Here is a 61,104-nt window from a genome sequence, read left to right as displayed (position 1 = left end):
ATCTCTTGACCTCGTGATCCACCCGCCTCGGCCTCCCAAAGTGCTGGGATTACAGGCGTGAGCCACCGCGCCCGGCCTTCTTTCAACTTTTATAAGAAACTCCAAGAAGTCTATATGGCTCATTTTAAAGTCGCTGGGCATTCGGGCAACCACCCACAGATATTTAATGACTGTTTGGAGGGAGGGCACTGTTCTAGGCCCTGAAGGCACAAAGATCAGTAGGACCCACTTCCTTTCCTAGGGAGGAGCCTCAGACAGACCGATATTCACAATTCAGCCGGGCACGTGGCAAGGCCACCCAGAGATTGAGAGGACAGGAGGGCATTTCAGAGCAAGGCTGCATGGTGTGCCAGGACAGAGGCAGGGGTATTTTGGGTGCTTAGGGGGAAGGCAGGCTGTATGGGAAGAATGGCCACACACTCCCCCTTTAGGGTGTGAGGTTCATTGGGAAAGATACGTAAGCTCTAAGGGTGAGAAGCTGGCTATGTATTTGCCCTGTAGACTGAGAACCTTCTCTGCCAGACCAGACAGGGGGTGGGGCTGGGGGTGCATTAGAACTTGGACAGAGGCCCCGCTTTCCTGGATGGGTGGACTGTCCAATGGAAGAGACAATGATAAGACAAGCATTCACAGATTCCACGCCCCTCTCACACCCACCTGCTCCCCTCCCCCCACCACTGCTGCTAGCGCGAGGTACTCAGGAGCCGGATGGAGCCCGGGAATCAAACTCTGGTCCTTGGTGGGGGGAGGGGCAGGCTCCAGCTCCCGGGTGGGGTGTGGTCTCCAGGGATGGCAGCCTCAGCCCCGGGGATGAGGACTGCACCCCTTTCCTCTTTCTCCTTCAGCGTGGTCTTCTCAGGGGATGATCCTCTGACTTCTAGACTGTTCCCCACCACCCTCCAGTGGAAGCCCCTAGGCAGGGGCCTAGAGAGGAGGGCTCCAGAGGCCTTTGGTTTCCACGCATCTGGGAGACCGGGGGTGGGCTGTAAAAGACTCTGGGGTGCCTTGAGCGCTCCTGGAGAGCTCAGCTAAGGCCGGGGCCTGAGTCAGGTCCACGGGAGAGCAGGGCCGGGATGTTGGTGCCTGGTCCAGGAGAAGGGAGGGGGCGATGGGCAAAGGGGTCAGGCCGAGGGAGCAGGCGGGGCATCGGGAGTTGAGGGCGCCGAGTGGGGGTGGGAGGACGAGGGGTCCGGCCGGTGCAGAGGGGGAGGCGGCCCCCGGGGAGGGGCACGCTATGTCTTTAAGAGCTGCCTGAGCGCAGGTTGCAGCTGCCTGGCCAGCCCGAGAGACAGCGGAGATTCATTACCCGCCGACACAATGACCATTGATGGCCCCGTGGCGTTATTCAAATCCAGTACCAATTGCAGCCGAGCCCCTTTCTCCGCGCCAGGCCCGTATTGTTGGAGCGGCCCACTAAAAGCCCGCCCCGGCCCCGAGCCGCCAGAGGCGCCCGCTCGGGTTCAGCCCTGCGCCTCGCCAGCCCGCCGGCTCCCAGTCCGGCTCCCCGGGCGCTGCAGGTGACCCGGCGGCGCATTCCAGCACTCCCCGCCGCCCGGGCCACCGCCGCCACAGCCACCGCCGGCGCCCCGGCCGCGACTCAGCCACAGGAAAGCGGAGAGCGCCCGAGCCGGTGCGTGCGCGGGGCTGGGCGGGGGCGGGGGACCCACGAATCCAGCAGCCCGGACCCGGGGCTCGGAAACGCGACCCGGCCTCGGGCTCCTGCCTTCTGGATTTCCGGAGAGCCCAGGCTGGGGGCAGGGAGAGGGGAGTCTGGGTTCCCCAGGCCTGACAGAGGAGATTCCCCCCGACCTGGGGCGGCGCTGAGACCCAACGCGGGCCACTCCGGGGACTCCGGGCCGCGATCGAAGGAGCCACGCCTGGGGCGATGGGGATCCCCGCGCAGGGTCGGGATCCGCGTGCTTGCTCGTTCACCTTACCGCCGGATGGGCAACCGCTGCTGAGCGCCTGCAAGGTGGTCCGACGAGCAGCTCCTAGATGTCCTGGTCTAGCGCTTTTTAGGAGCGAAGCGGAACCCTGCAGGAGACCAGGGCCCTGAACTCAGGGGCTCCGCCACTGATTGTCCAAACGCAATTCTTGTAAGAGTCTGCGGCCAACCGAGAATTGTGGCTGGACATCTGTGGCTGAGCTTCGGGCGCAACAGGGGCGGGGGCCACAGGGACGGAGCTCAGCGCGGGCGAGACCTCTCGGGGCGGCGGCTGGCTGGCCCCAGCTAGAGGATCGCCGCCCCGGCCCGCGCGCACCGGGACGCCGGTCCCTGCCACCAGCGCCGCCATCCGCATCCTCGTCCTCCTTCCTTCTCTTCCTCCTCGGAGGATGACCAGTACCGGCCGGCGGGGTCCTCTAGTCGATCGCGTGGTTTTTCCTTTCAAATTTCGGCCGGAACGCAGCCGGCACGCAGCGGCGGGGCCGAAAGTGGTCCGCCCTCAGCCGGAGCCGCAGGAAGTCGGGGGTGAAAGAAGAGGCTGGCGCAATGCGCCCGCTAACTCGTTTCGCATTTGTTCTAACTTATCACCCCAATACTCCTACCTAAACAAAACAAATCCTCAACCAAGCCCTAAATCCCAAACAAATCAATCCCTCCCGAAAGCCCCTCAGGACGGACTGGTGGGCTGAGCCTCCTCCAGCCGCTGCCAGGGTCCGACAGCCAAGCGTCGCCAACGATGCGCTCCAGCCGGGCAATCACCTCGGCTTTGGAAACAGAACTTGGAAAAACGAATCCTTTTCATTAAAGAAAAATCTTCGGAGATAGCGGGGTTTTATTCGTTTATTTCCTCAAAAGCAGGGATCAGGAGCTGCTTGGGAGAGGGGTGGCTGGGAGTCGCTCAGGGCTGAGTCCAGGTCAGCTGTCCCCCGACCCCTTTCCAGCCTGGGGCTACAAATGACCTGAAATCGTCTGGAGAGCCTTGGCCATGGCCAATTTCAATCACAGTGCTTGCACCCGCATGTGCCAACAAATCCGGTTTTCCCAGCGCCTCCTCCGACACTACTCCTCAGCATTAATTGGGGTGTGGTGGGAGAAGGGATATCCCGCATCTATCACCCCTTCCACTCCTTGCAGGCAGGGAAAGGGATCCTAGTGCTCAGTTTCCAGGACTGGCAATCTGGGGTGTTCCAATCAGGTGCACTGACGGGCCACTTCTACAGCTCAGAGGGCTGGAGATGGGGAGGGACCTCCAGGTTACACGCATCGGACAGGCTGACCTAAAAGTGCAGCTGTGAGGGGCTGTTCCAAGTCTCTTGGTCCGTTCCCTAACACGGACACCCCGACCTCAGCCCCTAGTGAGGGTTGGTCATATAGCCTTTCTGGACAGACCCCAACACTGGCCTTAATTTGCACCCAGACCAGCTCCTCCCCATAGTCCCAACATAGCTGCTCCTACTTCACACAAGCCCAGAGGGCCTCGACCTGGAGTAGTGCTGGAGAAAAGCCCACCAGCCAGTGGGTCATCTATCCCCAAAAGAATGATGTGCACACCCTGTCCCCTAACACTGCTGGGACAGCCTTTTGGCACTTTCATCTCCACAGGGTGAGAAATTCCACCTTAAATTATTGACATTGAATGAAAAGCAACATTTCGGGTGGGATGCTTTTGGTAGGTTAATGTTAGTGCCCAAATTCTCTTTTGGGTTCTACCTCCAGCAAACAAAGCTCTTTTCTTCAGGTCATGGGAAGGAACGACCATGGAAAGGGGGGCTCAGCAGTCTCATCTATGCCACCCCCATTCTGGGTTCTGAGGCTGCTGGCTGCAGCTGGTGGGACAAAGCCTTGGACAGGCGGGTGGGAATGCGTCCTGGGACCCAGACTGGTCAGCACAGACTGGCTCTGCCACCCCCTTCTCCAGATGGCTCTATTAGACTACCCCTCTCAGATCATCTGAGTGTTCACCCCCACCCCTCTTCTGGGTGAAGGGTGAAGGGCAGCTCTGAGGCCCTAGGCTGAGGATGAAGAGGTTGTATCAAAGACCATGGCTGGGGGGATATGAGGTGCCACCCGTTTCCAAGGATGAAGCTCCAGGCAAGGCTAGTAAACAACCTAGTCTTTTATTTCCCCAAGGCCAGCTGTTGCAAGCACTGAGGCCCCAAGACCTCCAGAAGGGAAGGGGAGGAGGGGCAAACCACTCTGCCTACCAGGTGCTGCCTGCCCCTCCTGCTTCCTGCAGGACGTGGGAAGGAAGAGAAAACGGACATTTGTGCCATCAAGTATCTCCCCAGTTTTCGGCCACTATAAATATTCGGTTGTTGTAGAGGAAGAAACTGAGGCACACAGATCCCCCCAGGCTTCTACTTGCCAGTCCAAGTTTTAACCCACTCCCTCCCCTCATCTCTACCTCCAGCAGAATGAGCTGTAGGCAGCTTAGGGAGCGTCTCAGGAGCCCATCTGGTGGCCTGTGGAGAGGGGGAGGCCAGCCAGGGTCAAGGGCTAGGAGTGGGGGGAGCAGAAGGAAGGGTGTGGCTGGAGGAGCAGCTGCAGGGGGGGCGCTCAGCACGAATAGGGGACCCCAGCTGGGGTTCTATAATGGTATCAGCAGGGGACAGGCAGAGCCCTCAGCTGTCCAGACAGGGAAACTGAGGCTGAGACGCCTCCAATCTTTGGGTAGGGAGGGGCCTCCCTTCAGCTATTCAGGTCCATTTATCTTCCCTGTGAAGACACTGGCTCTGGGACTGGAGCTCCTTGTCAGCGGTCACGCCATGTTTAGGCTGAGGTACAAGGAGCGGAAGGCAGCCAGGTCACCTGGCCACAGAGCCCCCTTCCACTCTCGACAAACCAGAAGGGCACCCTCCCCCACCACAGCTGCTGGAAAAGGGAGTGCTGGGCTGTGGCGCCTGTCTGCCTTCCTCTGCTCACGTGCTTGAGAAAGGCTCATTTTTAGCACCTGGCCTCTTTTCCCTGCCTGGAGGGAGCTTGGGAGACAGGGCAGGGAAGAAGGCAGCCAAGGGGGACAGGGAGACCTGGAAGCAGGGCCCCAGGGGATGTCTGATTGCTTTGTTCTCCCCTGTAAGGGTGCCCAGGCCCAGAGAAGGGCCCTCAGCCGCCATGCAGAGTAGAGATGAAGAGGACGCTGTCCTGGTCCTGAAGCTGATAGTCCAGCTCACCCTGGTGCAGGAGAGAGGGGAGCGAGACTCTCAGGGCCACCTTCCCACTTCTGCCCCAGGAGCTGGGAAAACAGGGGTGAGGGCTGGCTGCTCTGGAAGAGACGGACTCTACCAGAAAAATGGTATCCTGTATCTCAACCTGCAAATCCTCAGGATGGACGGGTGCTCCCATGTCCCCAGCTATCCATCCCTTCCTCGCCTGGGGTGGGAGACTCCAGCAGCCTCAGTGTAGGGCTCGAGTGGGGCGGAGGATTACCCAGCCACTCTATGAGCCTGAGGAGAGGCCCAAGGCTTTCCCACTGAAGCAGCAAGGGCAGGGGATCGGGGAGGGATGTCCCCTGAGGTACTGACCAGTAGCTCCCAGTCGGCATCGTTAATCAGCACCAGAATTCCTGGCCGCCTGTGGGAAAGATGGTGGTGAGTAGTAGGGAGGGAGAGGCAGGAGGCAGTGGCACAGACGAAGAGAGGCTGAGAGCTGAGCTGCAGGAGAGGGTGCTGGGGAGCCTGCCTTCTGGGGTCTGGCTGAAGACCTCCCAGGAAGGGGAGGCTGGTCTGAGTGTAAAGGAAACCAGGTCAGACAGTCATGCATGCCCTTTGTAGCCAGATGAAAAATGGGTGCAATGGTTAGCCAGCACCACCACCCAGACCGTGGGCAGGCCATTCTGTTTCTGAGTATCAGGTTCCTCATCTGAAAATGGGATAAGGGAGAGTGTTTGCCCCACAAGGCCTGTACGAAACGAAATGAGCCGATGTGTGTGGAGTGCTTGCCACACTGTCATGGTAACCATTAGTAGGACCACACTTTTCCAGGGCTCTAACCTTATTCTCGTTAGACCTGGAAAAGACTTCAGCTTATTTTAGGCCTCTGCATGCCTATCCTGGAGAGGAGGCTGTTTTGCCAATTCCAAATCAGTTGCCATGGCACATGGCAATGGTCAAGTGCAGCCCTGCCTGGCATAAGGCAGGGTAGGTCAGCAGGTGGTCAAGCTGCTTAGCCTGGCTCCCACTGGCAATGGCCCAAGAAATGCTGCTGGCCTTGGACGTGGCCTCCAGGACCGCTGGACCATGACCTGAAGCAGGGCTGATCCCCTAGGCCTGATCCCTTGGGGCCTGACAGTGACCTATGCTTGAGGCAAGTAAGTGAGCCTCACAGCTACACTGGTCACCTTTCACATGGGGGGCTGGCCCTGTAACGTCTTAGCAACTGGAACCCGGTCCTTTCCAAGCAGACTGCTCTCAGGTGTCCCCAGTGAGTATGTGCGCACGTGCAGGGTATGTGCGGGCACAGCGTCAATGACTCCTTGGAACTGTAGACCTGTGCTGCACCGTATGGTAATCTACCAGCCACATATGGCTATTTAATTACAATGAAATAAAACAGAGGTATTTAGTTCTTCAGTCACACTAGGTACATTTTCCTCAGCACTTTCTGTGTAGAGAGTAACTGAGGTCCAGAGCAGCGAAGTCACTTGCCTAAGGTCCCACAGCAAGTCTGTGGCAACAAGAGGGCAGAATCCAAGTTTTCTGAGAAATTCACCAGGCTCCCTTCATCTGGGATTTTAACAAATCCTCAAGAGTCCAGTTTTAGTAACAAGAAAACTGAAAATAGATCTCAGACAGAGCTGGACCGAAGCTCTTTTGTCCAAGGAGTCAGAGAGGAGGAAAGGGAGAACCGGACTCAGAGAAGGCTGGGACTGAACCCGAGAGAGGGGGCTCAGATATCCGTCCCTCCCTCCGCCCTCTTCAGGGAAGGAAGGAGTGGGACTCACACGCTGTCTCCCTGGATGAACAACTCTGGCCGCTCTTTTAGCAAATTCTTCTTGATCCAGACGAGCAGGTTCCGGATGTCCCCTGGAGAGGAATGCACAGAACAAACTCTTGTCAAACCCAATGGCACCTGCACCCCAGAGCCTTGCCTGGCACAGAAGGAAATACACATGGGGTTTAGAGGGCTTCTTTTTTTTTCTTTTGAGACAGAGTCTAGCTCTGTAGCCCAGGCTGGAGTGCAGTAGTGACATCTTGGGTCACTGCAACCTCCACCTTCCGGGTTCAAGCGATTCTGCCTCAGCCTCCTGAGTAGCTGGAATTGCAGAAGCATGCCACCATGCCCAGCTAATGCTCAGCTAATGTTTTTTTTTTTTTTAGTAGAGATGGGGTTTCACTGTATGAGACAGGATGGCCTCGATCTCCTGACCTTGTGATCCGTCCACCTCGGCCACCCAAAGTGCTGGGATTATAGGCGTGAGCCACCGTGCCCAGCTAGAGGCTTCTTTTAGACCAGGCTGTGATGGTCCATGAACGTGTAGATTCCAAAGGTGAGGAAACAGGTTAGGACAGGCCAGTGACTTGCCAGATGAATCTTTAGAAAAAGCTGCACCTGGCACTGCTGAAGTCCAGGGGGAGAGGCAATGGGATGTACCTATAATACAGGGATTCAAGGCAGACAGCAGGGAGAACTGTCACATCGAAAGGGTTAGGGGACAGGCCCCTACCCACAAGTCCTGGAAGCCAGTCTGCAACTGCCATGGCTGGACTTCTGAGAGGACCCTGAAGAGCCCCCTCCACCACCTTTATCTCTCCAGCCAGTCCCAGATGGGGAGGATTTGGCTTTGCTCTTGGAGGGGTCTGCATGTATTTCCCTTTGTGAGGGGAGGAAAAACAATTGCTAAGCTGATAACATCAATTAATTTCCTCTGGCAGAGGGAGAGAAGGATCCTTCACCAGCCAGGGCTGCTGACAAATCCCTGCTCCACTCCCCACCACCACCCCATGCTTTCAGAGCCCTCCCCACCAACGGTGGGGGTGGCCAGAGGTTTGGGTGACAGGGCCTCTCCTGTTCAGCTAACACTGAGATCTGCCTCCTTGTGGTTCTGGGGGAGCCACCGGTCCCTCTGTAGGTCATGTGGAGGCTCAAAGCCACCTGTCTCCAGGGTCACCTCTCCTTTCCTAGGGACAACAGTATCAGGCCACAGCACACAGCAGTGTGGCTCTATAAACACCTCGAAGCCTGCCCTCCACCGTCTGCCCCTGAAAGAGACCATTCTCCTGGGGAGACAATTTGCCTCTGGAGTTGTCTCTGGAGCCGCAGAGGGGTTGGGGTTAACCACCCCCATCCCGAGTCAGTGTCCAGAGGGGTCTGCTGTCCTGGACTAATGCCTGAGATGAAGCTTGGTCTGAAGCCCAGAATCCTGGAGTGCAGGCAAGGGAAAGGCTGCTTGGACTCAGGGAGGCTTCACTCTGCCCTGTCTGGGCCTTCGGCATGTACGCACACACAGCCCTAGCCTTGGGCAGGGAGTTGAGCCACACTGGCTGGCACACGTGCCACCGTCACTCTGACAGGCCTGTGGCCTGGACAGTCCATTTTGCTCTGTGCCAACTTGCCTGGATTGTACGCCAGCAGAACACAGGGCCACGGGCAAAGTGTCCATGGACTGAGACTGCTGCCTTTCCATTTTAATGTCTCCTTTTAAACAAAGCAGATCGGAGTCTTCACGGTTTGAGCAGGCAGGGGATGGGGTGAGTGCTGCCTCCAACAAGCTGCAGCCCACTTGGACTCCTGGCTGGGTTCCTCCCTGAGGCCTGGGTTTCAGAGGTTTCCCCTTGGCTCTGAATCCCCTTGGCCTCCATCTTGGCACTGTCTGGTGGGCCGCCAACCCATACATCTTGTGGCCGCTCGATAGAGCCACTAGGGTCTGACACATCAATCAGCCGGCACTGGCGGGCGGGGGTGTTCCCGTGTGTGTGGAGGCGGCAAGAAGGCCTGGGCAGTGCCTGGCCTGCATGGAACCAGGACTCAACTGGGGGACAGCCCCCGCTCCCTCCAAAGGGAAGGTGCTTCTGCTCCACTCTGGATAGGCCTGGGGGTGGGGGAAGGGCCAGTGGTCATGGTGGGGTCATCTGAACGATGGCACCAGCATAGAGTCCCAGAGGGACAGGCTGGGGGATGAGTCTGCTGCCCAGCGTTGGCTCATTTATCATGATGCTCCTATTTGCTGAGGTCACTCCCTCCCTCTTCTGCCCACCCCCCACCCAGGCCTGCCCACATTTTTGATAGCCTGTTACCATGGTGAGGCTACCGCATCACCACCCGTATTGTTCCCCCATGCCTGGATTTGGGGGTGGGGAGAGGGGAACTCATGGCTCCCTTTGCAGGATGCAAGGGCCACTCGGTCTGGGCCTGAAACACACCCCCAGGGACATCTTGCTAGGCTTGCTGAGGCACAGACAATATGCAAATAGTCTCCAAGCCAGATGGTCGGCTTCCAAAGGCGCCCAGGGGAGGAGGAAGGGTTAAACAGAGTCAGGGGCTGGTGGCTTGGGGATGGATGGCTCTGGGATAGATGGGGGCCGGAGACTCTCACTTTCACCTTCCCACTCTGTGTCTTCTTGTCTTCCCATTCCTACTAGGGGTGGTCTCCCTCCTGGGATCCCATGTGATCACTCAGGAGACAAATATTTATTGAGCAGCTACTATGTGCAAGGTGCTAGGGAGACGGTAGTGGGCAAGAGGGACACAGAGCTACCTACCCTCATGGAGCTGGAGGCCAGCAGGGGAGACACACCATATTTAATTAGTTGTGACAAATGCTATGTCCTTCATCTGGGGTCAGGAGAGGCCTGGCTGAGGGTATTAAACAGTGAAGCTCAGGCCGGGCGCGGTGGCTCAAGCCTGTAATCCCAGCACTTTGGGAGGCCGAGGCGGGTGGATCACGAGGTCAAGAGATCGAGACCATCCTGGTCAACATGGTGAAACCCCGTCTCTACTAAAAATACAAAAAATTAGCTGGGCATGGTGGCACGTGCCTGTAATCCCGGCTACTCAGGAGGCTGAGGCAGGAGAATTGCCTGAACCCAGGAGGCGGAGGTTGCGGTGAGCCGAGATCGCGCCATTGCACTCCAGCCTGGGTAACATGAGTGAAACTCCGTCTCAAAAAAAAAAAAAAAACAAAAAAAAAACAGTGAAGCTCAGGTCTGAAGGACGAGTGGGGTGGGCTGGGCAGCATTCTGGGCAGAAGGAAAGCACATGGGAAGGCCTGGGGCAGGATAAAATGGCAGGTTCAAGGTAGCAGAACAGAGAAGGTAAGAAGCTCGCATGAGATGGGGCCAGAGCAGGCGAGGCCTCACAGGCTTTGGGAAGGGGCCTGCTCCTGTAGGGGCCTCTCCCTCCTACTGAACCTGGGCAGTGTCTCCAAAATAGGTGCTCCCTGGGAACCAGGCCCCACTGCCCAGGCCTATGCTTCAGTGTGTGTCTGACCTGACACTCAAATCATGATCCGGCTCAAATGCATGGCATTACCATTACCATCCCGTGAGTGGACAGTTGGGGAGGTAGGGAGGGAAGGAGGAAGGGCGGAAGAGACTAAGAGCATGGACCCTGGATTCAGACAGGCCTGGTTTTGAGCTGGACTCCATCACGTCCTGGTTCTATGACCTTGGGTATGGAATTTTTGGAACCTCAGCTTCCTCTTTTTGTAAAATGGGGATGTTAAGGTTGCCTCATAGGAGCATTGTGGGGGATCAAATAAGATGATCTCTACAAAGCTCTTGTCACTGTGCCCTGCATATCAATGCTGTAATTACTACAGGATCCAGAGGAAGAACCTATACCTCTCCAACTCTCTGGGTTTCCACCTGGTGGCGTGGCACCCCAGCTGTGGAGGGCAGGATAGCGCCAACCATTAATCAGATAGTGCTGAGACTGGCGGGGGTTTTCTGTGGCATCCTCTATCTTCCCATCAGAGGCTGGAAAGGGAACAAGGGGACTGGGAGAGTAGTGAGGAATCCTAGATACTGACTTTCCTTCTATTTTAGATGTTTGAACCCACAAGATGTCAGGGTTGGCCAATGCTCCCAGTACAACCCAGGTGGAAGGAATGACACTCTGAGGCTGTAGGTGCTGGCAGCCAGGCTGCCCCTGGGCACATAGCACCAGAGGAGGGAGATAGGCAGCTAATACAAGGTTTCTGGGGCAGGATGCCTTGGCACCTGGCCTGCCCATTGGGGACAGAGCAGGTGATGGAAGCTGCTGCTCCATGGTGGAGTGGTTGAGTTCTGAGTCCATAGCCAGAGGACCTGGGCTGTGTGCTCAATGCCCTTGGGTGGGAAGTCACTTCACCTTGCTGTCTCAGTGTCGTCCTCTGACAAGCAAGGATAATAATCCAAACACCAAGAGCTGCTGAGGATTACGTAAGGCACAATGCCCAAGGCAGGCCCAGCAGTGTCACACACAGGACACACTCAACAGATGGCTGCTCTGAGCTGTAAGCCCACAGTGACTTCAGATTCCTCATCCTCTGGGCTCCAGCACCTTCTACAGGCTGCTCCCAAAGGGAGCACGCCCACGGTGGAGAGCACCAACGCAAGCTCCACCAGAGTCCCTCGCCTCAGTGGACTCACCCTAGTCTGGGGGACACGGACTGCCCACTGTGGGAGGGCCCCAAAGGGTGTCAGCCTCAGCCTCTTGGGACTGAACGGGAACAACCTCAAAGCTGTATCTGACATTGACTTGCAGGCGTGACAGGCCCTCATCCAGCCTCTTTGAACACCTCCAGGGACAGGAGGTCAGCTCCTCTGTGGAGCGGCTCTGATTGTTAAGAGCTCTTTTCTCCCAAGCAGAAATCTGTCTTCCTGTCATTCCCACCAACTGGGCCTGAATGGTCCAGGGGACCATGCCAACAAACGTACTCCTCTTCCCCAGGATGGCCCTTCGGATTTGGAAGAGATGGATCCCCTAAGTCTTCCCTTCCATAGGTTAAACTGCTTCTGTCCCCAAGTCCACCAGGCTCCAAGACGAGCTCTACTGGGAGCCCACCCCAGGCCTCAGTTGAAAAGGAAAAAGAAAGAGCTGGCAAGCGGGGAGTAACAGAGGAGCGGGGGTGGAGGGAACATCAGAGGGGCCATTTACAAGTGAATGGGGGTAAGAATGGAGCAGTTTGTGGGCTAAACTGGCCTCAGAAGGAGGTTTACAGATGTGAGAGGGGACCTCCTCATTGTTTAATTAAGCAGAAAGTGGATCTTTTCAAAAGCAATTTTGCACAGGGACTGGGAGGGGTGTGGGGAGGAGGGCGGTGGAGAGGGGATCAGCAAACAGGCCCTGAGAGCAGAGAAAGGAACAGCTGGCCCCAGGGAGGCTGTGAAATGCATGCTAAGCAGTTTAAAGCGCCCAGGAGCTCCAACAACTCCTGCCCTCCCTCACCAGCCACGCTTTAACGCAAGTGGAGCCGGCGGAGGGGGCATAATGGCAGGGGAGAGGAAGACAGGCAGGGAAAGGTGAGGTGGCCACATCTACTCTTGGGGCCTAGGCAGGGGCCTTGGGTCAAAGGGATGCTTTCATCACAGAGGCCAACCCCAGCAGCCGCAGGGTGCACCGGTGGGTGCCTCGCTGGCCTGCTGCAGCAACATGGCTGCCAACACATCTCTCCGCATACAGCTTCTTACCAGGTCAGCACACTCTGCTTCACAGAATTGTATATACTTGGATCTTGAAGAAACTTTTTTTGTAGATGTCAAAGAGACAACCAGCTCAATAATGTACAAAGCCAGCCCAACCTCCCATCTTACAGATGGGGCAGGAAGAGGCTGGCAGGAATAACTGATGTGTAACTGCTCATGCCAGGCTTCCTCTCTCGCAGTCTCACTCCCTTTGGCCTTGCTCATCATTTCTCCCAAATTGGCTGGGTTGGAAGCTCTCCTCTGGCCTAGGAGCCACGAGTTCCCTCGTTTGCAAGCTGTGTCATATTCCAAAATCTTATGGCTGCTATTGTTTCTGCTGGAACCTCCAAGACTCACTTGGCCAAGTGGCAGCCCCGAGGCTGGGAAGGCTGCCAGATGACATATCTGAGCATGGACTTGGGGGAAGGGTAAGATTTTCCTAGCAGCACCAGGCCCCTGACCCCCAGCTGGGCTCACATGTGCCAGGGTGGGTCTGGCAGCTGCTAACCAGCTCTGTTGGAGATCTAGGTCTCCAACCTAGGTTACCATGGGTCTGCTGTGTGACCCATGCCTCTGGGCACAACAGGGCATAACTGAACCAGGTGTAGGAACTCACAGCCAAGGGCCCAAAGACTGAGCAAATGGGCCACCCATGCCTTCCCTCCCACTCCCCTCCTTTCTTCTCAGAGTGGGGATAGGCCCCTCCCTGTTTCCTGAACAGATGAGGGATAAAAACATCTGAGTCCCAGGCCAGCCTCCCTACTTGGGTAGCTCTGGACAGGCCTCAGGTCCCTCCATCCCTCCTTCTCTTTCACTTTTAGGGGTCTCTTTAATCCCTTGGGGTCACTATGAAAGTTGAAATAAGTAGCTGTTGAAGTCATGAATAAATAAATGAAGGAAAGTATAAAACTGGAAAATATAAGATGGTAGAGTGATTCAGGGAGGCTCTTGGGATAGATGGTGATGGGTAGTGGTAAAGTGCCAGGACTCTGAAATTCAGTGGCCCGAAAGCTGGTTCTGAATCCCAGCTCTGCCATTTAAATAACTCTGTGACTTGGGGTGAGACCCCTGACTTCCCTAAAGTTTGGTTTCTACCTTTTAAATGAAAAGCATAATGGTAGCTACCTGCTAGAAATTTGTGACAATGATTTACACAATCAACTGGGGCTTTGCCTACTGGCCCAAACTCAGCTCGGCCCGTTATGATGCTGGCCCTTCCTCTATCTCCTTGACTCCCCTTGGCCTTTTATCCCCAGGCTTCACGAGTGCTGTCTTCTTTGCTACAAATGGGCCCCCATGCACCTCTGCTCTCCTGCGCTCCCTCTGCAATTTAGTAGGCTGGCCTCTTTTCAGCCTCCATGTTACCTTTTTTTTTTTTTTGGAGACAGAGTCCAGGCTGGAGTGCAATTGGGTGATCTCAGCTCATTGTAACCTCCACCTCCGGGTTCAAGCGATTCTCCTGCCTCAGCCTCCCAAGTAGCTGGTTGATTAAAAGTCTTACCAAGGACATATAACATCCATGTAGTCAACACTTAAATAGCTCGTCAGTTTCTGGCTACAAGTGACTCTGTTATCTTCTCTCCTCCCTCAGCCTCTGGCACCCTGAGTAGTCATCCCTCCCATTCCGAGCTCTTTCCACTGACCTCAGAAGAGGGCTGGCTCAAATAACACGCTTGTCAAAACACCTAGGTAAGCACATCTGTGGGAGACACCATATAAATAAGATATGGGATTACAGGCGCCCACCATCCTACCCGGCTAATTTTTGTATTTTTAGTAGAAATGGGGTTTTATCATGGTGGCCAGGTTGGTCTCAAACTCCGGACCTCAGGTGATCCACCTGTCTTGGCCTCCCATAGTGCTGGGATTACAGGTGTGAGCCAATGCGCCAGGGCTTGCTATGTTACCTCCTTAAACAGACCTCTGCTGACCACCTATTAGTCCCATTCAAGTACACTTCTGTTCTCCTCATGCCAATTACTTCAAGTTGTAATGATGCAGTTATGCATTTATTTGTTTACTTGTTTATTCCCTGACTCCACTCCCATTACACTGCTAACTCTTTTTTTTTTTTTTTTTTTTTGGAGACAGAGTCTTACTCTGCTGCCCAGGCTGGAGTGCAATGGTGCCATCCCAGCTCACTGCAACCTCCACCTCCCGGGTTCAAGTGATTCTCCTGCCTCAGCCTCCTGAGTAGCTGGGATTACAGGCGCACACCACCATACCCAGCTAATTTTTGTATCTTTAGTAGAGACAGGGTTTCACCATTTTGGTCAGGCTGGTCTTGAACTCCTGACCTCGAGATCTACCCACCTCGGCCTTCCAGAGTGATGGGATTATAGGAGTGAGCCACCGCGCATGACCTACGCTGCTAACTCTATTAGGGCAAGAACCACATCTATTTTGCTCACTGATGAATATCCATCCAGCAACTTAGTACAGTGCTGGCACAAAGAGGGCACTTATTTTGTATTTTTAGTAGCGATGGGGTTTCTCCATTTTGGTCATGCTGGTCTTAAGCTCTCAATCTCAGGTGATCCACACCCCCTCAGCCTCCCAAAGTGCTGGGATTTGAGCCACCGCACCCAGCCCTAAAGTACTTTCTTCTTATTTTTTTTTAAGACAGGGTTTCACCATGTTGGTTGGGCTTGAACTCCGACCTCAGGTGATCCGCCCGCCTTGGCCTCCAAAGTGCTTGGATTACAGGCATGAGCCACCATGCCCGGCCTGGTTCTGAATTCCTAAATTCAAGCAATCCCTCCACCTCAGCCTCCCAAAGTGCTTGGATTACAGGCATGAGCCACCACACCCGGCCAGTACTTTCTTATTTTGAGACAGGCTCTGGCTCTGTCGCCCAGGCTGGAGTGCAGTGGCACACTATCAGCTCACTGCAACCTTCACATCCCGGGCTCAAGCCATCCTCCCACCTCAGCCTCCCAAATAGCTGGAACTACCAGCATGCACCACCAGACTCAGCTAATTCTCATATTTTTTGTAGAGATGGGGTTTCACCATGCTGCTCAGGCTGGTATCAAACTCCTGGGCTCAAGTGATCCACCTGTCTCAGCCTCCCAAAGTGCTGGCCTCTGTGTCCAACCAAATAAAGTACTTTCTACTGTACCTGGCACTGCTGAGTACTCAGTCAATGAATGAGTGAAATGGAGCTAGAATTATGAAAATCTGTGGGCCAGGCACAATGACTCATGCCTGTAATCCCAGCATTTTGGGAGGCTAAGGTGGGCGGGTCATTTGAGGTCAGGAGTCCAAGACCAGCCTGGCCAACACGTTAAAAACCCCGTCTCGAGGCCGGGCGCGGTGGCTCACGCCTGTAATCCCAGCACTTTGGGAGGCCGAGGCGGGTGGATCACGAGGTCAACATGGTGAAACCCCGTCTCTACTAAAACTACAAAAAAATTAGCTGGGCATGGTGGCGCTGCCTGTAATCCCAGCTACTCAGGAGGCTGAGGCAGGAGAATTGCCTGAACCCAGGAGGCGGAGGTTGCGGTGAGCCAAGATCGCGCCATTGCACTCCAGCCTGGGTAACAAGAGCAAAACTCCGTCTCCAAAACAACAACAACAACAACAACAACAACAACAACAACAAACCCCATCTCTACTAAAACATACAAAAATTAGCCAGGTGTGGTAGTGCCTGCCTGTAATCCCAGCTACTTGGGAGGCTGAAGTGGGAGAACTGCTTGAACCCAGGAGGCGAAGGTTGCAGAGAGCTGAGATTGTGCTACCACACTTCAGCCTGGGCAACAGAGCGAGACTCCATCTCAAAAAAAAAAAAAAAAAAAAAGAGAGAAAATTTGTGGGTTTTCATGTCAGACAAACTCCAGAGGAAATAAATCATACTTTTTGATATTTTAATAAACTTCCAGGCAAGGTCTTTGAGACTGAATCTTTATGAAGCTTGTTCTGAGAGTACCTTGTGCCCTCCCAAGGCTGCATGGCCATCTTTCAAACTAAGTAGCAGTCACCTTCAGCACCCCAGATCTTCCTTGACCAGGGACACACATCCTGACACTTAACCCCTGCCACATATCCCCTCCTGGCTCAATGTGGGCAGTGCCCTGCTCCTCAGTAAGTGCCCCCAGCCTCTAAGCGTGGCAGACAGACCCCACCCTGTATTTCCAACCTGAGGGAGGGACAGATAGGTGTGGCAGCCAGTGAATATGAGAATAATTGATTCCTGGCAGATTGTGTCCACTTTCAGAAGAATCCTGCCCAATCTCGCTTGACTATTTTCTTTTTTTTTTTTCCATACATATTCTGCTTATGTACGTTTTTTTTTGTTTGTTTGTTTTGTTTTTGAGACAGGGCCTTACTCTGACACCCAGGCTGAAGTGCAGTGGGGCAATCATAGCTCACCGTAGTCTCGATCTCCTGGGCTCAAACAATCCTTCTGCATCAGCCTCTAAAACAGCTAGAAATACAGATGTGTGCCACTATTCCCAGCTAATGTTTTATTTTTTTATAGAGACCAGATTTTACCATGTTACTCAGGCTGGTCTTGAACTCCTGGGCTCAGGTGGTCCTCCCACCTCAGCCTCCCAAAGTGCTGGGATTATAGGCGTGAGCTACTGTGCCTGGCCTCTTTTCTTTTTCATGAATTGAGACAGGGTCTTGCTCTGTGGCCCAGGCTGGAGTGGAATGGCATGATCATAGCTCACTATAGCCTGACCTCCCAGGCTCAAGAGATCCTCCTGTCTCAGCCTCCTGAGTAGCTGGGACTGCATGCATGTACCACCATACTCAGCTTGATCATTTTTTCTTTCTTCCCCCCACCCCAAGACGGAGTCTTGCTCTGTCACCCAGGCTGGAGTGCAGTGGCGCAATCTCGGCTCACTGCAACCTCCGCCTCCTAAGTTCAAGCAATTCTCCTGCCTCAGCCTCCTGAGTAGCTGGGATTACAGGCATGCACCTCCATGCCTGGTTAATTTTTAAAATTTCTAGTAGAGATGGGGTTTTGCCATGTTGGCCAGGCTGGTCTCAAACTCCTGGCCTCAAGTGATCTGCCTGCCTCTGCCTTCCAAAGTGCTGAGATTACTGGTGTGAGCCTCCATGCTTAGCCTGGGGCTGGCTCTTGTTCATGTCTGTGTCCAAAATGATTAGTACATGGTCTGCTGCATAGGACGTGCCCAATGTATATTTATTCAAGAAAGATTAAGAAGTATTTGAATGAACAAAGAAAAAAAATCCAGGGGCTGGGAGCGGTGGCTCATGCCTATAATACCAGCACTTTGGGAGGCAGAGGCGGGCAGATTACAAGGTCAGGAGTTCGAGACCAGGCTGGCCAACATAGTAAAACCCTGTCTCCACCAAAAAATACAAAAATTAGCTGTGTGTGGTGGCGTGTGCCTGTAATCCTAACTACTGGGGAGGCTGAGGCAGGAGAATTGCTTGAACCCAGGAGGCAGAAGTTGCTTTGGGCCAAGATCACACAACTGCACTCCAGCCTGTGCGACAGAGCGAGACTCCACCTGGGAAGAAAAAAAGAAAGAAAGAAAAAAAAGCCAGTCTCTCCTTTAGCCAACCTCTCTCCCCTAACCTTTTTGGCTGGATACTCTTCTTTTAATCTAAACGCTTTTATCATAATATGAGCCCATTTAAATCACTACATCCTCAATGAAGCTTACTTCCTTCACAAGAACCTTTTCTACCGTATCATAAAAGTAGAGACAAATGGGATAAACTGCTTACTCCTTTTAACAATCCTGAGAGATACGGATTTCCAACCCCATTTTACAGATGAGAACACTAAAGCTCAGAAAGCTGAGGTCACTGGTCTGTGGTTCTACTGGGATTCAAACTCAAGCCTGTCTGAAGATAGAATCCCCATATAAGGATGAAACCATACCCCCTTCCTCCAATGAAGCTGGCTTTGCAGACTCTTTTCATTTGAGAGAGTCTTGCTCTGTGGCCCAGGCTGGAATGCAGTCTCCTGCCTCAGGCGCACACCACCATGCCCAGCTAATTTTTATATTTTTAGTAGATATGGGCTTTTGCTATGTTGGCCAGGCTGGTCTCAAACTCCTGACCTCAGCTGATCTACCCACCTCGGCCACCAAAACTGCTGGGATTACAGGCATGAGCCACCACGCCCAGCAGTGCAGATTCTTATTTTTACTCCTCTGCCTGCTAGAGACACAGCTTAACATGCAGGTGCAGAACACGGGCCTGAATGGGGCTGAGTGTTATCCATGGACCAACTCCTGTTCAACGGCCCCAAGAGAGGAGTTTAGAAAGCCAATACTCACAGGGTTCCTCCTGTCGAGGCAAAGTGACTTGATGTTTCTTAACACCATCAAACAGGAGTTCCGCACCGCCTCTGCAAAGGAGGACCAGAGAAAAAGCCAGGTGAGCTCCTACAAATAGAAGAGGTAGTGGAAACAGAAAACTGAGGATAGGGCTGGTAATGAAGCCTAAGAGAAGCAGAGACTAAGGTGCAGGAACATCTTGGGTACCAGTGACCAATTCTTTTTTTTCCCCTTTCGTTCTCAGAGACAGAGTCTTGCTCTGTCACCTATGCTGGAATGCAGTAGTGCAATCATAGCTCACTGTAACCTTGAACTCCTGGGTTCAAGAGACTTTCCTGTTCCACTTCCCAAGTAGCTAGGACTACAGGTGCATGCCACCATATCAGGCTAATTTTTATATTTATATTTGTATTTTATTTGTTTTGAGAGGGAGTCTCACTCTGTTGCCCAGGCTGGAGTGCAGTCGTGTGATCTCAGCTCACTGCACCCTCCGCCTCCCAGGTTCAAGCAATTCTTGTGCCTCAGTCTCCCAAGTAGCTGGGACTACAGAAGTGTGCCACCACGCTGGCTAAGTTTTGTATTTTTTTCTTTCTTTTTTTTTTTTGGGGGGGGGGGGGGGGGTTCACCCTTGTTACCCAGGCTGGAGTGCAACGGCGCGGTCTTGGCTCACTGCAACCTCCGCCTCCTGGGTTCAGGCAATTCTCCTGCCTCAGCCTCCTGAGTAGCTGGGATTACAGGCACGTGCCACCACGCCCAGCTGATTTTTTGTATTTTTAGTAGAGATGGGGTTTCACCGTGTTGACCAGGATGGTCTCGATCTCTTGACCTCGTGATCCACCCGCCTCGGTCTCCCAAAGTGCTGGGATTACAGGCTTGAGCCACCGCGCCCGGCCCAAGTTTTGTATTTTTAGTAGAAGTGGGGTTTCACTGTGTTGGCCAGGCTGGTCTCAAACTCGACCTCAGGTGATCAGGAGACCCACCTTGGCCTCCCAAAGTGCTGGGGTTACAGGCATGAGCCACCATGCCCAGCCCATATCAGGTTAATTTTTAAGTTTTTTGTAGAGATGGAGTCTTGCTTTGCTGCCCAGGCTAATCTCAAACTCCTGGCCTAAAGTAATCCTCCCACTTCAGCCTCCCAAAGCACTGAGATTACAGGCATAAGCCGCTCTGCCCGGCCCCAACGACCAATTCCTAAATATGACTTCCAGTGTGGGTAAAGTAGGATATATTTTTTACTAATAATCAACTACTGGCTAGGTGTGGTGGCTCACACCTATAATCCTAGCACTTTGGGAGGCGGAGGCGAGATGACTGCTTGAGGCCAGGAGTTGAGATGAGCCTCAGTGAAGTAGAGCCTTGTAACATAGCGAGACCCTGCCTGTATGTAGTTATTTTTTTTTGGCACCCCACCAATTATTGTTTATTTATTTATTTAGAGACGGGGTTTCACTTTGTCACCCAGCCTGGAGTGCAGAGGCATGATCATGGCTCACTGCAGCCTTGACCTCCTAGGCTCAAGCAATCCTTGCGCATCAGACCCCCAGGCAGCTGGGACTACAGGTGCATGCCATCACACCCAGCTAATTTTGTAATTTTTGTAGAGATGGGATTCACCACATTGCTCAGGCTGGTCTCGAATTCCTGAGCTCAAGGGATCTGCGTGCCTTGGCCTTCCAAAGTGTTAAAATCAGAAGCATGAGTCACTGTGCCCAGCCTATTTTTATTTTATTTATTTATTATTATTATTATTTTTGAGACGGAGTTTCACTCTTGTTACCCAGACTGGAGTGCAAATGGTACGATCTCGGCTCACCGCAACCTCCGCCTCCTGGGTTCAAGCAATTCTCCTGCCTCAGCCTCCCGAGTAGCTGGGCATGCACCACCATGCCCAGCTAATTTTTGTATTTTTAGGAGAGACGGGGTTTCACCATGTTGACCAGGATGGTCTCGATCTCTTGAACTCGTGATCCACCTGCCTCAGCCTCCCAAAGTGCTGGGATTACAGGCGTCAGCCACAGTGCCCAGCATATTTATTTATTTATTTTTTGAGACAAGGTCTCACTCTGTCGCCCAAGCTGGAGTGCAGTGGTGTGATCCTAGCTTGCTGCAACCTTAACCCCTTGGGTTCAAGCAATCCTCCCACATCAGCCCCCAAGTAGCTGAGACCACAAGCACATGTCACCACACCTGCCTAATTTAATTTTTGTTTTTTGTAGAGCCTGGGATGTCCCTATGTTGTCCAGGCTGGTCTTGAACTCCTGGGCTCAAGCAATCCTTCTGTCTCAGCCTCCCAAAGTGCTGGGATTATAGGTGTAGGTCACCAAGCCCAGCCATAACTCAGTCTTAAGCTTCAGTTTTTCCATCTGGAAAAGCATTGAGGAGCCACTGTGAGGCTCTCTGTAGACAATGCACACCTAGGGGTTTTCTCTGGCCAGATTGAAACGCTCCTGCCCATGCCACCTGCTGCTGACCTGGTGGGCACATCACAGTGCTGGAGGCTGAGAGAGTCCATGGGACCTGGCATCAACTAAGAACAACTGCTCACATCACCTCACCATTTATATAAGATGTTCCTCATCTCATTTCATCCTCAGGGAATCCCAGGGAAGAAGGGAGGAGGCAGGCATTACTAACTCCCTTTGATAGAAAAGCAGACTCACGCCTAGAGAGGTTAACCAACTAACTTGTCCAAGGCTGTACAGGAAGGAGCCAAAACTATCATTTGAATCTAACTGATTTCTTCTTAGCACCAGCAGCCTTGTCAGAAAAAAAACAGGACTTCCCAAAGGTCAGAAAGCCTCTTGAGGGCAGAGTTTGGTTCATTTCTGTGTCCCAGCACCTGGCCAAGGGAAGGCGGGGATTGCAGAGATACTTGGAGCCAAGTACAGAAGCTGAGGCTTCTGAGGTGAGCGCCAGGACTCTTTCAGTGCCCCACACTCCTTCTCCCTCTGGGTCTCCCGATTCATGTCTCAGACTTCTTGTGGATCTTAACTGAAAAGGCCTTACCAGACTTTTGAAGGATGCAATGTCTTCCACCCCACCACCCTTTCCCAATTTCAGGGAACAGAGATGTCCTGAGGCAGCCCACTGGGAGGCAAAGGCAAGGCAAGCATTGTCATGGGGAAAACATGGGGCGACTGTCATCTAAACAAGGTCACGCTTTGTTGATGCAGAAATGTGGAGGGGGAGAGGAGGCCCATCTGTGGCCGCGCACAGGGCCATTTCAGCTGCAAGCCCGCACAGAGCCTCCATTTATCCCCTTCCAAGAGCCTCGTTTTCTCCTGGGTGGGGGCTGGCACATGCAGCAGCTGGGGTGGGGGAGGGTGACAGGCAAGGGGCTCAGGAGTTGGGGGTCAGAGAAGAGGGATGAGAACTGAAGGCACTGGGACTCAGGCAAACAACCAATACTGGCCAAACCTGGTGGTGCCAGGCTCAGAGGCCAAGGCTGTTTTTCCCTTTACAAGCGGATGAAGGGAGAACCAGTCTCGCGCAGACAGTGACCTGCCACTGCTGAATTCACTGGCCCTCAAGGGAGGGGTTGGCGTTTCTGCCGTCAGCACATCTGGAGTGGGGGAAGGTGCATGCCCAGCCTCAAGAGTGATTCAGGGAGGCAGACAAGGGGCCTGTTCTAGCCCAAGAGAGACCCAAGGCCAGACCCTCTTACATCTGATAAGATCTGCTATTCAAACTCAACTCACATTATCTCCACTTTCCTTCCACCTTCCAATTCTTAGTGGATGTGTATGTTGATACCAGTGACAGGTACAGATATTTTCAAAACCACCTTCACCTTTTCTAATCTTCATATTTTAATCTTCTGTGTATACACATACACACATATACATACATACATGTATACATATGGTTTATTTACTTCCCCTCCACCTGCTGGGCTGCAAACTCTGCCTAAACCAGGGTTTGGCACATGGGAGACACTCAACAAATATCTGCCAAAAGAATGAAAATGCCCATTTCTCCCAGTTCTTCTCTGACCTCAATGACATTCCCTCCTTTTGCCAATACCTCCCCAACTTGGGAAGGAGGAAAAGGAGTGGGAAGAAGAGAATTTCATATCTGGGCCTTTACAACATGGACCACAGGGACACAAAACACAACTGTATTACATACTTTGAATCACGCCTGACCTGAGAAAATGCTCTGCTGAGAATAGTTCAGGGGCAAGATAAAGGATGACAGACCTGATCAGTGACAAGAAGGAAGGCGGCAGGGGCCTTCCAGAGGGTCTCTGGAGGAGTTGGTGGGGCCAAGAGGAGTGTATCTGCTCAGGAGGGAGACAAAATCCTAACCCAGACCCTTCCAGGACTGAAGTAGGAATGCGGCCACTCAGGGATGAAAGGGAGAAAATGATGGGCATCTAGCCTTTGCAAAGTTGTGCTGGTTCCACATACAGGGTGAATCATATCTGCTAAGAGACATAGGAAATGAAAGAGAGGTCAGGGGCAAAAACGCCCATCAAGGCAAGGACAAAGAGAGAAGGGACCTGGGTTGAGCATCACCTTGGGCATTTCTGCTTCCCAAGAAGCTACATTTTCATGGAATGCTGTGCTGTGGATGGAGGTGGTAGAAGCTGGGTGGGTGGTGGAAGAATGTTGTCCTGCCTTGCCAGGGGTTATTATTGCTCTTGGAGGTAAGGGAGACTGAAGCTTAAGATGATTGGGTCAGAAAAAGGGCAACTGTGCTGGTGTGTAAGCTCTGGAGAACAAGGGCCGGGTCTTCCTCACATGACTTCCCCCTTGTGCTAGCACAGTACCTGGCAGACAGACGTAATATGTCTGACTCATAACAATGAAAGGCAAGTTGTCAGTAGTAAATCTTTTTTTTTTTTTTTTTTTCCTCTTTTGGTACAGATGAAGTCTCCCTATGTTGCCCAGGCTGGTTTCGACTTCTTGGGCTCAAGCAGTCCTCCTGCCTCAGCTCCCAAAGTGCTGGAATTACCCTCCGTGCCTGGCCTAGTTAAACCTTAACACAGCAGTCTGTGGCTACTCTTTTTCCAGCTCACTGAGGCCTGTCAAGGAAACAGGGATCCTCCTAGAACCTCAGGCTTTGGGGAGTGTAGCTGGGCCAAGAGTCAGTGAGGCAAAACAGTGAGGAGTCCAGACCAATACAGTTCTAATTTGATCCAAGCAGCCAGACAATATCAATTAAAATGCACTTAGTCATGAGACTTACCCCCCTTCTAAGGGGCAGAAATGCTGAATGCTGTAGGGCACGGACAGACTTCTATTTATCTTTGTATCCCTCAGTGTCTGGCTTGCTGCCTGGCACATGGTAGGCACTCAATAAATGGCTGGTGAATGAACTACCCAATGAAGGAAAAACATGAAAGAAACAGGAGGCATCCAATGAGAAGAAAGGCACTGGGCAGAGGTTTTAGATTCTCATCCCCAACTTCTTCTTTTACATAAACCTTGACTTGTTTATCTACACACACACACACACACACACACACACACACACACACACACAGACAGACACCCTATTCCCTCTTTTCATATGATTCTAGAAAGTACACCATCCATCTTTCAAGGCCTTTGTTTCTTTGCCTTCTCTCTAAGCTCTGCAGTGTCTCTCAGCTTTGAAATCATGACACACCTGTTTGTAGGAGGAATCAAACAATGCTTTGAGTAGACTTCCTCCCTGCTCTGTTTCTTCAGTTATTGGTGTGTGTTCCAATTTCTGCATTTTTCATCTTGTGTATACTATACTGTCCGTGTTAGTTTCCTTCAGCGTGATTTCTTATTTGTCCCTGTATCTCCACCTGACTCTAGTTCTGCAGAAGGAACACAGCAAGTTTGCTGACTGTCCTGCAGGAGGCTCAGGTCTGTTTAACATCCCCAAGTCTTAGGAAAGAAAAAGAAAAAAGTCCCGTCCTGGCTACTACATCCCACGAGAAACAAGATCTTAAGAACACTAAAAAGAAATTGCTGTTCAAAGAATGAAATCAGGGAGTGGAGGGTGGTCCTTCTAGGTTCTAGGAGCTCAGATGCCAAACAGATGGGGTCGGTCCGAGACAGGATTGGAAAAGACGATAGGGAGGCTGCCTGCTAACCGTCACAAATTCGACTCCTGCGGAGCACAGGGCATCAAGGGGTGCACAGAGCGCATCTTCCTCCCAATGTGCGCCTCTATTTCCGGACATACGGCCTCATCGCCAGGAGAGACTGGCCTCTCAGACTCTCCTAGGCGGGTGGCGTAGTTCACAGCAGACACCAGAACACCCAGTGACTTGGCCATGTCAGGCCCCAAGGCAGAGGGAAGGGAATTCCGGGCCCGACGACTTCAATCCATGCCCACGGCGCCCCAGCTCTGTAACTCACCCGAACTCCACCTCCACTGACAAGGGCGCTGCCATGTTGAGGAAGCCGAGCTCGCAGGAAACTCCCCTCAACTTCCGGCGCGCCCGCAAATTTCCGGGCGTCGTCGGGCGCCGCGGACGGAAGAGGCGGTGCCCAGGAATCCAGCTTCATCTGCTGTTGAAGGAAGTCACAGAGGGGAGGGGAAGAGGATGGGGCGGCGGAGGGAAGGTCTTCGGCGCTGTTGGGGTTATGAATCGATATCCCACCGTCTTTCACCGACGGGGCTCACAGACCCAGGGTGGGAAGCGCCTTGTACGGGATCACCAGCAGGCGAAGGAGAGCCCCCAGCATCTTTGCGACGTGACTGTGAGCCACGTTACTGCTTATCTTGCATGAGTCAGAATCTCTTCAGTCTACACACCGCTTGGGCGAACCCATTCACTCGTCTGGCTTGAATTATAAGTGACTCCCAGATCTTTATTTCCGACTCAGAACCTCTCCTAAGCGGGCGACTCGCTGTCCAGCCGCCCCCTTTGCCGTCGGTTTGGATGTCACTCGTTCAACAGCTGTTCATTGCGCCTTCCTGCGCCAGGCATTTTGATCGGTGCTATGGACGTAGTGGTAAAGGGGATGGGCGAGGTTCTTGTCTTTAGGGCACTCACAGTCTGAGGGGAGACTCTCTGTAATCAAATAAGCATACTAAGACATGTACAAACAAATAAAGGAACTGAAGTTATAGGAACTTCAAAAAGAAAAGTGAGTAGGCTGGACTTGCTGAGCTCTAAAGCCTGAGCAGAATTAACTAGGTGGCTGTGAGGGGAGAGAAACCTCTAGGTGCATTCCAGTGAGGAGGACAAAAAGCCCAGAGGCTCTGGGTGAGAACATGCTGTGAAACATCGAGAGAAAGATGGAGGTTAGGGAGCCTTTCACGCATCTAGAGATGGGGCTGCAAAGGTGGGCAGGGATCTACCTCTGCCTTGTAAGCAGGTAAACATTTCAGTCTCAAGGAGCAGTGGGAGACTACTGAAGGGTTTTGGGAGAGAGTGGTATTTTAGAATTGTGTTTTAAAATATAATTTCTAGCTGCAGCGTGCGGAATGGTTTGATGGGAATAAGGAAGGAGACAGAGACCACTGGAACCTGCTGCAAAAGCCCAGGGCAGAAATGGAATGAAGTTGGCCATGCACGGTGGCTCATGCCTGTAATCCCAGCACTTGGTGGGGATGAGACAGGTGGATCACATGAGGTCAGGAGTTCAAGACCAGTCTGGCCAACATGGTGAAACCCCCGTCTCTACTAAAAATACAAAAATTAGCCAGGCATAGTGGCAGGTGCCTGTAATCTCAGCTACTCAGGAGGCAGAGGTGGGAGACTCGCTTGAACCCAGGAAGCAGAGGCTGCAGTTAGCTGAGATTGCACCAATACACTCCAGCCTGAGGGACAGAGTGAGACTCTGTCTTTAAAAAAGAAAGAAAGAAATGGAATGAAGTAGATGTCCTTTGGGTATCTAAAGACCAACACTTCCAAAATTGAACTCAGCATTGGTAGAGGATGATGGTATAGCCTAGTGGTTAGGGGCAGAATGATGCAATAGTTAAGATACAAGAGTTCAGGTGTGGTGGCTCACACCTGTAATCCCAACGCTTTGGGAGGCCAAGGCAAGAGGACTGCTTATGAGGCTAGGAGTTTTGAAACCAGGCTGGGCAACACAGCAACAAATGTTCCTTAAAAAATAAGCCAGGCGGCCGGGCGCGGTGGCTCAAGCCTGTAATCCCAGCACTTTGGGAGGCCGAGGCGGGAGGATCATGAGGTCAAGAGATCGAGACCATCCTGGTCAACATGGTGAAACCCCGTCTCTACTAAAACTACAAAAAATTAGCTGGGCATGGTGGCGCGTGCCTGTAGTCCCAGCTACTGAGGAGGCTGAGGCAGAATTGCCTGAACCCAGGAGGCGGTGGTTGCGGTGAGCCGAGATCGCGCCATTGCACTCCAGCCTGGGTAACAAGAGTGAAACTCCGTCTCAAAAAAAAAAAAGTAGCTGAAAAAAAAAAAAGCCAGGCATGGTGGAGTGTGCCTGCCCAGCTACTCAGGAGGCTGAGAAGAAGGGGAGGATCATCGGAGCCTGGAGGTCAAGGCTGCAGTGAGCCATGATCACACTGTTGCACTCAGCCTGGGTGACAGAGTGAGACTCTGGAGTGCAATGGCATGATCACAGCTCACTGTAATCTTGAACTCCTGGACTCAAGGGATCCTCCTGCCTCAGCCTCCAGAGTAGCTATGACCACAGGCACTGATAAGGTCCTTCCTTCCTTCTAGTCCACCATGCCCAGCTAATTTTTTTCTTTTTTTTTTTTTTGGGACGGAGTTTCGCTCTTGTTACCCAGGCTGGAGTGCAATGGCGTGATCTCGGCTCACCGCAACCTCCGCCTCCTGGGTTCAGGCAATTCTCCTGCCTCAGCCTCCTGAGTAGCTGGGATTACAGGCATGCACCACCATGCCCAGCTAATTTTTTGTAGTTTTAGTAGAGACGGGGTTTCACCATGTTGACCAGGTTGGTATCGATCTCTTGACCTCGTGATCCACCCGCCTCGGCCTCCCAAAGTGCTGGGATTACAGGCTTGAGCCACCGCGCCTGGCCCTTTTTTTTTTGTTATATACAGGGTTTCACCATGTTGGTCAGGCTAGTCTTGAACTCCTGACCTCAGGTGATCCACCCCCCCGCCTTGGCCTCCAAAGTGCGTGGATTACAGGCGTGAGCCACCATGCCCAGCCGCAGCTAATTTTTAAATCTTTTTGTAGAGACTGGGTCTCACCATGTTGCCCAGGCTACACTCAAACTCCTGGGCTCAAGCAATCTGCCTGTCTTGGCCTCTCAAAGTGCTGAGATTACAGGTGTGAGGCACCACGTTTGGCCAAAATATTTTTTATTTCTTTTTTTCTTTGCCAAAATATTTTTAATTAAAACAAATTTTTGGCCGGGCATGGTGGCTCATGCTTGTTGTCCCAGCACTTTGGGAGGCCGAAGCGGGTGGGTCACAAGGTCAGGAGTTCAAGACCAGCCTGGCCAATATGGTGAAACCCCGTCTCTACTAAAAATACAAAACTTAGCTGGGCATAGTGGCATGCGCCTGTAATCCAAGCTGCTAGGGAGGCTGAGGAAGAACTGCTTGAACCCGGGAGGTGGAGGTTGCAGTGAGCTGAGATCGCGCTACTGCACTCCAGCCTAGATGACAGAGCAAGACTCCATCTCAAAAAAAAAAAAATTTTTTTTTGGTCAAGATCTAGGAGTTCAACTACCAGCTTTATATCCAGGTCCTGGCTGGGCACAGTGGCTCATGCCTGTAATCCCAGCACTTTGGGAGTCCACGATGGATGGATTGTTTGAGGCCAGGAATTTAAGACCAGCCTGGCCAACATGATGAAACCCCATCTCTACCAAAAGTACAAAAATTAGCCAGGCATGGTGGCGTGCACCTGTAGTCCCAGTTACTCGGGAGGCTGAGGCACGAGAACTGCTTGAACCTGGGAGTTGGAGGTTGCAGTGAGCTGAGATTGCACCACTGCACTCCAGCCTGGGTGACAGAGCAAGACTCTGTCTCAAAACAAAATTAAAAATTAAAAAACATATACAGTTCCTACTACATCCTAGCTGTGTCTTTCGTTAAGCCTCTTAACATCTTTGTGCCTTAGTTCTCTCATCTGTAAAATGAGGATAGTAACATCCCAACCCCATAGAGTTGTAGTGAGGACTGAATATGTTTTTTTTTTTCTGAGACGGAGTGTCGCTCTGTCGCCAGGCTGGAGTGCAGTGGCACGATCTTGGCTCACTGCAACCTCCACCTCCTGGGTTCAAGGGATTCTCCTGCCTCAGCCTCCCAAGTAGCTGGGACTACAGGCATGTGCCACCATGCCCAGCTAATTTTTATATTTTTAGTAGAGATGGAGTTTCACCATGTTAACCAGGGTGGTCTCGATATGGTGACCTCGTGATCCACCTGCCTCGAACTCCCAAAGTGCTGGGATTACAGGTGTGAGCCACGACACCCGGCCTAGGACTGAATAAGTTCTTGGCACAGTGCCTCTTTCCTAAAACGGGTTCTCTCAGCCAGGCGCAGTGGCTTACATTTGTAATGTGAGCACTTTGGAGGCCGAGGCAGGTGAATCACCTGAGGTCAGGAGTTCAAGACCAGCCTGGCCAACGTGGTGAAACTCATTTCTGCTAAAAATACAAAAATTAGCTGGGTGTGGTGGTGCACACCTGTAATCCCAGCTACTCAGGAGGCTGAGGCAGGAGAACTACTTGAACCTGGGAGGCTGGAGTGCAGGCGGCGACAGAGCGAGACTGTCTCAAAACAAACCAACAAACAACACAAAACAGGTTCTCTCTGTGTTCCCCATCTCAGGAATACCACTACCACCCACCAAAACACCCGAATTATCCTTAATTTTCCCTCTCTCATATCCAAACAGTCACCAAATTTGGATGAGTCTCCTTTTTAATCTAGCATGCCTCCCTAACCACACAGCTCACCTCACCGGCACCTGCTTCCTCTCTGGCCTGCCTGTCTCCCACCTCCTCTGGCCTTGGCTTCATCATACAAATCAATGGACAGCTTTGAGCACCTTCAATATGCCAGGCCCTGTTCCTATAAAACGAAGACAATGACACTGCCCTGGTCCTCGAAAAGCAGAGGACTCCTGTGATATGCAGAAACGAGGCACTCTCACCATACCATGTGACCCACCCCTCTGTGGAACTCAGTTTCCCTAGTCTGTGAAGAGGTTTGGGACCTTATGATTTTCTAAGGTCTTTTCTGCAAACATAGTCTAAGATTCTTCTACCGTACTGTAAGGACTTCTGCTCCTTCTGGGCAGAAACTTTTCCTGATTCATCTTTGATCATAGCAGGTAGTGAGGAACTCTGTACTCCGCAGGGGTTTGGCCAGAGCTTGCTGAATGAATAAATGAATGAGTGTTATCAGTCCCCTGCTCAAAGTCACATAATGGCTTCCCTTTACCAACAAGATAAGGGCCTACCTAGAAGCCACTCAGAGCCCTTCACAGCCTCTGATTCCAACCCACCTTAGTATCTTCTGACCTGGAAACTGCCTCCGAAAACTGGAATGGAGCATTTGGGGGCATTTGAAGAGCTTCATCTACCTGACAAACTTTCACTCGGAACCTATTACACACCAGGGCCAGTGTTGCTGCTGGGAACACAATGGTGAACAAAACCTGTGGGTAGGCCAGGTGTGGTGGCTCAAGCCTATACTCTGAGCACTTTGGGAGGCTGAGGCAGGTGGATTACTTGAGGTCAGGAGTTCGAGACCAGCCTGGACAGCACAGTGAAACCCCATCTCTACTAAAAATACAAAAAAATTAGCCGGGCATGGTGGCACGCACCTGTGGTCCTAGCTATTCAGGAGGCTGAGGTGGAAGAACCACTTGAACCCAGGAGGCAGAGGTTGCAGTGAGCCGAGATTGCGCCACTGCACTCCAGCCTGGTGACAGAGCAAGACTCCGACTCCATCTCAAAAATAAAAAATAAAAAAATACAAATACAAATACAAATTAGCCAGAGCAGTGGCTCATGCCTGTAATCCCAGCACTTTGGGAGGCTGAGGTGGGTGGATTACTTCAGGTCAGGAGTTCGGGACCAGCCTGGACAACATAGTGAAACCCCATCTCTACTAAAAATAAAAAATTAGGCAGGCTTGGTGGCACATGCCTGTGATCCCAGCTACTTAGGAGGCCAAGGTAGGAGAATCGCTTGAACTCAGGAGGTGGAGGTTGCAGTGAGCTGAGATTGTGTCACTGCACTCCAGCCTGGGCGACAGAGCCAGGCTCCATCTCAAAAAAACAAAACAAAATGAAAGCCGGGCGCGGTGGCGCACGCCTATAATCCCAGCACTTTGGGAGCCCGAGGCGGGTGGATCACGAGGTCAAGAGATCGAGACCATCCTGGTCAACATGGTGAAACCCCGTCTCTACTAAAACTACAAAAAATTAGCTGGGCATGGTGGCGCATGCCTGTAATCTCAGCTACTCAGGAGGCTGAGACAGGAGAATTGCCCGAACCCAGGAGGCGGAGGTTGCGGTGAGCCGAGATCGCGCCATTGCACTCCAGCCTAGGTAACAAGAGTGAAACTCCGTCTCAAAAAAAAAAACCAAACAAACAAAATGAAAAATCCCAAACCTGTGAGTCTCCTTGCCCTCCTGGGCTGACATTCAAGAAGACCACATAGAGGGAACAACAGAAGCTGCAGAGCAATCCATGCTATGGGGGGAGAACACGGGGCCTGTAGGAACTGGAGGAGGTCCCTAACCTAGCCCTGGGATCCTGGAAGGCTTCCCACAGGAAGCGTAAAGGAGGTGAAGGGAGTCTATGCACAGGGCCAGAGACACTCCCTCCCTCCTGGAATCTCACCAGGCAGTTGTCCTCCAGCTTCTGGCTTAGCCCAGAGACTGGGGAGCTCTTTGAGTAAGCTAGCCCAGTCTGTGGATGCCCAGCTGTCACTGATAAAGTCCTTCCTTCTGACCCAAGCCTATTCCACTCCACCCTTCAGTAACAATATTAGCTTAGCATCTTTCAAAGAGTATTTATTGCACGCCCACTTTGCACCTGCCAGGTACATTATACACACCCCCAAATTGACTCTTCACAGGGACTCTTCATGATCCCATTTTCACATGAGAGCACTGAGACTCCAAACGGGTGGCTGGCCTGAGCACCCGTGAGGCCTCAGCCGAGGCTTTTGTGCCCTCGGGATCCCTGCCCTTGCACACTGACCTCACTGCCTCCCCTTGGACTAGCCTCACCCAAAGACTTTCCCTTCGGGTCCACACAGAACAGGGGCTTGGGCCCCATCCCCTGTCCCCTCCAGCAGGCTGGCCAGCCCGGGCGTAGGCCTAGGGAGACAATGGCAGGGTCGGTGGGGGAGGCGAGGGCGAGGGTGCCCCCCTGCCTGCTGTCCTTTGTCTTCCCGCCTGCGCCCCTCTCGCGCCCCGGGAGGCTGGGAGGCGCCTCTCACAGGCTTCCTCCTCCCATTCTTGTGCTAATTGGGTGTCAAGCTGAGATCAGTGAGAAAGAAATCCGTCCCGGCTTGGGTTAAACTGCCGCCAAAGACGAGGGCTGAGCCCAGAATATCATTAGGTCGGGAGGAAGCAGGGCCCCCTCCTTGGGGGGAGGGGCCAGCCACGCATTTCAGGCCCCTTTGAAAGTCACTCGGTCACCCCCTCCTTTGCTGTTGCAGCCTCAATGGGCCCCTCGGAGGTATTTAACCTTCTTCCCAGGAACTGAAAGTGATATGCCAAGCAGTGGCCTGGGCAGCCACTTGGCTGTCCCGAGGGCGGCCGGACCTCCGGGAGCGTGAGGCTGGCCCCTTCCAGCCTCCCCTGGAGCAGAAAGGTTGCAGATGGGAACACTGAGGCACAGGGAAGGGGACTTTCCTCCTAGCTCTGCCATTCACAAGCTCTGTGGCCCTTGGAGAGACTTTGCCTCTCTCAGCCTCAAATTCCTCATCTGTGAAATGGGGATAAAAATGGTACCCTGCTTTGGGCTGGGTGCAGTGGCTCACTCCTGTAAAACCAGTACTTTGGGAGGCTGAGGTGGGCGGATCACTTGAGGTCAGGAGTTCAAGGCCGGCCTGACCAACATAGTGAAACCCCGTCTGTACCCGGGCGTGATGGTGCACGCCTGTACTCCCAGCTACTTGGGACTCTGAGGCAGGAGAGTTGCTTTAACCCGGGAGGTGCAGGTTGCAGTGAGCCGAGATCACTGTACTCCAGGCTGGGCCACAAGAGCAAAACTCTGTCTCAAAAAGAAAAAAAAAAGAAAAAAGAAATTAAAAAATAGAACCTGCTGGCCGGACGCGGTGGCTCAAGCCTGTAATCCCAGCACTTTGGGAGGCCGAGGCGGGTGGATCACGAGGTCAAGAGATCGAGACCATCCTGGTCAACATGGTGAAACCCCGTCTCTACTAAAAATACAAAAAATTAGCTGGGCATGGTGGCGCATGCCTGTAATCCCAGCTACTCAGGAGGCTGAGGCAGGAGAATTGCCTGAACCCAGGAGACGGAGGTTGCGGTGAGCCGAGATCGCGCCATTGCACTCCAGCCTGGGCAACAAGAGCGAAACTCCGTCTCAAAAAAAAAAAAAAAAAGCCTCTAGAGAAGAGGAAACACCGCTGGTCAATAGGAGGAGTTGAAGAAATCATTCAACACAGAAATTGCTTTGCACAGGGCCTGGCACATAGAAGCGCGCTGTACATTGTGGTCATTAATGAGCGCCTAAAGAAGTGGGTTCGACTTGATACTTGGAACTGCAGAGCTCCCTCTTCTCTAGAGGCATGCAAACAGAAGTACCCACAAAGGATTCACTTTTCCTATCTTGCCTCAACAGTAACCCTCCTCCCCAACCCTGCAGCCTCGCTGCCTGTCCTTATTTATTTATTTATTTGAGACAGAGTCTTGCTCTGTCGCTCAGGCTGGAGAGCAGTGACATGAGCTCGGCTCACTGTAGCTTCCACCTCCCTGGTTTCAAGTGATTCTCTTGCCTCAGCTTCCCAAGTAGCTGGGATTACAGGCACCCGCCAGCATGCCAGGCTAATTTTTGTTTTTAGTGGAGATGGGGTTTCACCATATTGGCCAGGTTGGTCTTGAACTCCTGACCTCAAATGATCTGCCCGCCTGGGCCCGGCATGCCTGTCCTTTAATCTGCCCTGGACCTCCAGGCCTCTACATGTGGCTGCTCCCTCCATCTGGAACAATCTTCCTGGAAAGCCCTCCCTGGCCACGATATACCCAGCCGGCGTGCTGGGTTAGGTGCAGCTAAGCCCACCGCCTTGGCTTCTTTACTCGCCACACACCTCTCTGGAAACTGTCGCTCCCTGAGAGCTGACCTAGGACCCAGGTCTCTATCCTGCTCACCTGGCAGTTCCCTGCCCTCTCTGCACAGGGTAGGCCTCTAGAATTTGCTCCACAGATGAACTTACAGGGTGCTCTGTAAACTGTGGAGCACTATATAAATGTCAGGAAATGCCTGAGAAACAATAGCTATTGTTGTCTGTGAATGTCACAAGCATGTATTAAGCACCTGCTGCATGCATGGAGATGACTCACATGGCCATGGCTGAGGTATGATCAGATGCAGACCTGTGAGCTGGAGGGGTCACAGGCCCACCAGGACTCTTCATCATGGAGGGGCTGTGGTAGGGTCCAGTGCAGAAGTGGGAAACTTAGCCTAGTCATGGGTCTTAAAATCTAAACATTCTCCTTTTTCTCTGTTAACTACCAAGCACTGAGCGGACACCAGCATCAGGCCCAGGCCCCATGCTTAACGACCTTAATCATCTGCATACTGCCTTCAGGTGACTGTGTTCAATCTGGAACAAGGAATGCCCCCTCTGGGGGCTCCTTCTTCCCATTGTGAACTCACTGCTGAGGGTTAAAGACACAAAGTCACACTGCCAACCAAATTCAGGCCCTCAGAAGACTGCCACAGGGTCCTGAGTATGCTACCTGCTGCGGGATGAGGTGAGACTCAGCCTCTCCAGGCTTCCCTCGGCTAAGGCCAGGAGTGGATTCGCCAAGCTCCATTCGCCCTCTGCTGGCCACACTCAGGCACAGCAGCCATGCCTGCCACACCACGCCACGCCACTCAGCATCGCTCCACAAGGCCCTCCGACTCCAGTTCTGCCCCTGCACCCGGAATTCTCCCGAAACAAGCACTGGACTCCTCTGTCCTTCCAAGTGCACTCCCCCAGGAGGCACCCCAGCTTTCAGTCTGGCCACCCTCTGCCTGAACTGTCAGTTGCTAGTCGAGGGCATGGCTGAGGCGACTCTGCAGGCATGCGTGGAATGGAGGTTTTTCTGGCTTCCCTCACCTTCTGCACCAGGAGGCGCGGTGGTGTGGCAGGAAGGGCAGGGGCTCCATTCCAGCCCCCTCTACTTGTTGTGTGACCTTGGCCACGTGACTGAAAACCTCCAAGTTCTGGTTCTTTCCTTAGAAAGCCCACAGTGAAGATAAAGGCGCAGGAGCTCGCACTGCCCCCCGCCCCCCGCCCCCCACGCTGGGCTGTGTTGGAACCTCTTCCCACTGGACAGTGAGTTTCCAGCCTGAGTGTGACTCCTCCACCAGGGCCTAGGAGACAGCTGGCTCTCCACTGGCACTGCTGGTGGGGCAGCTGTGTTGACTGTTCCGGGAAGCTTCCCAGGCCTCTGGCTGGGCAGCCTTGCTTTGGCTCTCACAGCAGCCCCCACCCCTGCAGATCTTTCCAGCGCCTAAAGAACTCAGAAAATACACCTCAGGCAGATAGAGCCGCTGTGGAGTCAGGATCCTGCCTGAGGGGGTTTCCCCTTCAACCCCTTCCTGCTGATGGCACATTCAGCTCCCGAATCCTTTTAACTGATGAATCCCATTTCACAGGTGAGGAGACTGAGTCATCTGCCCAAGGCCACACACTTAAGAGCGACAGAACTGGTATGGACTTTCAAGCCCACACTTAAACACCTTGCCAGACTTGAATGGGCACTGCCCCCGCCTGAACCAGCACACTGACGGCAGGGGCTGCACATCTGACCTGCCACAGCCTCCGTTTAGATGAGTGAATGAACAGATGGGGCGGTGAATGGGCCAGGGGTTTGGCATGGGGGGTCGAGGAGGCCACAGTGGGGCTGTGGAGTTCTAGGGTCAGGGTGGGCTTGGGTGGCTTGCACACAGGCTAGGAGGACTCAAGGAAGAGTTTATTGGTCCCTGAGCCCCCTCCTCCCTCATTCCTCCTCCCCTCATAGCCAGGCCAAGACTGAGATGGAGGTGACACAGACTCACAAGGACTGAAAGGCCCTGCCTGAGGGTCAGCCGGGCAGCCACCCGAGGAGAATGGGGGAGTGGGGAGAGACCAGGGGTGCAGTCCTGACTTCCTGCTGTCGATGGGGCATCAGGGCTACCTACAGACACCAGGTCCTCTCCTCCCCTCCTGGAGGTGGGAGTGGAGCCGAATGAACTTGGGCAGCTCTGGGGCTAGGATCCTCTTGCTACCCAATGGATGGCTACCACTGTCTCTGCCCACTCTGTTGACTTCCTGGGGACTTCTGCCCTGATCCCATTTACAAGCTCCCTGCTCTCTGGGAAGGGCTTGGTGACCCCTTGTCCTTTCCCTGCCCTGACCCAAGACATCATCCTGAGAAGACCCATCAGTCTCAGCCTGGGAATCAGAGGGCCTGCCTAGCCCAGAAGACATAACTTGGACATGAGACTTTCACAGAAAGCCTCTGGAAGGGTTGGGGAGGTGGCAGTGAGTCATTTGGCAGTTTTGGATGGAGGGGGCAGCACCTCAGGATGGAGGTGCCAGGCCCTGCTTGCTTTGGTCTGGCCTTGTCCAGGACCCCTCTGGGGCGGAACCTGGGGCTCTGGATCCAGCATCCGCCAGCCCTCAGAGGGATGGGGGGAATCACAGCTTCTCTTCTCCTGCCTGGATGCGGCTGTAGGCCTCTTGGTCCAGTGGGACGTAGCGGCCCTTCCGGGCGTCTAGATAGAATAGCGGGTCTTTCACCATAGCCGGGTCAAAGCCCTCCTTCCGTAGCTCTGTCTTCTGGAACTTGTAGGTCCCTGGAAGGGCAGGGAAGAAGACTCAGTGCATGGGAGGGGCCTGAGCTTCCAGGAATCCAACCATCAGTGCTGAGGAAGGCAGGGGGCAGGGCCGGAGGACAAACATGGGAGGGGAAGTGGCAGCGGAGGAGGCACTGTCCTTCACAGTTTGCAAAGAATGCTCCATCTATTACCTAAAGTACCGCTTCTCAGAGCAGCCATGGCAAAGTTGGGGCATGGGGATAGCCGCTAGTTATCTACCCATCTCTACTTTGCAGATGGGAAAACAGACCTAGAGAAGGGAAGCTATATGCCTAGTGTCACACACTGAGTGACAACAGAGTGGGGACCAGAACTCAGGTCTTCTGACTGTGATGTTTCCCATTTTTTGTTTTTTTGTTTTTTATTGAGACAGGGTCTCTCTCTATCGCCCAGGCTGGAATGCAGTAATGCCATCTCAATTCACTGCAGCCTCCACCTCCTGGGCTCAAGCAATTCCTCCCACCTCAGCCTCCCAAGTAGCCAGGACTGTAGGTGCGTACCACTGTGCCTGGCTACGTTTTATATTTTTTGTAGAGATGGGGTTTCACCATGTTGCCCTGGGTGGTCTCAAACTCCTGAGCTCAGGCAATCCATCTGCCTTGGCCTCACAAAGTGCTGGAATTACAGGTGTGAGCCACCATGCCCAGTCTAATTTTTTTTTTTTTTTGCCACCCCTCCTGCCCCCTAATTTTTTTTTTTTTTTTAATTTTTAGTGGAGACAGAACTCCACCATGTTGGTCAGGCTGGTCTCGAACTCCTGACCTCAAATGATCTGCCCACCTCAGCCTCCCAAAGAGCTGGGATTACAGCCATGAACTACCGTGCCTGGCCAGCTAATTTTTGTATGTTTAGTAGAGACAGGGTTTTGCCATGTTGGCCAGGCTGGTCTTAAACTCCTGACCTCAGGTGATCTGCCTGTCTTAGCCTCCCAAAGTGCTAGGATTACAGGTATGTGCTACTACACCCGGCCTTGCCGAGATGCTTCTGTGGCTCCCTACTGCTGCCGGGACAGTCCCGACTCCTACCCTGGCCTGCAAGGCCCTGGGCTTCTGGCCCCTGCTGCTTCACTCCCACTTCATGCCGCTGCCTGCCACTCTCACATGGCTGCAGCCTTGGGGGCCCTCTCATTCCTCCAGCACCTGAGCTCCTTCCTGCCTCGGGGACTTTACAGAGGCTATTCCCGCAGTCTGGAGTGCCTTCCTCCCACCCCCATAAAGTTCTCCCTTTTTTTTTTTTTTGAGATGGAGTTTTGCTCGTCGCCCAGGCAGTGGTGTGAGCTTGGCTCATTGCAACTTCTGCCTCCCAGGTTCAAGCGATTCTCCTGCCTCAGCTTCCAGAGTAGCTGGGATTACAGGCACACACCACCATGCCCAGCTAATTTTGTATTTTTAGTAGAGACGGGGTTTCACCATGTTGGCCAGGCTGGTCTCGAACTCCTGACCTCAGGTGAACCGCCCACCTCAGCCTCCCAAAGTGCTGGGATTACAGGCATGAGCCACCGCGCCCAGCCTAAAGTCCTCCCTTTCATTCAGGTCTCAGCTGAACCATCCCCTCCTCAGAGGAGACTTCCAGTCATCCCAAGTGTCCCTCCTTTCACTTTCCTGTCACCTTGCTCTGTGGTTCATTTTTCTTTTTATCTGTTTTCCTCTAATCTCATCACAGATTATGTGGTTCATTCTTTATCTCTGAAATGCTTTGTCCTAGGCCAGCCCCTCTCCTGCTCTAAAACTCCAAGAAGGCAAACGTCCTGTCAGAGCTCGCCACCCCTATCCCGAGGCCTAGTGCAGTGCCTGGCACATAACATGTGTTCTACTAAGGATCAATGTGTTTGTCTCTCTCTCTCTGCCAGCCCCGTCTGCTCACCTCTACACAGGCAGGTCACTTTACCAACTGCCCAGCCAGGCTGTGTGCAGAGGTCAAATGACAGCCACCGGGTCTCTCTAGAAGGAAACGGGACCTGGGATCCGAGAACTGGAGCAGGGGCGGGACACACCTGTTTTGTGCAGCTCAGGCAGGAGGCGCAGGAAGATAGGGCGCGCATACAGGGGCAGTTCCTTTGCCAGGACCTGAGCAAACTGTTCCAGGTCACAGTTGCCAGTGGGGCTGGCCACGGCAGCCATTCCGGCCCGGCCCTCGGTTCCTGGGGGCAGCAGGGTGGACAGTGAGTAGCTGGTGATGCCCCTGGGCGGTGCCTCCCCACCCACACCTTGCAGCTGCCCGCACATACCTGGCACCTCCACACCATACACAGCCACGTCAGCCATGTCCAGCAGGCGGCTGAGTGTGCCTTCCACCTCGGTGGTGGACACGTTCTCGCCTTTCCAGCGGAACGTGTCCCCCGTGCGGTCTCGGAAGTACACGTAGCCAAGCTCATCCATCACCAGGACGTCACCTAGGGAGGGGCTGGATGAGGCAGGGCTGGGGCTGGCCAACTCTGGGTCAAGAATTTGACCACAAGGGCCAGGACTGGGGGAGTCCTGGGATGGTGTCCTCTGGAAGTGGGAGAAGGTTTCCTCCTACCCTATCCCATGGGAAGGGGCTGTGACAGGCTGCGGACCCACCGGTAAGGTAGGCCTGGTCCCCCTTCTTGAAGACGTCCTTGGCAATCTTCTTGTTGTTAGCGCCCTGGTTGAGGTACCCATCGAAGCGGCGCAGGGGGTCTTTCTGGATGATACGGCCCACCAGCTGGCCCGGCTCACCTGAGGTGGGGAAGGCAGGGTCAGATCTGGCCTAGGCAGCCTCTCTCCCACCTGTCCTCTGTCACCAGGTGTACCCTGCATCTTTTTTTTTTTTCGAGATGAAGTTTCACTCTTGTTGCCCAGGGTGGAGTGCAGTGGTGTGATCTCGGTTCACTGCAACCTCCACCTCCTGGGTTCAAGTGATTCTCGGGCCTCAACCTCCCGACTAGCTGAGACTACAGGCGCATGCCACCACGCCTGGCTAATCTTTAAAAATTTTTTTATTTAGTAGAGATGGGGTTTCACCCTGTTGGCCAGGCTGGTCTTGAACTCCTGACCTCTGGTGATCCGCCCACTTTGACCTCACAAAGTGCTGGGATTACAGGTGTGAGCCAACACTCCCAGCCTGTACTCTGCATCTTGATCTGACTTGAGTCACGCTGCTTGCCACAGAAATACCCCACCCTCCCCCACCCCAGCAGCTCATCTTGGCAGGTCGGACACACTGAGCCAACAATGTCTGTTCTTGAAACTGATGAGAAGAGGAACATAGAGAACAGGGATCAGGCTCCTCGGGGACAGCCTAACAAAGCCAGCACCCCAAGCCCCTCCTCCGTGCTGTGACCCACTCAGAGTTTTATGTTCTTTACCACGCATAACCCTCAGGCCAGCCTCATGGGCGGGTGCTACCATCAGCCTGTTTGTAGATAAAGGGACTTAGGCACAGAGAGGCTGAATACTAGCCCACGACACAGAGTAAGGAGCTGAGCCAGAATCAAACTCAAGCAGCCTGGACTCAGGGTCATCTGGAGTCAACATGGAAATAATGAATGAGGCCAGGTGCAGTGGCTTACACCTGCAATACCAATACTTTGGGAGGCTGAGGCAGGTGGATTGCTTGAGGTCAGCAGTTCGAGACCGGCTTGGCCAACATGGTGAAACCCTGTCTCTATTGAATATACAAACACTAGCTGGGCATGGTGGCATGTGCCTGTAATTCCAGCTACTTGAGAGGTTGAGACAGGAGAATTGGTTGAACCCAGGAGGCAGAGGTTAGAGTGAGCCAAGCTCACGCCACTGCACTCCAGCCTCGGTGACAGAGTGAGGCTTCATCTCAAAAAAAAAAAAAAAAAAAAGAATGAATGCACTGATGGACAGATAGAATGGTGAATGAATGAATGGGTGGATACACAAAGAAATGAGTAACTTGCAGCCCTAAGAGCAGAGCTAAGTGACGGCCACTGGTCAGAACAGGGCTCCCCATCTGCACACACCTGGCCTCCTTCCTTCTCACGCCAGTCCCTCCCTCTCTGACCCCCAAGTGGCAGACCTGGCTGGCAGGGAATGCAGACGCCATCGGGCCCCCGGATCAGCTCCATGGTGTCCTCGTTGACACGTACCAACCGGATGGGGTACACGGAGGACAGGATGCGGCTGTTGAAGCCACAGGCCCCCACCTGCAAAGGCCAAGACTTGGGCCTGGGCTCTCCCACCGTGGGCCCAAAACTGAACAATGATGGGGAGGTAGGACTCCAGCACCCACACTCTCATGCTGGAACTCTGCCCTCCCCTCTGCATCCAGTGCCTTCCATGGCCATCCATCCCTGCAGTGGCCTTGCCCATCCCCACCCTGGCCGTACCTGGCTGTCAAAGTTGCCCAGGCTGCAGTTGCACTCTGTGGCTCCGTAGAACTCAGCCACCTGGGGTATGTGGAAGCGGCTGGAAAAGCTGGTCCAGATGGACTGCCGGAGCCCGTTGCCTAGTGCCATGCGAACCTGGTGCTGGTTTTCCACCTCCCGCGGTGGCTGGTTCAGGAGGTAGCGGCACAGTTCACCAATGTACTGCACAATCTGGGGGTAGACTTGGTGTGATTTCAGACTCCAGAGGCTGCTCTCACTAAACTAGGATTCTCCTGATCCCTCAAGCCCCTACCCTCCCCAGGGGCTGGCAGTGCCATCCTTTCCCTCTCTGGATCTCAGTCTCCCCATTTGAACAATGGGAACATTGCTGCAAATGAGCCCTTTGGAATGACTGGCCACCTCAGCTGTAAGACAGACGCCCAAAGTGTGGTTGGGAAGAGGGTAACAAGGCGACAGGGACAGCTCACTCTTCCCGCTCTTGCTCACCGTGCAGTTGTACTTGACACAATCATCCCAGAACCGGGAGGCTGAGAACTTCCTCCGGATCACCACCGTCATGCCGTGCAGCAGGCACTGCCCGATTCCCACGATGTTTCCTGGAGGCAGAGGGATGGCCCCTGTGGGTCAGGGAGATGAAGAACCTCTCCCGGCCCTAAACCTGTGATACTGCCTTCCAGCCAGGCAGGCCTGCTCTGCCCTGCAGGCTTCTGCACCTCACATCTGCCTGCCTTGGGTGACCTCCTCCAAGAAGCCTCCCTGGCTTCCATCACCAGGCTCTTCCCTCGTGCTGCACTCCTGCTCCCCCAACTCACATATACACCCAACCGTAAGCACCTGGAGGACAGAAGCTATATCTATTCAAGCTCTGTCTCCCCTTAAGCACCTACAAACAAGCAGCAATGCTATGCCTATCTGTGGAAACAAACTGAAATATGAGACAGGCCCAGAGCTCCGTGGGACACTGCCATACACACTGTGAGGCTGATGTGCTTATCCTTTTTTCAATTTAAAACACATTTTTTTAGAGACAGGCCTCACCATGTTGCCCAGGCTAGCCTTAGACTCCCAGGCTCAAGTGATCCTCCTGTCTCAGCTTCCCCAGTGGCTGAGACATAGGCATGTGCACCATGCTTGGCTAATCCTGTTTTATTTTTATTTTTTTATTTTTATTTATTTATTTATTTATTTAGAGACGGAGTTTCACTCTTGTTACCCAGGCTGGAGTGCAATGGCGCAATCTCGGCTCACCGCAACCTCCGCCTCCCGGGTTCAGGCAATTCTCCTGCCTCAGCCTCCTGAGCAGCTGGGATTACAGGCACGCGCCACCATGCCCAGCTAATTTTTTGTAGCTTTAGTAGAGACGGGGTTTCACCGTGTTGACCAGGATGGTCTCGATCTCTTGACCTTGTGATCCACCCGCCTCGGCCTCCCAAAGTGCTGGGATTACAGGCTTGAGCCACCGCGCCCGGCTATTTATTTATTTTCTTGACACAGAGTCTTGCCCTGTCGCCCAGGCTGGAGTATAGTTCCATGATCTGAGCTTACTGCTACCTCTGACTCCCAGGTTCAAGCAATTCTCATGCCTCAGCCTCCCAAGTAGCTGCGATTACAGATGCATGCCACCACACCCAGCTAATTTTTGTATTTTTAGTAGAGGTGGGGTTTTGCCATGCCGGCCAGGCTGGTCTTGAACTCCTGGCTGCAAGTGATCCACCCGGCCATGGCCTCCCAAAGTGCTGGGATCACAGGCATGAGCCACAGTGCCTGGCCCAAAGCTCATGTGTTTCTACTGCTTGACAGGGTTGGGGCTCCTAGAGACCTGGGGGTGCTGGAGGCTGAGAGACAGGCCCCGAGTTACCTGCTGAGTGGTAGAGGGGGAGGCAGTCATAGACGATGTCGTCAGGCCGCATTCGAAATCCATAGTACACCAGGGCAGCCATGCGGTAATACCTGGGAGAGCACAGGGCCAAAGGGTGGGTGGGTCCTGGAAAGGCAGGAGGAGGATTCCCCAGCCCTGCCTGTGCCTACCTCACCCTGGACACCTGCCCCTTACCTGCTGTGCACCACGATGGCGGCCTTGGGCAGCCCTGTGGTACCCGATGTGTAGATGTAGAACAGTTTATCTAAAGAAAACAGATGCAAGCGGCTGTAAGGGGGCAGCTCAGGGCTGGGCACAGGGTCACATAGACGGACACCTGCAGGTGTGCCCCCTTCAACACCTGTTCCCATCATACCCTTGCCAGGAAGCCTGTTCTGATGACCTCAGACACCACTCAGCTCTAACTCTGGCATCCACTCAAACAAACATTTCCTGGGCCCTTGCTCTGTGCTAGGCCCTGGGGGGAGAGGCATCAGTGACTAAGATGGCTTAACCCTCCTGGCAGTCACAGCTCAGTGGAACAGTCAGATGAGGACACTGGCAATTCCAATACTAAGCACCAAGTGCCGAGGGAGGGCACAGGACCTGCTGAAACCCAGCAGCCACATTTGGCCCAAGCTTGCAGGAGGGGAGGTGGTGCCAGGTGGGCTTCCCGATGGAGGTGATGCCTGCCCCAAGTCATAGAGTACAGGGAGGCATTAGCTGCAGGAAGTGGGGTGTTGAGGAGGCTTCTGTACTGCTGAGCATTTACCTGTCCCACTCTGCAGCCCTGGAGTGGGACTGCCACATTAGAGTTTCTATGCAAGGCTCAGCCCTACCAGGCTAGAGGCTCCCTGGAGGTCAGGAACTCCACAGGAAGACTCCACGTGTTTAGAGCACCTGCCGTGACACCTCACGCTCTCTGGATGCCTGCTGTTTGCCAGCCCTAGGCACTAAGAGGGCACTGGGCAACCCAGCCAGAGTCCCTGACCTCAAGCAGTTGACAAATGTACCCAAGAGACCAGATTTACATACGAGAGAAGTTAAACAGTGTTGATGGCAATGACCAGTTACTGAACCTCTCCTGCCACACCCTAGCTTCAGGAACGGCCCCACTGTATTTTTTTCAACCCTCAAAGCTACCCCATAAAGTAGGTTCTGTTACTGTCCCCAGTTTTATGGCTGTGGGAACTGAGGCTCCAAGGGCAGGGCGGGTGTCATGATTCACAAGAGGGAAGCAGTAGGGCCAGGATATAAACTGGGATCTGACTTGGCAGCCCAAGCTCTGAGACACCGGGCCATGTGTCTTCATAGGAAAGGGAATGAGAAGAGCAGAAGAACCAGGTAGGCTAGAGATAGAGGAAGAGGGGTGAGAGGCTCAGGAGGCTGCCTGAAGGCGGGGTCTGGGAGGCCGCAGCGCTGGGAGAGGATCACAGCTGGAGATCCTGCAGTGTCCTGCACTGAAGAGGAGCTTGATGAATACTCAACGAGTCTTGCTTCTCACCCACCCTCCCACCCAACCCCAACCAAAGCCCAGACCAGGCAGGTTCCTGGGGTCCAGAGGATTCTGCCCATTAGGCATCAATAAAGGATTGTTCAACAAATCAAAGAACTGGACTTTGTGAGCTCCTGTGTTCTCAGCCCTGTATCTGGCACGGTGACACACATCAGCTCATTTCACCTTCACAGTAACCCTGGAGTGGCCCAGGCTTACTGTCACCATTTTCCAGATGGAAAAAAGGAGGTGACGTGACATGTTCCAGGCACATGGCACATTTCCAGAAAAGCCGCCTTCTGGCACTGAGGCCAGTGCTCTGTCCAGGGCCTGTGTGAGAGCCCCTCTGTGGGGAGAGGAGGGAGCCCACCTGTGAAGCCCTTGTCAGGGCAACTGGGCAGGTGCTTGGGAGCATCTTTCAGCAGAGGATCCAGGTGTTCTGTGCTTGTAGGCACCGCACTGGGATCCCAGGAGCCAGAGCAGAAGAGGCTGAGCGAGGGGTCCAGGCTGGCATGGATCTCACAGATGGCTGTGGGGAGACAGGGCAGTCAGCAGGCAGGTGAGAAAGCCCCATGTTCCCAGGACCTCTGCTCCCGGCAGGGCTGGCCATGTTGCTGAGGACACTGTGCGGGAGGAGAGGCGGTGAAGCACCTGGGCCTCATTGCTTACAGGGGCACTGGGAACAGTTCCATTAGCCACCAGGTAACCACAGAGTGGGCGCTTTGCCTGCCCTCCCTGATCTCACGGCCCTGGGACGGAGGGACAAACAACAGCCCCTCTTACAGATGAGAAGATTGAGGCTCTGAGAGGACCTGCTCACAGCTAGAATATGTTGGACCTGGGACTGCAATGCCAGCTCCACCTCACACCAAGGTCTGGGCTCTCACCCACTGTCCCACGCTACTTACTCTGTGGGTCACTGCCCAGAAGCGAGGAGTGTGGATCAGAGGCCAGTGGCCCTCCATCCCCTTCCGAGAGTGGGAACCTTCTCTCAGGCTCCCGTATGCACTGCATAGGCATCATATAACCATCCGCCTGGGCATGCAGCAGCGCTAGTCGGCTTGGCGCCACCTCCCTGGCTTCCTTTTGATTTCCCCAACCCTCTCCTCTCCCCTGGCTGCCTCTTCCCTCTCCCCCTTCAGCACCATTTTTAAAGTTTCTTTCTCTTTTTGCTTTTTTAAAATAGAGACAGGGTCTCACTATGTTGCCCAGGCAGGTCTTGAACTCCCCAGGCTCAAGAGATTCTTCTACCTTGGCCTCCGAAAGTATAGTGCTGGGATTACAGGCATGAACCACTGCACCTGGCCCCCTTTCAGCATTTTTTTTTTTTTTTTGAGACAGAGGCAGAGTTTCACTCTGTCACCCAGGCTGGAGCGCAGTGGCATAATCTTGGCTCACTGCAACCTCCACCTCCTGGGTTCAAGTGATTCTTGTGCCTCAGCCTCCTGAGTAGCTGAGATTACAGGTGTGCGCCACCACACCTGGCTAATTTTTATATTTTTAGTAGAAACAAGGTTTCGCAGGCCGGGCGCGGTGGCTCACGCCTATAATCCCAGCACTTTGGGAGGCCGAGGCGGGTGGATCACGAGGTCAAGAGATCGAGACCATCCTGGTCAACATGGTGAATCCCCGTCTCTACTAAAAATACAAAACATTAGCTGGGCATGGTGGCACGTGCCTGTAATCCCAGCTACTCAGGAGGCTGAGGCAGGAGAATTGCCTGAACCCAGGAGGCGGAGGTTGTGGTGAGCCGAGATCGTGCCATTGCACTCCAGCCTGGGTAACAAGAGCAAAACTCCGTCTCAAAAAAAAAAAAAAAAAAAAAAAGAAAGAAACAAGGTTTCGCCACATTGGCCAGGCTGCTCTTGAACTCTCAACCTCAGGTGACCTGTCCTCCTCAGCCTCCCCAAATGCTGGGGTTACAGGCGTGAGACACCTCACCCAGTCCCCTTTCAGCATCTTATTGACTTCCCCATTCGTTATCCCACAACCACAATAGCGTGGGCAGAAAAAACAGAGCACTGTGGTCAAGCTGAAGATCAAACCCTAGTTCTGCCACTTATCAACTGTGTGACTTTGGGTGAGCTCCTCATACTCTCTGAACCCCAGGTTCATCATCCATAAAACGAAGATCCCTACCTCACCTGGACTTTTGAAGATTAGAACTGCTCTGCTGGGTGTGGTAGCTCACGCCTATAATCCCAGCAATCTGGGAGGCCGAGGTGGGCAGATCACCTAAGGTCAGGAGTTCAAGAACAGCCTGGCCAACAAATCCTGTCTCTGGGCATGGTGGCGTGTGCCTATAGTCCCAGTTACTCAGGAAGCTGAGGCACCAGAATCGCATGAACCTGGAAGGCAGAGGTTGCAGTGAGCCAAGACCACGCCACTGCATTCCAGCCTGAGTGACAGAGCAAGACTCCATCTTGGTGGGAAAAAAAAAAAAAACAGGTGCTCAATGTGGCAGCAAATGAAATGCAGGCTCTGTGAGATAAGTGGGGAATTAATTTTGTTGCCATTATACAGATGAACCAGATGTAGCCTTCTAAGTCACAAGGATGGTTACCATTGTGATGAGGGGCCACCTAGCATCAGCCATGTTGCTAGTGCTTCAGGTTAAGTGTCTTTTTTTTTTTGAGACAGAACCTCTCTCTGTCGCCCAGGCTGGAGTGCAGTGGCGCGATCGAGGCTCACTGCAACCTCCATCTCCTGGGTTCAAGCAATTCTCCTGCCTCAGTCTCCCGAGTAGCTGGGACCACAGGTGGGCATCACCATGCTTGGCTATTTTTTTCTGTATTTTTGGTAGAGATGGGGTTTCACCATGTTGGCCAGGCTGGTCTCGAACTCCTAATCTCAAGTGATCCGCCCGCCTCGGCCTCCCAAAGTGTTGGGATTACAGGTGTGAGCCACTGCACCTGGCCTTTCTTTTTTCTTTTCTTTTTTTTTTTTTTTTTTTTTGAGACGGGGTCTCACTGTCTGCCAGGCTAGAGTGAAGTGGCACAATCATAGCTCACTGCAGCCTTGACCTCTTAGTCTCAAGCAATCCTCCTCCCTCAGCCTCTGAGTAGCTGTGACTACAGGTGCATATCATCATGCCCACTTAATTTTTTAAAAACTTTTTTAGTAGGCCAGGCATGGTGGTTCATGCCTATAATCCCAGCACTTTGAGAGGCCAAGGCAGGTAAATGACTTGAACTCAAGAGTCTGAGACCAGCCTGGGAAACAGGGTGAATCTAAGTATCTACAATAAATGCAAAATGTAGCCAGGCATGGTGGTGCATGTCTGTGGTTCCATCTATTCAGGAGGTTGAGGTGGAAGGATTGCTTGACTCTGGGAGGTCAAGGCTGCAGTGAGCTGTGATTGCACCACTGCATTCCAGCCTGGGTGACAGAGAAAGACCCTGTCTCAAAACAAGAGTTTCTTAGTAGAGATAAGGTCTTACTATGTTGCCCAGGCTGGTCTCAAACTCCAGGGCTCAAGGGATCCTCCTGCCTGGGCCTCCCAATGTGCTGGGATTACAGGTGTGAGCCACTGTGCCCAGCCTGAAGTACCTTTTTGAAAACATTGAGGTAGAAACGAAGAATGAAAAAAATGAAGCTCAGAGAATTCAGTCCCTTTTCCAGGATCTCCAGTTTACTCATGGTACAGCCTAAGCCATCTGGCTCCACTCTATGCCCTTAACCACTGACCCACACAGCCTCTGCAGGGCTGGAAGGGAATTGTTGTCTATACAAGATCCCATGGGATTCCTCTTGTCCCCCGCCCCCTTGGGGCTCACCTGAGGCCATTTCACTGCCAAAGACAAGGGCCCGTGCGCGCGAGGTGGTGAGGCAGTGGAGTAGGGCATCCCGCCGCAGGTTGGTGTTGATGAGGGCCGCCTCCACACCGAGCTTGGACATGCCCAGCCATAGGCCCACGAACTCATTGCGGTTCTCCATGAAGAGGGCAGCCACATCACCTGAGGCCAGGCCCCGGGCCTGCAGGAAGTTGGCTACGCTGCTTGAGTAGTCATCCAGCTGGCAGAAGGTCCAGTGGGTATCTGTGCCCTCGAAGATCAGGGCTGTCTTGTTGGGGTGGCGCCGAACGGTAGAGGCAAACAAAATGGGCACTGTCTGCCGCTCCCGCAGGTACCGCCGCACCTTTGCCTTCACCTTCAGGAGCACCAGGACGCCACTGTGTGGGAGCAAGAGAGGGCGCTGTGTCTGCCATGGATGGGAGTTGGGGGGTCCTGATACCCTACCCCAGGCTGCTGCCTTGCCAGCCTATGCTTCATGAGCTAGACCCCTTATGACACTTTCATCTCCTGGCTCCTGCTGGGAACATGAACTGTCTCACTAATGCCTCCCAATAACACTGAGAATTCATATGATTCTCCTCTCCTCTTACACAGAAGGAAATCAAGGCTCTCAGGGTGCCATGGCCTGCTCAAAGCTTCATGGATGGTGGCTGAGCTAAGATTTGAACTCCAGGCCTCTCTAGCTCCAGAATTCAACTCCTACCCTCTCAGCCTGCTGCTCCAGCAGAAACCTAGGTCTCTCAAGCTTTCTGTAAAAGTCCAAACTCCTTGTTCGGGCCCTCCCACAGTCCAGCTGCTCCCCCCCTCCAGCATGACCACAGTAAATAAAGAATGAGTTTGCTGGTCTGTCCAGTCTTTCTCCCTGTGAGCCTCACTGAGACAGGTTTCTGTCTTATTCACCACTCTGTCCCCTGGGTCCTGTGCCAGGCACAGAGTAGATATTTTATAGGTTTGTGGAATCACTTGGCAACATCCCACCCTGCCACCATTTTTTTTTTGAGATGGGGTCACACTCTGTCACCCAGGTTGGAGTGCAGTGGTGCAATGTCAGCTCACTGCAACCTCCGCCTCCCAGGCTCGAACGATGCTCACACCTCAGCCTCCCAAGTGGCTGGAGCCACAGGTGCACACCACCATGCCCGGCTAATTTTTTTGTATTTTGGTAGGGACGGGGTTTTGCCAGGTTGCTCAGGTTGGTCTCGAACTCCTGAGGTCAAGTGATCCACGTGCTTCGGCCTCCCAAAGTGCTGGGATTATAGGCGTGAGCCACCGTGCCCAGCCCTGGACTCCATACCTTTGCTGATGCTGTGACTTCTGGCTGGACTCATCTCCATCCACCACAACTAAGGCACCTCTCAAGAACAGCCGCTTTTCCTCCAGGAGGCCTTCTCTGATTCCCAGGGCCCTGGCTGGAGGCCGCCTCTCCTTGCTTCATGCTACTGCCCTTCAGGGTACGTCACTCTGTGCTTTCTTTTGTAATCAACCCAGATTGACAAATGCTGAGTTACCTGTGCTGAGTGTGGGTCACTGAGCTGGGTACTGGGACATAGTAGTGAGCAAGGCTGTGCTCAAGTCTCTGCCGACATGGCACTGCCAGTTTACAGATGTGCTATGTCCCCTTCTTTCTCCTGACTAATTTGAGCTTGGCAGACAGGGTCTGCCTTATTCCTCTCTGGACCCCAAAGCTAGCCTGGCACCTAATAGAGAACAAGCAGGAATGGGTATTTCAGGTACGGGATGCCCCTTGGAGCATACCTGGGCTTCTTTGGGGAGTAAGTTCTCCCAGGCATCTGAGTAGGGGCCCTGCTCTAGAACTCAGTGCCCCCTGTGCCATCTTGCACCACTGCCAACCTGAGGGCAGGGCCTCCCCCCAGGGTTCCTCTTTACCCTCTTGTAAACTACAGAGTCCTCAGGACCTCTTATAGATGTCTCAACACACGTGGTGTTCAATGTATGTCCTAGGCCAAGCCTGCCTGAGGCCTAGGACCCTCAAGTTGGGGAAAGTCCCTGGGAGAAGACTTTGACCTTGGAGATGGAGGTACCAGGTACTATCGCCAGAGAAAGGGTATGGAGCAGAGGCTGCTGTTCTGGGACTCAGCTCAGCTGCCCAGTGCTGGTAGAGATTATGGGTCTGGCCTGAGGAGACCTAGGGGACCAGAAGCCCATCGTGGTGTGAGAGACCCCAGGAAAGGCTGGACCAGGTACTCACAAGATATCGCGCCTGACGGTCTTGATGAAGATCCGGATGAAGCGCCAGCCACCAGATCCCAAGTAGAGAAACAGCAGGGAGAACCCCACCTGGGTCCAGGGTAGTTTCAGCACCAGCTTGGAGAACAGCAGCACCCCCACCAGAGAGGCCCCAAGCAGCATTGTGGCCTGTGGACACAGAGCAGTTAGTGGACCCAAACACCCGTCTCTCCAGGTCTCCCACCTCCCAGCCCAGGCAGCCAGACCACTGTGATTCCAAGTGGACAGCGTCTGGTAAGGCTTAGCCATACTGAATCCGGTGACTGACCACAGGGGTCCCTTCCCAGGCTTGGTACTTGAGGTAAGGAATTCCAGGAGTGAGAAGCAGGAAGCTGGTTCTAGGGAGCTGAGATCTCGCCTGGGCAACAGAGCAAGACTCTGTCTCAAAAAAAAAAAAAAAAAAAAAAAAGAGCCTCTGTCTCGATTCCCCACCCAGAGACCCAGGGAGGTTCTGTGGATCACCAGGCCAAGTCAAAACACTCAAAGGGGCAGCTCCCTGGAAAAGGAGCCCAGCTCTGTCCCTGCCCACAGGCTAAGGCATCGCAGTGCCTCTGCTGGTCGATAGAGGGCGACCCAGCAAACGAGTTAGAGCCCGGAGGTACTTGAGAGGTGACCGCCCAGGGGGCAAAGCCTGATTGAGGGAGGCGAGGAGAACGTTGAAGGCACCACTCCCCAAAACAGAGACACACACAACCACCCAGATGAATCTTCGGGGTCTGGAGCTTAGGGGGAGGGGAACGACTGTGCTGCAGGGGCTGGGCTGGGGCTGAGCTAGGACTCTTGGGTTCTATTCCTGGAGCTTTGCGGACTTGCTCAAGGGGACAGCTGATGGGACTGTTTTTCTCCGGGTTTTCCTGTTCTTGGGAGAAGCTGAAGGTCACGAATGTGAAGGGGCTCGAGAGCCTCCAAGCCGGGACGAGGGAATGGTCTGGACCACAAGGAGCCCTGACACACCACCTCCCCCTTCCCCTAGCGAAAAGCAAAAGCCGGGTGCGGAGGTACTGAACCAGAGTCCCAACTCCAACGCCAGGGTCCAGGGTTCTCAGATCTCCCAGAGCCTGCCAGAGCAGAGGGGCAGGAACCCGTCCTGGAAGGCTGGGGAACAGGGCAAGAAGAGGCCAGAAGGGGGTGCCCGGTTCCCTCGGGCCCCTGTCCCGGGTCACGCGTACCGCCCTCGCGCCTAGACAGCAGCGTAACAGAGCGTCTGTCAGGGAGAGAGCGCCGCAGGGCGCGCCCCCAACCTCGGGTCGGCGCAACCACCTCGCCCAACTCGGCCCGCCACATTTCCCCACTCGGTAGCCCACCCGCCCGGCCTGTGCTCACCCGGCGTCAGCTCCGCCGCGCGGCGTCCTGTCCAGATGTGGCTCGGGTTGCAGTAGCGGAGTGGGGAGAGCTGGGGGCATGAGCCACCTCTGGGCGCCCGGAGCCGGGTCTCAGCAGTACTAAGCCGAATCTGCGCCCTGCATGGCCTGGCCGCCCAGCCAGCCCCGCCCGCCGCCCGGCCCCGCCCGCCGCGCTCCTCCCCCGCCCGCCTCCCGCAACCCAAACCGGCTATGCCGGTCCGCGGTACACCCTCCCGCACCTTTTCCGCGGCAGACAAGCCGCAGAGTCGGCAGCGCAGCGCAGCTACAGCGCTCCCGACCCCAGCCAGCCCTGCGCGCACACGGCTTTGGGCGGCGCCACCGCGCCGGACGCTGGGAGTTGTAGTCCAACCCGCGCGGCCCCGCCCGGCCACAGAGACCCCGGAGTCTGAGAGGAGACAGGCGGGCTTCACCCCGGCCCTTCCTCCCTGCCATCCCTGGCGCCCAGATGTAGGGAGAGCGCTCCCGTCCACACCACAGCCGAAACCCCGGAGCACGCGTTCGCGCCCCAGCCGAGTTCGGCAAACACCCAGCACCACACCTAGAAGCTCCCTAAGAGGGCAGTTTCAGGCAGAGGTGAGCGAGTAGGGAGGCTTCAGCAGCCGGCTCTGTGGCGCAACGGATAGCGCATTGGACTTCTAGCCGAGCCTGGTGTGGCCATTCAAAGGTTGTGGGTTCGAGTCCCACCAGAGTCGAGTTTTGACAGCTCCTACTCCCTGACTTCCACTTGCATGTTTTATAAGGACTCTAGGACCCTATATAACAAGGAAATCACAGGTCACACCCAACTTTGCTGCAAAACAGCCATAAACCTGACTTCCGGATGACTAAGAGAAATCCTTGTGAGCAGCCTGGCACACCTGTTGGCACAAAGGACACAGATTTGGAGGCCCTTTATTAACTTCAGCCTATGATCTCTGGTCCTTGCAGTAAATCAGCTAACTATAAACCTATGCCCTTATTTGTCATGCCACCTAAAGAACCATAGGCGAACAGCCAGATTCTTAGCCCTGTAGGGCTCTTGGCCTCTGAAAATTTGGTCTCTTGCTAACCCACCATGTTGGGTATCCACAGTTGCCATTTGTCCTTAAATATTAATAGATCCCCGGGAGGCTGAGGCAGGCGAATTGCCTGAATCCGGGAGGCGGAAGTTGCAGTGAGCCGAGATTGCATGACTTCACTCTAGCCTGGGCAACAGAGCAAGACTCCATCTCAAAAAAAAAAAAAAAAAAAAAAAAAAAGAAAGAAAGAAAAGAAAAAGAAAAAGAGAAATTTTGGGACTGGCGTGGTGGCTCAAGCCTATAATCCCAGCATTTTGGAAGGCTGGGGCAGAAGGATTGCTTCAGCCCAGGCGTTCAAGACCAGCCTGGGCAACATAGTGAGACCTTGACTCTACAGGAAAAAAAAAAAAAAAATTAGCCAGGTAGCTCCTGCTTGTACTTCCAGCTACGCCGTAGGCTGAGGTGGGAGGGTTGCTTGAGCTCTGGAACCTGGGGCTGTAGTGAGCTGCGATTGCACCATTGTACTCCACCTTGAGCAACAGAGTGAGATCCTGTCTCAAAAAAATAAAAATAAGCTGGGCACGGTGGCTGACACCTGTAATCCCAGTACTTTGGGAGGCTGAGGTCGGCAGATCACATGAGCTCAGGAGTTCACGACCAGCCTGGCCAACACAGTGAAACCCTGTCTCTATTAAAATACAAAAATTAGCCGGGCATGGTGATGCACATCTGTAATTCCAGCTATTTGGGAGGCTGAGGCATGAGAATCACTGAACCTAAGAGATGGAGGTTGCAGTGAGCTGAGATTGCACCACTGCACTCCAGCCTGGGCGACAGAGCAAACTGTCTCAAAATAGTAAAAATAATTTTAAAAAGATGAAATTTTGGTCTGATAAGGATTTAGACCTATTTCTTCTGTAACATAGGATGCATCCTTTTGGAGACTTGGGTAAATTCAAGCACCACATCCTCCATAGGTATCACATTCAGGAGGCAGAATGTGCCGTGTCCTGGGCATGGGCATTGGCATCGAGTTCAACTTCTCAGCGGAAAGGTCAAGACTCATTTTCTAATTATATATAAAAATTGGGACATACTAATTAGTAATATCTCACAGGATCGGTATAGACATTTGTGGGCAGCATTTGGGTTTTTTGTTTGTTTTTGAGACAGGATCTCATTCCATCACCCAGGCTGGAGTCAGTGGTGTGATCATGGCTCACTGCAGCCTCAATCTCCTGGGCTCAATGGATCCTCCATCCTCAGCCTGGGACTACAGGCACGTGCCACATCTGGCTTGTGGGGAGCATTTGCAGTAGTGCTTTACATGATTTATAACTGTGGCTTATAGACTCATTGAGCACAAAGTACATACAGGATCAAGGTCTAGACAGGAAGATTATCTCTGTATTCACAGGGCTTGGCAAATAATAGAAATTCAATAAACATTTTTTTTTTTTTTGAAACAAAGTCTTGCTTTGTTGCCAGGCTGGAGTACAGTGGCGCGATCTTGGCTCACTGCAACCTCCAACTCCCTAGCTGAAGTGATTCTCCTGCCTCAGCCTCCTGAGTAGCTGGGACTACAGGCGCCCCCCCCCCCGCCACCATACCTGGCTAATTTTGTATTTTCAGTAGAGACGGGGTTTTGCCATGTTGGCCAGGATGGTCTCGATCTCCTCACCTTGTCATCTGCCCTCCTTGGCCTCCCAAGTGCTGGGATTACAGGTGTTAGCCACCGCACCCAACCTATAAACATTTCTTAAGCAAGTGAAAGGAAAAGTGCACTGGAGGCTCTGACCTTATACGCACCAGGATCCGTGAGTATAAATATGAGTACCTCACATCAACTACTGAGGTTATAAACAAGTGGGCAGGTGAGAGTTTGTGGGAGGATGCTGGTGACCAGCCACCTCCTGTCCTTTAGTTAGGCTTGTGACACTGGAGAAACCAAAGCAGTACCACCAGACACTGGGTCAGGGCTGAGGAGGAGAAGCAAAAGGACACAGAGAGAATAGGACAGGCTGTCTTTCAGTTGCTTACAGTCTAGCTGGACACACAGGACAAGTGGGAGTGAGGTGGAATAGGTTGCCCCTCACCCAGTGCTGGTTTCGCTGGTGTCACACGTATCACAATACTGTCATTAAAAATTTTTTTAGGCCAGGCAAGGTGGCTCATGACTGTAATCCCGGCAATTTGAGAGTCTGAGGCGGGCAGATCACGAGGTCAGGAGTTCCAGACCAGCCTGGCCAATATGGTGAAACCCCGTCTCTACTAAAAAATACAAAAATTAGCCAGGAGTGGTGGTATGTGCCTGTAGTCCCAACTACTCAAGAGGCTGAGGCAAGAGAATCACTGGAACCCGGGAGGCGGAGTTTGCAGTGAGCCAACATCGAGCCACTGCACTCCAGCCTGGGCAACAGGGTCTTACTCCTATTGACCAGACAACCACGACTCTCTGCAGCCTTGACCTCCTGGGCTCAGGTGCTCCTGCCACCTCATCCTCCTGAGTAACTAGGGCTACAAGTGTGCACCACCACATTCAGCTAATTTTTTGTATTTTTAATAGAGATAGGGTTTATTCATGTTGTTAAGGCTGGTCTGGAACTCTTGAGCTCAAGTGATCTGCCCCCACCAGGCCTCCCAAAGTTTTGGGATTCCAGGTATGAGTCACCGCCCCCGACTCAATAAAATCATTTCAGAGTGGTGACTACTCTAAAGAAAATAAGGGCAGGGTGCAGTGGTTCACATCTGGAATCCCAGCACTTTTGGAGGCCAAGGCAGGAGGATGGCTTGAGGCCAGGAGTGCAAGACCAGCCTTAACAACATGAATAAACCCAAAAAAATTTAACTGAAAAAAACTTGGGTTGGGCACGGTGGCTCATGTCTGTAATCCCAGCACTTTGGGAGGCTGAGGCAGGTGGATCACCTGAGGTCAGGAGTTCAAGACCAGCCTGACCAACATGGATAAACCCCATCTCTACTAAAAATACAAAAAAATTAGCCGGGCATGGTGACGCATGCTTGTAATCCCAGCTACTCAGGAGGTTAAGGCAGGAGAATCTCTTGAACTTGGGAGGTGGATGTTGCAGTGGGCTGAGATCTGAGATCACACCATTGCACTCCATCCTGGACAAGAGGGAAACTTAGTCTCAAAAAAAAAAAAAAAAAAAAAAAACTTGTCCCAGCACGGTGGCTCATGCCTGTAATCCTGCTGAGTAGCTATTGCTTTTTAGCTAGGTGAGCCAAGATCACGCCATTGCACTTCAGCCTGAGTGACAGAGCAAGACTCCGTCTCAAAAAAAAAAAAAAACACTAGCTTAGCTAGGCATGGTGGCAAACATCCATAGTCCCAGCTACTGGGGAGGCTGAGACAGGAGGATCCTGGAGACCAAGAGGTCGAGGCTGTAGTGAGCTGTGATCGTGGCATCACAATTCAGCCTGGGTGATGAAATGAGATCCCATCTCAAAAAATAATTAAGTAAATAATAAACAGAAGATGGTATCGTGGAGTGAGGGGTAGGGGGACTAGGGACTGCTTCAGATGGCCGGGAAGCCCAGGAAGACGTCTCTGAGGTGACATTTAAGCAGAGATGTGAATGTAATGACCTGGCAACAGGGTACTGTTCGTAAAGGCAGGAAGAAGCCTGGTGTATTCAGGGAGCAAGATGAAGGCAAGCATGGTGTACTGAGATGGGAGAATGTAAGTTTCTGGGCAGAAGTTGGAAGGCCCTCATTGGTTAAGTGGCTACCTATAGCCAGTTTGATTTTTCTCCAATTATGAGCTGGTAACACAAATGCCACCCTATGCTCAGGAGACCAGACTCTATTCCCAGCTAAGCCTGATGCCTTGTGTCCATCTCACAAGTGCTAGAAAGGCTCAGGGTTGTCCAGGCACTGCCTGCCTAGAGCAGGTAGGCTACCCAGCTGGGCAGTGAAGGCTGTCTGTCTGACTTCCACTGCCACCTTGGCACTGTTGACTATAGTGAGTTGCGGTGGGGGTGCCAGGGACCCTGGGAAGCTGCAGAAATAGCTGGCAGGTCTGCAGACTGGTGAAGTATGGGGACTTACTCCCATGCCCTCCTTTTCCTGCAGAGATTCAAGGAGCTCAGAACAAGGCTTCCCTCCTGAAAAGTCCATGGTTCTGAGGTGGGCCTCCAGCCTCCCCTGCCCTTCTTCTGCTGCTGGGATCCCTGCCAGACGTAGAAGGCTGGGGCCCTGGTATGGCAGTGCTGAGCAGGTCTTCTGACAACCCCTTGTTCCAACCCCAGCTCTGCTCCTACTGCCTCGTTAGTAAAACACAAGTAAAATACTACCTCCCTCCTTGGGTGGTGGCCTTGAGATGTCTATGCAATAATGCCTCTCAAGTGCTTAGTACTGCCTGACATATAGTACAGTTAGAAATGGATTATAGATAGGGAAACTGAGGCACTGGTAAATGTACCAGGGGGCCTGTGTCCTCTGTTTTAGTTACTTCAAGGCAATTCTCTGCCTGCCTCTGAGCCATCGTTGATCTATCCATACAATGAGGAATTGGCCTGAAAAATGCTAAAGCCTCTTCCATCTTGGGGTTTTTCTGGCTTTTTTTTGAGACAGAGTCTAACTCTGTCGCCCAGGCTGGAGTGGAGTGGCGCGATCTCGGCTCACTGTAACCTCCCCGTCCTGGGTTCAAGTGATTCTCCTGCCTCAGCCTCCTGAGTAGCTGGGACTACAGGCATATGCCACACCTGGCCAATTTTTTATTTATTTTTATTTATTTATTTATTTATTTTTTTGAGACGGAGTTTCACTCTTGTTACCCAGGCTGGAGTGCAATGGCGCAATCTCGGCTCACCGCAACCTCCGCCTCCTGGGTTCGGGCAATTCTCCTGCCTCAACCTCCTCAGTAGCTGGGATTACAGGCACGCGCCACCATGCCCAGCTAATGTTTTTGTATTTTTAGTAGAGACGGGGTTTCACCGTGTTGACCAGGATGGTCTCGATCTCTTGACCTCGTGATCCACCCGCCTCGGCCTCCCAAAGTGCTGGGATTACAGGCTTGAGCCACCGCGCCCGGCTAATTTTTTATTTTTTAAAAATAAAAAAAAAACATGATGAGACAGTATTTCATCGTGTTAGCCAGGATGTTCTCCATCTTCTGACCTTGTGATCCACCCACCTTGGCCTCACAAAGTGCTGGGATTACAGGCTTAAGAACCGCACCTGGCCTGGTTCTAAATCCCAAGACAGGGCCACCCACTCTTCTAACACCTTTCATCCAGCCAGTCCTTGTTCCTTGGCTCTTCCCCAAGGAAAATGCCTGTTTGCCACTCCAAAATGAACTGCAGCCTTTTGTGCTTGTGAACACAAGAATAAAACAGCTCCTGATTGGCGGGGTGCAGTGGTTCACATCTGGATTATCTGGAAGGCAAGGGCGGGAGGATCACTTGAGCCCAGGAGTTCAAGGAGCCTGTACAACACAGACAGACCTCATATCTACAAAAAATTAAAATTAGTTGAGCAGCCAGGCACAGTGGCTCACACCTGTAATCAGGAGTTAGAGACCAGCCTGGGCAACATGGTGAAACCTCATCTCTACCAAAAAATACAAAAAATAGCTGGGCATGATGGCATGTGCCTATAGTCCCAGCTCCTGGGGAGGCTGAGGTGGGAGAATTGCTTGTACCTGGGAGGCAGAGGTTGCAGTGAGCTGAGATCATGCCCCTACACTTAAGCCTGAGCCAAAGAGTAAGACCCTGTCTCAAAAATAAATAAAAAAATAGAAATTAAAAAAAATGAGTTGGGTGTGGTGGTATATACCTGTAGCCTCAGCTGCCGGGGAGGCTGAGATGAGGACTGCTTGGGCCCAGGAAGTTGTGGGTGCAGTGAGCCATGACTGTGCCACGAACTCCAACCTACATGATGGGGCAAAACCTTGTCTCAAAAAAAAAAAAAAAAAAAAAAAAAAACAACCAAAAAACCCCACCCCCTGTTCCTTGGGTGAAGTCCTTCTTCTGAATGCCCCCTCAGAAAACCCCCGGTCCTAGGGGGTGGATGCCTTATGATTCCACTTTTCCTGATTATGAAACGGGGACCCAGAGTGGGGAAGTGACTTGCCCTAAGTCCTCTGCTAGAAAACAGGGAGGAGCTGGCAATTTGAATTCACGTCCACCCAACTTTGGCCAGAGGAGAGGGGACAAGCAGCTAAAGCCCAGGCTGGAGAGGAACTTCTGCCCTCAGTGCTTGGAAGGCCCCAAGAGTGCCAAAGTCACGGGCATCCCTCGGGGAAGGGAGGACAAGCAGACACTTGACCTAATGAGAGCCTTTATTCACAAACACTTGCCTCCCACTCTGCTTCCCTCTTCTCAGACTTTTGGAAGTGGGTGTAGCCCTCACTCCTGTGAGGACACCCAGCAAACCTGGCTAGCTGGGAGGAGTCTGGAACAGGACCGTAGATCTGCAGCATCCCAGCATGAGCCCAGACGACTTATGGCTGTTCACGCATGGTTCTCTTTGGGCAGCTGTTGGTTCCCCTAGGAGTCCCACTGTACTGCTTGCTCCCTGGGGGTTGGTCCTCAAGGCCACTCAGCAGTGGCTATGACAAATTATGATAAATGTAGTCCAAGGGTCAGTGTCCAAAGGGGAGGAACAAAGCCCTCTGCCCCCAAGGGAAGCAGTGGGTGGAGGAGGCAGGCCAGGCCCCACTGGCTCAGGAGCTCAGGCCAAGCCCTGGACCTGTATGGGTGGTGCAGTAATGCCCAGCTCCTCCCGCAAAGCCCTCAGGGGCTGCTCCCATCGCCGCTCATAGTACAGGTTCAGGAGACATGGGGCTCTGCGCCCATTCTGAATGGCCCATGGAATCAACTCTGAGATCAACACTTGCAGGCTCCTATGGGACAGCAGAAGAAAAAGAAAACATAAGGTCCCTGGGGGCCAGGCACTCGATTGTTCAGCACTTGATGTGCATTTTCTCAGTTCATCCTCATGAAGACCTTGGAAGGATGTAGTTACTATTCCTGCTTTTCAGATGAGGCAACAGAGCTCAGTGAGGTGGAATCCCAAGCCTAAAGCCATGCATCTTGAACATGTCGAAGCTCAGATTTAAATCACAGCCCCCTCACTCCAGAATCTAACACCAACCTCCCTTCTCACTGACCCTTATTCTGACCCTGTACTTAGGCCTGGCCCAAGAGACCCCAGAGTCCTGTGAAACGTACAGGCTTTATTTGCTCCCTTGAAGACCCCTGCCCCAAGCCAGTTTCACATCTCTGCTCCATTCCTTCTACCCTTACTTTCCGGAGAACTGGAAAGGGCTGTGCAGGGGCCTGTGTGCTCTTCCTACTTCTAGGAGTCCTGGTCCCTCTGAGTTCTGCCAACTCCAACCCCCCAACCCTGACCCAGCCGCCACTTGAAAACTTACTGAGCACTGAGTTGGATTGGTCCAAAGAGTGCACCCAGGATGCACATGGGCAGGCCAGTCTGGACAGCTTCAAACCATTTCACCACGATCTCCCCTGGGGGTGAGGGATGGGTTGGGAGGTGAACAGGCTATCTGAAGGAAAGGCCAGTGGTGCTCACAGCAGGGCAAAGAGAGGCAACTGTTCCTCTCTGATCTCCACCAGGGTCAGCTGTGCCCAGTCCTGGCCTGTGCTGGAACCTGGGGCACTCAGCTTAGGGTACGGGAGAGGGCCCAAGAGTGAACAGAAGGGAATAAGAGATGGAGAAGAAGCCGGGGGTCAGGGCGCAGAGGATCCTATGGCCCCATAAGCCAGGCTAAACACTCCAGGATGGTTCCTGTAGGTCTTAGGGAGCTGCTGAGGTTTCAGAGCAGGAAAGCAGCTAAAGCCCAGAAACAGACCAGGAGCCTTGAGGATGGGCTGCTGCTACATCAGTGCAGGAGCCCTGAGAGGCAGTGGGAGGGAGAAGGGGGATGTGTGGTGAAGGTGCTACCAAGATGTTCAGGTAAAGCAGAAAATGAGGCACAAGCCAGGTGATGCAGGGGGTGGTGGAGATAGGCAAGCCCTACCCTGGCCCTGAAGCCACCCCAGGGAGACAGGCCGTTGGGGTTGGTGGTACTCACCCAGGATGTTGGTGGGCATCCCCAGCAGGGTGTGGAGCATGTCGTGCACCTCCCGGTACCGCTGAATCACATACGCAAGCTCCTCATCATCCACGAAGCGGGTGGGTGCTCGGGTGTCTGGGGAGACCCTCTGACAATCACGAGCCTCCCTTAGAACCCTTCCTGATGGTTTATAGGACCCGATTTGCCAGACTCTCTCTGGCACTGTCACAACTCTCAC

At 53.2% G+C, this 61,104-nt stretch overlaps 3 protein-coding genes, 1 long non-coding RNA gene and 1 other non-coding gene across 8 annotated transcripts in view; 2 read left to right on the top strand and 3 right to left on the bottom strand.

Moving 5' to 3' along the window:
* Positions 1-1,056: 1,056 nt before the first annotated feature.
* On the top strand, positions 1,057-2,769 carry LOC116535918. The gene is made up of 2 exons (XR_004262391.1): positions 1,057-1,630; positions 2,609-2,769. It is a non-coding gene; the product is annotated as an uncharacterized LOC116535918 (long non-coding RNA).
* Positions 2,768-26,133, bottom strand: URM1 (ubiquitin related modifier 1). Its single transcript, XM_032257432.1, has 5 exons — positions 25,148-26,133; positions 18,810-18,880; positions 6,885-6,966; positions 5,467-5,515; positions 2,768-5,116 (listed from the first exon to the last, which is right to left on the bottom strand). The coding sequence occupies exons 1-5, from the start codon at positions 25,180-25,182 to the stop codon at positions 5,048-5,050; spliced, it is 306 nt and encodes a 101-aa protein (XP_032113323.1). The 5' UTR covers positions 25,183-26,133; the 3' UTR covers positions 2,768-5,047.
* Positions 26,134-35,847: 9,714 nt separating this feature from the next.
* SLC27A4 (solute carrier family 27 member 4) lies at positions 35,848-52,120 on the bottom strand. 3 transcript variants are annotated; one of them, XM_032257425.1, is made up of 13 exons: positions 52,049-52,120; positions 50,429-50,595; positions 48,202-48,596; positions 44,796-44,954; positions 43,126-43,195; positions 42,931-43,022; positions 41,559-41,668; positions 41,073-41,282; positions 40,763-40,889; positions 39,316-39,453; positions 38,982-39,146; positions 38,748-38,894; positions 35,848-36,733 (listed from the first exon to the last, which is right to left on the bottom strand). In XM_032257425.1, the coding sequence occupies exons 2-13, from the start codon at positions 50,587-50,589 to the stop codon at positions 36,576-36,578; spliced, it is 1,932 nt and encodes a 643-aa protein (XP_032113316.1). In that variant the 5' UTR covers positions 50,590-50,595; positions 52,049-52,120; the 3' UTR covers positions 35,848-36,575. The 3 variants fall into 3 exon arrangements, with proteins under 3 accessions (XP_032113316.1, XP_032113315.1, XP_032113317.1); XM_032257424.1 differs by having other exon boundaries at positions 51,790-52,099; XM_032257426.1 differs by lacking the exon at positions 52,049-52,120 and adding an exon at positions 51,771-51,958.
* A 311-nt stretch (positions 52,121-52,431) lies between these two features.
* On the top strand, positions 52,432-52,522 carry TRNAR-UCU. The gene is given in 2 exon segments: positions 52,432-52,468; positions 52,487-52,522. It is a non-coding gene; the product is annotated as a tRNA-Arg (tRNA).
* Positions 52,523-59,111: 6,589 nt separating this feature from the next.
* The window catches only part of COQ4 (coenzyme Q4), a 14,463-nt gene continuing 12,470 nt past the window's right edge, over positions 59,112-61,104 (bottom strand). For both annotated transcript variants that reach the window (XM_032257431.1, XM_032257430.1), the window contains exons 5-7: positions 60,885-61,014; positions 60,225-60,318; positions 59,112-59,693 (exon numbers count right to left, since the gene is read on the bottom strand). In XM_032257431.1, coding sequence (XP_032113322.1) covers positions 59,522-59,693; positions 60,225-60,318; positions 60,885-61,014 — 396 coding nt within the window. In that variant the 3' untranslated portion in view covers positions 59,112-59,521. The remainder of the gene's footprint in view (positions 59,694-60,224; positions 60,319-60,884; positions 61,015-61,104) is intronic.

The sequence above is a fragment of the Sapajus apella genome, unplaced genomic scaffold, assembly GCF_009761245.1.
Source record: "Sapajus apella isolate SASKATOON/1434 unplaced genomic scaffold, GSC_monkey_1.0 scaffold97, whole genome shotgun sequence".
Lineage (NCBI taxonomy): Eukaryota > Metazoa > Chordata > Mammalia > Primates > Cebidae > Sapajus > Sapajus apella.
The sequence above is the reverse complement of the archived record's forward strand: the minus strand, read 5'-3'. Positions and strand labels throughout refer to the sequence as shown.

Coding starts and splice junctions, on each gene's coding strand:
- SLC27A4 (XM_032257425.1), bottom strand. CDS start 50,589: ATGCTGCTTGGGGCCTCTCTGGTGGGGGTGCTGCTGTTCTCCAAGCTG. Junction 39,454..40,762: donor CTGCATTCCCTGCCAGCCAG/GTCTGCCACTTG, acceptor TCCCCACCTCAG/GTGAGCCGGGCCAGCTGGTG. Junction 38,895..38,981: donor GTATGGTGTGGAGGTGCCAG/GTATGTGCGGGC, acceptor TGCTGCCCCCAG/GAACCGAGGGCCGGGCCGGA.
- URM1 (XM_032257432.1), bottom strand. CDS start 25,182: ATGGCAGCGCCCTTGTCAGTGGAGGTGGAGTTCGG. Junction 5,516..6,884: donor TTCATCCAGGGAGACAGCGT/GTGAGTCCCACT, acceptor TCTTTCCCACAG/GCGGCCAGGAATTCTGGTGC. Junction 5,117..5,466: donor ATGCCGACTGGGAGCTACTG/GTCAGTACCTCA, acceptor CTCCTGCACCAG/GGTGAGCTGGACTATCAGCT.